Genomic DNA, 71,137 nt, shown 5'->3' with positions numbered 1-71,137 from the left:
CTTTCAAATATTTCATGGGAAATCTAAAATGAATTGGAAACGTACTCAAGTTTTGCTTCTGCGGGATACACATCCATCTCTGCTCCATACATTTCTTGCATTCATAATTCCCAAAATGATAGACCATTATATAAAGTTCCTATATTATGCAATGTAATCTTTATTTTTACTCTTTTCTTAAGTCTGACAAGTTCTCCAATCCAAACAGTGTAAAAAGTTGTACAACTAAATCTATGAGGTGAGAGACTATGACCCTGCCTTCGGTGCCGTGGTCTTGTTTCTCCAAGGCAGGTCCGGCACAGGCACAGACAGTATGTAAACACTAATGTTAGTCCAGCGGACACTCACCATCGGCCCAGTGAGCAGAGGTCACCCCCATGTCTGAAGAGCACATATACCAACTCTTGTTCAATATGGCTTCCAGCATCATCAACAGACCTGAATATCAATTAATTTTTGACTATAAAAAAATTGGAATGAGAATATTGTAAGGTAGGAGAGAGGATTGGCCGTGTAAAGTGAAGCGAAAGGTTACCAAACATACATTCTAAACAAACACACTGTTGTTTTAAAGCAGCTGTAATTAGATTGGCCGAACGGTCTCTGTTGTATTCTCACATAACACCACTACAGGCTGTCTATATTACTTCTGTCTGATCCGTGCCACCTTTGGCCTGATCGTTCTGAGGTCGGAACAGGTTTCACATCTGCCATCTACTGGTTGGAAAAAATAATAATAATAGAATACTTGTGATGTCCTCCATGGCCATTAAATTAAAAAAAGACTAAAATAAAGTTTATAGTTCTAATCAGTGTCTGGGCAACAGATGAATCATGTGTGGAACCTAAAAATAAATGCATAGCGATGTTCAAAATATGTATTGGTTTGGCCTATAGTTGTCATAGAGAAGTAGCCATTTTGTTGAAATATTGTCACATTGAACAAAATAATAAAATATATCGCCAGCCTCACAGCAAAGTCCGTTTTGGCTAAATAGATTTTCTTGTCTCATTATATCCCTAGGCATCATTGGCTCCATTCTCGGGCAATTAGAAAGATTTTTACAGCCAAAAATTAAAACAAAAACACACAAACAGTCCACTATCTTACTGCATTATCTTTTCTGGAAAACCTTGAAGAATGACGTGGCCAGTTATGCTGGGAGGCTAACGACACCTGAGTTTTTGTCTATACCTATTATCAATGTGCTCATCCCCTTATGTTACTTCTTATGTTTTAAAGCTATTATTCAGATCAGTGGTTCCCAACCTTTTTTAATCTTGCATACCCCCAAAGCGTCTCAAATTCTTGAGTACTCCCTATATGTGTAACTTTCTTACTATAATAGCCAATAACAACTATTTTCTTATTTTGTTTATATTTATGTCAAATTCATCATACAGAAACATTTTAAGCATGTAAAATATATCACTAAGATTTTGGATTCAAATACTATTCAGTTCAATTTTTCTTTTAAATCTGAAATCATTCCATGTCCCCCCTGGCAAGTGTTCCCGGGTCCCTGTACACACCCGGTTGGGAAACACTGATTTAGATGACCAAATGTCCTCTACAAAGAACAAAATATGTCAGTTATTCAGTTCATATTTCTTCTCTCAAATCTCAATGCTTCTTTAGTTGTTTACAATATTTACTCTGAAAAGAATCTTGCATAACAACATAAAACATGTAGGGCTGTCAATCCATCCATTTTCTTCCACTTATCCGGGGCTGTTTTAGCAGGGACTCCTAGACTTCCCTCCCCTCAGACAGATCCTTCAGCTCCTCCAGTGGGACCCCACGGCGTTCCCAGGCAAACTGTGAGACATAGTCCCTCCAGCATGTCCTGGGTCTTCCCCGGGGATTCTTTCCGGTGGGACATGGTCGGAACAACTCTCTAGGGAGGCATCCTGAAAAGATGCCCGAGCCACCTCAGCTGGCTCCTCTCGATGTTCAGGAGCAGCAGCTCTACTCCGAGCTCTTCCTGTGTGACCGAGCTCCTCACCCTATCTCTAAGGGAGCACTCCGCAACCCTGTGGAGGAAACTCATTTCGACCATTTGTATCTGCCATCTTGTCCTTTCGGTCTTGTCTTGTTGAGTCTAGGCTTGTCAAAAGAATTGAAAATCAGATACTGAAATGACGCTCTATTGTCTAAATAAAGTTGTTTTTTAAATTATTATTGTGGTATTGGAATCGGTATTGAGTGTCGAGTCTATTCCTTAGTATCAAAATATAGTTTGAAATGATATATGCAAAAATGACATAGGGAATTATGCTAGGGGCCAATAATATTTTTTGTTACTTGCTACTATGTTACTTGTTTTTGTCATTATTTTGTGTTTCTTAGCATAAGTCATAGGCCGCGTAGAAGACAGACCTCCAGTTACTTGAACGAGTGCGATGGAATATTAATTTACAGCATGTCCTCCACTTAGCAACCCTTCCCAGCGAGGTGCCGGTAGGAGTAATTATCATTCACTTCTAATTACATCTTATTTAGACGTTCCACATTGCTCCAAGTGTGCTGCTGTCACTCATACAAATGGGATTAGCATAAAAGAAAGGGCCAAGGCTTGTTTACTAGCGCCTAGAGGTGAGACGAGGCCGCCACTTGAAAGGCTCTTGGTTGATCACATAACCATGGTGGTACAGTTTTGGTCTACTGAGTCAAACCGCATGCAAAATATGTGGCTGCATGCTTTTTGACGCGCATAGGAACTAAGCAGTGGAATTTAAATATAGTAAAGCAGAGTGCATTTCAAGAATAAATCACACTTTATTCATTTAAATACAACAACGTGCTTGGATACTGGAGTTTTAGGTGAGTGAAGTGCCTTGCATGAGGACATGATGCTAGTATGCACAAAAAAAAACAAAAAAAATGCAATTTACAGGTTTGTGGAAGACACCTTGATTACTACAGAATGCTTGGTGGTTCTGCCTTTTATCAAGAAGGTTGCAAGTTCAATTCTGGGGCAGAGTGATTTTGATATTGGGCAGAAGTTATGTCTCCCGTATGTCTCCTGATACCACTTTTTCTAAAAACAAGTAAGAGTACTTCATTGTGAGTACTCGCCGATAACGAGACATTATTTTTATAGGGGTTTGATTATAGCGTTAAATCGAATTACTTTAATACGATTTTTATAGTATAGCCTACTTTTTAATCTTATCTATTTCCATGGTGACAAATAGGTGGCACCATCAGCTCTGTGGAGAAGTGACCCGCTTTATTTTCAAGGTATCGCAGTAAAAACACCTGTAATTGCTTGAACGCATAGTAGATAAGTTTAACGCCATACTGTGAAACATTCCAGGCAAAGCAATAACATCATGGAGATTAGCAGGTGGCAGACACTCCCCCATAAAAGTTACATAGTCTTTAACTTCCCTATAAATTGCTTAGTTTTATGCTTTGGCTGTAGCAAATGATATACTTCTTTGCTTTAATAAATTGAGCATGCATTTCCCTGGTCTTGAAATGCACACACTGCAGCATCCAACTATGCACTTTTAACAGAAATGTGGTATACCCAGTTCTATAGACACTTGTGACAGCATTACTTCCTTGCTCTTTCAGCCAGAACGACTTGTAGCTCTGCACTGACTCCTGTTCAAACTTGTGCACAGTCACCAGCTGTTTCCCTCCTCTCTGTTCTCCCCGAGACCAAAGTTTTCCACCGAATCTGTCCGAAACTTCTAAGACCCGTAACCCGCATTGACAGCCTGTCTGTTACTTATGCAACCGAGCATCCTCCTCTAATGCAGCGGGCCTATTCTAAAGCTTTTCGCACTAAAAAAGGAATCGCAGAGTAAACAAAGCCTGCAGAGTGTCAGGCTGTAATACCGGGTTAGATCTGAGGCCAGAGCTGGCAGCTATGGGAGCTGTGGACGGCTACTGATGGGGTTCTGTTAGAAGAATCCCTCTCGAACATGCAGCCAAATATATAGATTATAAGTTGTGATACCACATTTTGGTCTTCCATGTCATTTAAATTATTTTTTAAAAGGTCAAGAAATCTCATTATAATCCAATTTTGGTGTGTGAGTAAACAAAGCCAACGATAAATAAGGAAGTCCGTAACAAAAGACCATTCCAGGTATCCAGGATGCAAAAGAGATTAAAATTTGCTAAATAAATCTGTGTATGTATAGTAGTTCCAATCTTAATTTAAAAAAAAAAATAGTATGATGAAACCTGACTTTTCTGAAATGCAGTTAAAAGGTATTTTAAAAAGGAAACTCATTTTTTTTAAAGAAATGCTTTTGAAAAAGTTTAACATCGACACATGAAATTTGTTTAATTAGTTCAGTGTAAAATAAATACAAAACAGGCAGTACATTAACAGTATATTGTTTATGAGAAGTACATGAAATATTTAATTAGTCAAACTTAAATATGTTTTTGTGAATAGAATACTGACATAAGTAATGTGCGTTTCATTTTTTTTTTTTTATTAAACTACTTAATTAAGTCCAGCCATATCAGCTACATGTACAAAATAGTTAAATGTAAGTTATAAACATGACATTTATTCATTCATCATAAGTTACAATAACGATTAAATTACTAGTGCGAACGAGACAGAATTAAATTTTTTTTGTGTTTAAAAAAATAAAAACTCTCTTATTTTGTTTGTAATTAACGCATTGGTTTTCATTTACTTCTGTTTAATGTAAGTAAAAGTTTGTGCTGATGTACCAAAACAAAGTTACACAATATGGCGGTACAAGGTTTCATCAGACAACCGCTTTTGTAACTGTAAGTTGTATAAGACATGACCAAATCAGACAGATGTTCAACCTGCAGATTTTGCAAAGGTTTGTCCTGTGAATCGGATATAGACAAAGAAGAATCAGGTACAACTAAAATAACAATTACACCACTTTTAACAATTTGGCTTGATAAAAAAAAAATAGACAGTGTCTCTACTAAACAACCTTTACTCGAGCTTAAACTGCTATAACATTATAATTTTCTAAGTGCATTTTTAAACAATCATTATTTTAATACTATTCAATGGTGTTATTTATTTTTTGTCCGATCAGACAACAGGTCAAGCTTTACCTAACCTTATGAATGCCCTGAGGTACCATTCAAGTATATTTCACATTTTGAAGTTTGTTAACTTTGTATGATTTAAAACTGATTTTTTTTTTTTTACTTACACTCAATAAAATCCTCTTTTTTTGCAAAGTAAAAGCAACATTGTGCATAGTGACTAGACAGTTGCTTTTAGCTCTTGTAGTATTTCGTTACCACTGCTCCAAGCCATCACACGAGGCCTTATAGAGCCGGTCTGATTTTCCAGTTGAATCAGATGTTTCTCTAAAGAGTAGCCTTTCCTTGGCATTACTACATCTTGCTCTCTTAGACAGGCGGTAGGACAAAGGTCATTCCCTCCATCTCCTACATAGAAAACCTTCTCGTACTCCACACCGCGCTCTGAATGTTGCGACAGATAAAGTGCTAGCACCTCTTTCTTGCAAATATTAACAGGGCATTTGGTGCAGTTGTGAGTGTGGTAGCCGCGTACCTCCATGTAGCCTTGTTCGTTTATGTCAGCAGGGTTTGTAAACACATGGTCGACGGCAGATTGTAGTCCGGAGGCTTGTAGGATCCACTCGATGAACAGTGTGTTGGAATCGGAGATCACGATGCAGTCAATGGAGTTCTTATGCTGGGAGATGTAGGTCAGTAACTCTTTCATTCCATCTGTGAAAGGGATAGTCTCCAAAACGCTGCGGATCTGGTCAGGAGTCACATTCTGCTCTCCTGGACGAAAAAAAAATCTAGTGGAGTAGTGGACCAATTTGTGTTTTAATAGACTGCTCAATGATCTTAAATTGGTCCTCTGGGATAAATAAAGGTATTTTGATTGATGGATGGATTTTAGGCTTTGTAAAGGTGTACTATGGCACTTTTCTGGAACTGCTCCCTGCTTGTGGAGATTTATTGCCTTGCCTGGAGCTGTATTGCATTACACTTATCCTATTCAAAGAGAAAAGAGATGCCACCATGCCAAGTTACAGGTCAAATCTGTGGAGGGGTGACCCCACACACAAAATTTGTTATTCAAAAATATCCTTAAAAGCACACTTGTAATTGTATATATGCATCATGTAATTAGAAAGGTAATATTGAAATGGCCATCTGATCAGTGTGACAATATGCTATTTTGGTGATATTTTCATATCATATCATGCTCTGAGTGAGGGATAGGAAGATTATGCCAGTCACAGTGAAGTGTGTGAACTTTTAGAAACAGAAAATGACTTTAGTCGCCTCCTAAAGTCAACAAAGCAATAACACAATTGTTGAAAAGAATCTATTGGGGATTTAGGTCCTCCCTTCCTCTACTTAAAATAATTTAAGAAGAAACCCACATAGGAAAGTGCAAAAAATGCTAAGCTATATATGCTGTTAATAAGAGTACAATATTAACAATATATAATTTCTTATACTTCTGAAAAAGCAGCAAAGAAAAAGATGTTAAAAGACAGATGCAAGTTTAACACTGGGCCGAGAGAAAATCTAAGGTTAGATAGAATAACATCAGCACAAAATGCTAAAAGTTTGTCAATACAGAGATAACAAAATGACAAGACAAAATTGAATGTCCCCTTTGGCAGCGCAAAGGTCAGGAGCATCAAGGTATTAAGATATAAAACTGCCAGAAATTTCCCAAAGTTTTTGGTGCTTAATTTCAGTTCAGTTCAACAATTTCTACGACTAGATGTCTGAACACATAGATAATAATAATCTTAGTCTGCAGGCCTTGTATGTGTTGATATGGCAAAACCAACAATAATGACAAGCAATAGATATAAGGACGACGCAAACTCTTACCTATATGCTTCAACACTCTTCCCATGAATTCAGTCCAGTGTCCTTTTCTATAGGAGTTCCTCAACGAGTCAGGGAGGGTCCCACCAGGAAGACATCTAGTTAAAGTTAAAAAAAACAACAGATAATATTAATTTAATGTATTATAATGAAGCCGATATTGTTATGAAATATAAATTTACTTTTACCTTATCACCCAAGTGTCACTGTTGTCATCCACAACTGTGTGGTCAAAATCAAACACCATAAGAGTCTTCATCTGTCACATGCATAAAGCAAAAGAAGACAAAATACAATTAAAAGTGTATCATTTCTGCATGGCTTCGATGGATTTTGTAACATAAATCAATCACAAAGACATGTGTGTTATATGGACAAAGCTGTAAGTTTAACTAGGCAAATTTGTGTACCCAATGTCTAGAAAAATTATATTGGATCAACATATATGTGGACTTTCAGTTGGATATTTATTTATTTATTTATTTCAAACACAGTGAATCACCTACAGTGTAACAGACCCCTGCAAAAGATTATTATAGAATATTTGTCACGTCTGTTTTCTGTTAGCTAGTAGCCTATTACACTTATGCTAGGCTGCCTAATCAGACAGAAGCTCATAAAGTGTATTTAATTTGTAGGAATGTAGAGAATTTATTTAATGTAGCAAGTGAACTAGATGATTATTGTCATGTCAACAAAAATATACTTCATAGAGTTAATTAAAGGAAAGTGTAGTTCGATTTGAGCTTTTACTTTTATCATTTACCACGTGTAGTTTATTTTAATTCAGTTTCAGTTTTGGATACTACTTCACTTGCTTCCTACTTGCACTCTTCCAAAAGCAGCATTTTATTTAGCGTAAGATTCACAATTGCATCAAAATCACTCACTGATCACATCAAAATAGTTTCATTATATTGTTATAAAGACGAGCAGAGACAGTGATCGCTAAAGAAAGTTTTAAAATAGAAATTATTCATTCAGACCACTCACCCTGGTCCTGGTCCACTGTGTACACCGGCGTGTGCACGGTCTACTTCTACAGGCTTCTACTGTGCGATATTGATAGTTTGGGCTCACTACTCCCACCTGCTGGCGAGAACATGTTCTGCACAACCTAAAATATGAAAAACATATAATAATAATAATAATAATAATAATAATAATAATAATAATAATAATAATAATAATAATAATAATAATAATAATAATAATAATAATAATATATGGAAATGCAAAATTAAGAAATAATACACATTAATAACTATTTGAGAGTCATATAAAAACAAATTAAATATAATAAATACATAATCAAATGTTTCTTTTCTTTTCTTTTTTTGATATTTGTCTTGACCAATTTAGATCTATGCTTATTTGCATAATGTGCCTACAAGTTATATTTAGGAATTATATGTACATGTTTACATTTATGCAAACCTAATCTGATTCCATGTAAATAGAAAAGCACTAATAGTAAAATTAATTAAAATCCGTTCATAAATAACCATGGGCCAAACCACCCAGAAAACCACGAAAAAGTACACTGACTTACAGGCATTCTACCGCTAGATGGCGACGTGACAGCTCCCACACGTATCCGAAGAAGAAAAAAACCCCTTGTTCACTTCCTGGTTGTCTTTTGTCAACAATCTGCCACCGTCACATTTTGTTTTTCCTTTGTCAAACATCAGAGATCTAGTGACAAAAAGTAGTCAGACATGTTTAACAATTTGGGGTCCTGGCTGGGCTTTGAGAGTCCGAATCCAAAGGCTGCAGATGTGAAAGAAAACCAGAATGAAGAACAAAAAGAAAAGGTTGTTGAGGCACAGAACGAGGTAAACAAACAGCTACCTGTCGAGGATGGAGAGGAGCAGAGCCAAGAAGACAGCTTGGATCAGACGAAAGGACTAGGAGGTGAGGGAATCGTTTTAGCCCACGATCTGCCAATATCGATATGAGTAATGTTCTTTTAATTATGTAATAACGCTACGGAAATGAACGGATTAGTAGCTCTGACTGTGAATATAATTGTGCAGATCTGTTAAAAAACTACACAAAAGATGATGGTTAAGTAAGGTGTTCCGCCTCTGGTGTATATAGAGGCACTCCCTGTTTGCGCTTATTGATGCTTGTCCTAAAATATTTTATTAATATTGTTATAATGTGTATGAATTAGGGTGTCTCGCTTTTGGTTGTCCTGCACAGCCATTTAGGCCCCTGTCCCTCGTCCCACTTATTTAGACAATGTTCTACCTTTTCATTGGTGCAACATGATTTATAAAAAGTGAGATTTAGTCTTGGTATAGTAAATCTTAATGCAAAAAAAAAAAAAAAAAAAGTTAAGCTGTATTTTCTGTTAGGCATGATTTATGTTCTTTCTTATTTCAAATGTTCTATTGCAAATGTGATTAGATTTGTGATTTATGAGTGGAAAGTCTTTTTACAGTGCTGTCTTTGTCACTTCAAACCTGTCCTGGATCATTCAATTTGACTTAAGACTGAAATATGAACTGTTATAATGCAGGAATTCTGTGCATTTCACAGCCTGTCACAGAGGTCAAAAAGCTGAAGTTAGCAGTTTTGAAATGTTTTGGATGTTGTGTACAGTGGACATTCCATACCTAAATTATAGTTTTGCAATATGATAATTGCATTTACTGAAATTGGTTGCATTGCGATATATTGCACAGCCCTGTTGCACAATAACCTTAACTATACTTTATTCATTTGCAGATTTTATCTTCAGTTTTGCCTCCACTGCCACCAAAAAGATTTCAGAGTCTGTTGTGGAAACAGCTAACACCATCAAGAAAAGTGTGGAAGAGGGTAAAATCATAGACAAGGTATATGCTTCCCCAACCTGTTTTACAGCAGTTCAAAACCTTTATGTTATGCACTCTTTAATAGCTATTAATGTGCATTTCTAGACTTTCTTAGGAGACTTCCAAAAGGAGCAAGAAAAGTTTGTACAAGAAAAGAAGGCAAAACGATCAGGTAAAGCAAAACAGGTCGTTTGAAATTTTAATAATCTACGAAATTTCTTACACATGCATTCCATGCATTTTAAATCACAAAAAAACTTTTGTATAGGGAACTATGCACAATCTTGCGGGTGTTTTTAGGGGTCTGATTGTGAATATATGTGTCTTACGACTATTGGTTGATTAAACTAAAGGGGGCGGCCCCTTGATTTATATAAGGGGAGCGGAAGGGGCTGTCCTCATACCTGAAGAAGGTCAGAGCGAATGAAACGTTGTATGGAATAAATTGCATTAAGAGTGAGACAGTGTGCGGGAGTTTTCCTTTATTTTTTAGAAATTTCTCACGCACTCATATTCTGCCTGTATTCTAAACAGCAGCCAATACAAGACAGAATTCACAAACAGATGAATTACACAAATATTCACCATATTGTAGACTACAAAATGTGTCATTGACTATGGTTGGCTTCGTTTACATACACACTAAAAATACGATTCTTAACTGATTTCTCCTGTTGAACTGTAAAACGTTATTTCTGATGTGTGTAAGATGATTTCTTTATGATTTGCATAATTTCATTTTAAAAGAAAACTAATGTGTCAAATACAAAATTAAAGAGAAGTCAAGTTTTAAAAGGTTATTTTAAAAAAAGAAAAACACTTTCTTTTACAAATACAACAGTTAGACATTACACTGAATACTTTGGTGACGCAGTTGCAGTTTAATAATCTGATAACGATCTTTTATGCACACACCTGCAACTGTAATGTTTAATATGGACTTATATACTTGTTTGTTTTGTTTGTTTTTCTGTTTGTATTGTATTTTAAACAGGACACCCATGAAAAAGAGAGCTTAAGTGTTCTCAATGGGTTCTCCTGTATACATAAAGATAACAAAAGAAAGAAAAAGAAAGGAAATCATATGTCTCTTGTGCATGTAAATACACACGAAAAAACAGATCAAATTTTTTTCTCCTGGCCATCTAAATTTACCCGTAGTCACACCATTGAGCATTTGCATACTGTATCTTGTGTTCAGAAGCCGCAGTTCCTCCCTGGGTTGGCTATAACGAGGAAGAGACCATCCAGCAGCAGATTCTGGCTCTGTCAGCTGTAAGTGCATTGGACACAGGGATTATCTGTGACACTATAGTAATGACTTCTATTATGTGAAGTACCTCATGTATTCTCTGGTACTATAGGATAAAAGGAACTTCCTGCGTGACCCTCCTGCTGGGGTGCAGTTCCAATTTGATATGGATCAGATGTATCCTCTGGCTGCGGTCATGTTAGAGGAGGACCACCTTCTGACCCGCATGCGCTTTGACCTCGTGCCCAAACAGTGAGTCATCTCTGAAATGTGCACTTGATGTTCAAAACTTTTCAATGTGAAATTATGTTTGAACAGTGTGAAGGAGGATGTCTTCTGGAGGAATTACTTCTACAGAGTGTCTCTGATTAAGCAGTCAGCTCAGCTCACAGCTCTGGCAGCCCAACAACAACAGCAGGATGGAGAGGAACGAAGAGCCAGTGTCTCACCTGAGGATGTTATTCTAACAGGTCACAGCATTTTACAGACATTTTGTTCTATTCTCAACTTGTTGCTGTTGTTGCAACACATTTTCATGGTCTTCCTGGTACCTTGTGTGCAAGGTACTATATCACAACTTTATATAATGTATATGAAGGTACACTATGTAACTGTTCTTATGGAGGAACCATCACCTACTTGTTTCCATAGAGCTGTTATTGCCTGGAATGTTCCACACTGTAGCATTATATTCATCCATCATTTTGGAGATGAGCAGGTGGCAGGCCTAGTTGTAGGTCGGATCAGTGGAGAGGCTATCTCGCTTACAGCAAGTATAACGTGTTTTTAGGGTTTTTTTTGTTTTTTTTGTTTTTTTGCAATAAAAGGAAAATGCCTGTGATTGAATAAATACAAGATAGATGATCTTAACTAAATATTGTAGATCATTCAAGGAAAAGCAATAACAACTCCATGGAAGCAGGTGCAAGACCTCCTTATTAGAAAGTTACAGAGTGAACCTCTAAACCTGGATGACTATGTATATAAAAAAAAGCACCCTCTTTGTCTTGTTTTAATCTGGATTCAGATGATTTGGTAATTTGTCTTTACTGTTCCCCTCCCAATCTCCTGTCTCTCCTATACTGTATTGTTGAGGCCTAGTACCTGAAGTCAGTTACACATCTGATCATTTCCTCAACACAGTGCTGTTTTAATTCACAGATGTCAGACCGAAGACTCCACCTGTTTCAATTATTGATGCTAAAAAGGTATGTTTTGAAATCACATTACAAAAACTTGAATATTAGAAAATGTTATAACTGATATCTGATGATGAGTGCTTATTACTAGCCACAACATGAAGAAGAGGAGATCTCTACGAGCCCGGGTGTGTCAGAGTTTGTCAGTGACGCATTCGACTCCGCTGCCATTAACCACGAGGATTTGAGGAAAGGGATGGAGCAACTTGTGCTTGACAAGAAGGATGACACGCCCTCACCTGATGGTCAGTACTTATATCTAATAGATCCGTGGTTATGGAAAATGTATGTTAAATGTATGTACTGTATATATATACCATTTCATTTGATACATATTCTAGTCATCCAAGGTTTTGGCCCTTCTCCTTCTCCTGTGGTCAAAATGCCTGCCCCTCCCTGATATGCATTAGCAAATTGTAATCTGTGAATCTCCTCGATGTTTTTAAAGTTCCTACTCCATCACTAGATTTGTGTTCACTATTGCAAATGATGACTAATTGATAACCTCAAAATTGTATTTGAGTTTAACAAATTATCACTTGTAGTAAGGTATGTATGTAGGTATGCTACATTTTTACCATAGTCTCCATAGTGTTGCCAATCCCCCTTGATTATTCATATTTTCAGATATTCTGTGGTTAATCTCAGCTATTCCATTGTAAATTAAATTATGTTCCACTTCACTTTTTTGCCTCTTTTCAGACTTGAGAATGTATCTGTTTTAATAATCTTAATAATGCATAATATTGGACTTTAAAAATTACATATACTCGATATATTATTTTTACTGAATTCTGTACTCTCCTTTTGAATGTGTTTAGATGACTCTGCAGACTGGGAGAAGGAACTGCAACAGGAACTCCAGGAATATGAGGTCGTAACCGAGTCGGACAACAAGGATGACCAGTGGGACCAGGAGATAGAGAAGATGCTCCAAGCGGATGACTAAATATAATGTAATAGATGCCATAACTCTGTGACAAACCTAAAATGATGAATGAATGAAGTGACCACAGATGCACACAAGGTGGTGCTGTCTTGCACATTCTTTACTAGGGGTAGGAAAGAGTGTTGCTGGATTTAGTGTTTATTTCAGGGGTATAAATGAAGTGCTTATCCATGACTATACTTAAGTAACTCTTACCAGCGTTCCATTTAGCCTAGCCAAAAAGATGTCCTCTAGCAAGTTTTGGTTTTTTTAGTTTTTTTCAGGAAAACTCTTAGAATGTATTTCCAAGCAAATCAATCTCCCAGACTAATCCCATTTTAAATTCAAATGAATTGTGTCTGCTAGAGGTGAGCAGATTATTGAAAAAATAGAGGATATTGTTAATGTTTTGAAGACTTGCAAAATTTGAATATCGAGTATGTCGTTTTCGAATAGAAAAAAAATCTATATGTTTCAAAAACTTAAAAAAATTTACAGTCATTTTAGGTTGACATTATATCATCTGAATTAGGATGCACAAAAAATATTGAGATATGACTGCTCATCATTTCTTTGTTTTTCAATACAATATTATTTTATTGGTTGCATACATTTATTAACATTAAGAATTTGTTTCATCTTGTTTCAGCGGATATTCCAATTAAAATGCCAATGTTTATTTTGTGTGCTGAGGGACAGTAATTTGAATGACTGGCTAGGCTAATATCCCTGTTCATTTGTACATTTTCTGAACTGGTTTTCCGTAGCCACCAGATGGCGCATCAGCACAAGTTTCCTTTGACTATACTGTACTGAAAAATGCCATATTTTTTCTGATATGCTTTCTGTGCTTTCTGGTGGGGTGTACAGTGAGGTCTAGTTATAGTAGGGTAGAGTATATTGTAAAATTAAATGTATATAAATACATATTGATTCTAACAACACTATTGTTTATTACATTTCATATCTTTATTGCTCTATGATGATGTCTTTGCATTATGTTTTTCCTTTCTCTTCTGCATTATCTCATCTCTGCATCTTGGATACTGTAGACATTATATTGACCTTTAATACATATTTATATCACAATAAACTATGCCTATGATTCAAATAACCAACTGTATGCTTCTCTTACATCACTTTCTTTAATTATTATTCTTTATTTAACCAGGAAAGTCCCACTGGGGTTTGGTATCACATTTTCAGGGGAGTCTTGGCCCCTCACATTGGTGCAATAATAAGTAATGGGTTAAAACAAAATATCTATTCACAGCTAATGAAAACTATGTACATTGAAAAGATTTTGGATATTCTAATAAGGTAATAATAATAATAGTAATAATAATAATAATAATGCCTTAGTCTTATAACGCTCAAAGTCACTTTACAATTTCATGCATTATTCATTCACTCCATACTCGCTTCAACTGTAGCCACAGCTGCCCTGACACAAACTAACAGAAGCGAGACAAGGTCGGTGAATTGTTATGCCTAAAGACACAATGTCAGTTTTGCCACTGGTGTCCCACTGTGTCACCGGGTATTCCCAGTAGTTTTCCATCTAAGTACCAACCAGACCCAGCTCTGCTTATCTTGGTCTTAAGCTATTATTATATTCTGCACATAACTGAGAGGTTGTGTCAGGAAGGTTATCTCAATTTTGTGGTCTACACTGCATTATTTATTATTTTGTCCTTCCAATTACATGGTTTTCAAATTATAAATCAAGTGTTACGTCCAGACAGTCACTTATATATACTTGCAATTATTCTTACTTGAGTTTTTTTGTTTTGTTTTGTTTTTCTTTGACCAATAATATTTTGAAGTAACAGTCCTGTACAACCCTTCATCTATATTACTCAATTTTGCCCCAGACACCTTAGACTCTCAATCCGCTAGTAAAAACCAATACAAGCTTTGCACGCCTGGAAAACATTAAGCCATCTGTATTTTTGTTTTCCATATCAAATGAGTAGGTGTGTGGTAGAAACATCCTTATGTATTAGCCTGTGAAGTGGCTTCTTGTTTAGTTTAGACCTCCCTTTGTGTCCCCTGCTCTTTGATATCGACCTATACAGTTTACATGCACGCCCTGTCGTCTGTCACTTCTGAGAGCAGACAGCGGAGGTGGGCTGGCCTGAGGAAAGTCAATCATAAACGGTGAGTCAGTCAGCGTGGAATGGAGGAGAGAGGGGGAGACAGGAGAGTTTTTGTTTTTTTTGTTTTTTTTTTTGCAAGCCGAAAGTCTGTAATCACCTTTAAATGAGACATAGTGCCAGCCAGACACTCAAACAGGTCCCTACTTGCTTTTTGATGTTTTAGTATTTGGGAAACAGATGGTACACTCAGTATGTGCAGCAGTTTAAACCTATTAATTCCTCAGTAAGGGAACTGAAAGTAATTTGCATGCGCCCAATCAATAGCCCAGTAATTAATAGCCTTCATTCAGACCTTTACCCATGCTTATTTAGGCCTAGAGCTTTTCTTAGAGTGGGTGATTTTGGAAAGAAAATGTTCATTCAATTCATCAGAACATATGTTAAAATATGCCTGTTATCTTATTTGAGGTTAACCAACTAAATGTGAAAGGTAGGGCTGCAATTAACGATAGTGGACTGGTCAAATTATTATTTCTATTGCACAATAAGACTTTAACTAACCAGTTTTTAGAGATTGTAGACCTTCAGATGACAGTTCTCAAATATTGGCTCAGTTGGCAGAATGTTTATCCGCTGAAGGTTGGCAGTTCGAATCCCGCTCTTGACGTAAGAACATCATTGGTTGAGCAGTCAGATCCAGTGTCTGCGTACAATGGTGTATGAATGTGTGTGTGAATGGGTGAGTGGTTCCTTGAAGGTGGAAAAGTGCTATATATATTAAAAAGTGACCATTTACAATTCATTTAATCAACTGCCACTGCAAAATTAACCCAAAAGTGCAGAAATGTCACATGTACACCTAAAAGAATACACTTTAGCGTTGTATAAAAACAAAAATAAATTCCAATTCCAATAATCCCACCTTCAAATTTGTGCATGTTTTACAGTTAATCTGAAGACTGTATTGAATGCTTTGTTCACCCTAATCTCAGCATCACAGCCAGGGTCCGGCAGCTGTGTCCCTCCTGCCCTCTGTTACTGTTACCATGGCGACGCATGAAAGCCCATGCATCTGATTAGGAGGACCCATGTGTGCAGGGTTATTGCCTCTGTGTTCAATGGTGATTTAACAATGTATTAATAATTCATTAGGGGGATTTATAGACTTGGGTGGGGTGTGTGGCCAGGGCTGTGTAACATATAGGCCATTGTGTCTTTAACCTGAACTATACAATATAACACATGGGTTTTTTTTTAAGAATAGGTGTCCAAAGTGCTTCAGAAACAAGGACAAATTAACAAATAATTGATTAATTGATTGATTGACTGATTGATTGATTGACTAGATTAATTGTTTAGCAAGATAGTAGTTAAAATGTAAAAAAAAAAAAAAAAACTCCAGCATAACAATAATTCACTAAATAAAACCTTATAGCTATTTTATCGGTGCACGTTTGATTATTGGTTTTCAGATTTTATAATGTGACTAGGCTACCGTATCAATATCCAGACAACCTGCTTAAATGGTACAAAACAGAGCTGAAGAAGTAAGTGTAATTTAAGGACAGATGGGTTGATGGGTTTAACGGTGAAAGTGTGTACAACTGTTGACTTTGAGGTTAGTTGTCTCTATAAAAACAACAGAAACAACAACAAGTATGTAATATTCAGAAATAATAACCACTAGACTAACTGAATTTTAACAATAATCTGTCAGCGGTTCTTCAAAACAGGAACCTTTGGGCACAATTTCCCCCCAGAACAGGAAGCAACATTGAATGAAATCTGATGTTTAACAAACAAGTGAAACCAAAATAAATACTGTCTACAAAAAGCATCCTAATCAAGTGTCTGATAAGCAAAATTGATCTATGTTTTATGCAAATAATTCATCTGTGGACTCAGTTTAATCAAAAAATAAACCTATAAAGAGTATTACTGTGATGAGAAGGGCTTATGGAATGGGTCAACTTACAGATACACTATATGTAACTCGTCTGAGGTGCCACTTGCTTTTCTCCATGGAGATTTTATATCTTTCCCTAGAATGCTTCATAGTATAGCATTAAACTTTGATATATCCATGAAAACTTGAAACCACCAGCCAATCAGCAGTACCAGACCAAGTCACAGGCGACCCCCGTTCACAGAAAAAAATTCTTGATGTCCAATAGTTTTTGAGCTATAAGACATTTGTAATTGAATAAATGCATGATGGATAAATTTAATGCCATGCTCTGGAAAATTTCAAGCAAAGCATTAACATCCAAGGAGACCAGCAAGCGACATTGACCTAGTTCACCTTTAAATACAGGCATTTTATAAGTCTATCAGGATTTGCCTCAATTTCCACTTGAATGTAACATATCCCTCCCCTTATTTTGTAGTTGATAATTGTCTTGACTTTGACTGAATACAGAACAAAAGGGTGAATAGTTGAAGGGTTTGGCAGGTGCAGGGGCTGATTTAAAGCCCTGTAAAGCTGTTGTTTTGGTAGGAAAGCCCCCGTTTGGCTTTATGACTCAGTTGTGAAGCCATTTCAACTACAGAGACCCCAAAAGGCCTTCCTCAGACAAGAAAACAACCTGCCACTAAGTGTTCTGGACTCAACAAGCAACATAGAGCTTATATGTTTGCTTGTTTGGAGAAACTGTAATGCCTAAACTGTGGAAATAAATAATGACAATAGAATTTTAAAGGGATGCATGGATACACGTTTCTCATATCTCGATGGGTCACAATATTCATACCATTTCAATACATTTTAGGCCTCAAAAGCACAGAACAAATATTTCCTCTATTGCTAATTATCAGTATACATAACCTCTTATTCCATTTCACTTCTTTTCTCAATTCAAATATAGCATAGTCAGACCTTTAAGCTGCATTCTCACGTATCTTAAAGGTACAGTATGTAACTTTCTGGAGATGGCATGTCACCTGATTGATTCCATGCAAACTGAAAGTCAGAACCATACTTTGAAACATTCTCCATGGAGACATAATTATTTTCTGTCACATTGTGTAAGATTGTCACTAAAAGAACAAGATTCCCATGGATCCCCAAAGCCAAATAGTCAGGTTTGTGGAGATGCAAGCCCGCTCAAAGTAAGGGCAGATGTTTTTCAGTGCAATAAAGACAATCAAAATGGAAAAAAACATACTTATACCAAAAGAATTTAGTCAGTTTTTTGGCTATAAAGTTACATACTGCAACTTAGTATTGCATCCCTATTAAATATTAAATATTAAATATGGATTATGTATGAATATGTAATGTATTTTACGAAGACATTTCACTTACTTGTATAGTTTCAGTTCAGAGACAAACCACAAACACACAAGCTAAAGTTCAAGTGGCGCTTACACTAATAATAATCTTGAAAGTGCTGGGTGATTGGCTTGTTGTTATAAAAGTAGTCATTGTGTTCTTTAAGTGGTATTTTAGTGGCTGCATAGTACTTCTGCCTCACAGTAAGGTAGGTTGAATTATAGAGGCCCTTTCAAATGGATAGACTCAATGTACAAACTTACAGAATATGGGCTTTAAAGGGCCCATATTATGCTGTTTTTATGGTCTATTTAATTATGCTGTTTCTTCATTAAAAGCATACCTGGAGTTGTGTTTTGTTTGATTTGCATGTTTCAGACAGTGCTCTCAAACTGAAAGCAGCCTTTTCCACCTTGTCATGTCATGTGTTCATAGAATTATTTGGATGATTTCAACCCTGGAATTACCAATCGGAGCAAGAGGTAGAAGGTAGCTGTTACCTTGAAAACTACCACTTCGTGGCAACACAAGGTTGAACAGAGTATTTTGAGCTTTGGAGATGTAGACAGACTAATAATCAGAGCCGGCTCTAGCTTTCAGGGGGCCTTAAACTGAATTTGTCTCTGGGGCCCCCGACAGCAGATACCTCCTGGCTCAACAATTGGTGGTTCATGACTATTCTCTCATCACCTTGACCAGTTGTATTTTTATTTATATGACCAACATGAGACTGAAAACATCCAGAATGTCACAACTACCATCGTCACAAGAACAGTAGACAAACATCTAAGGGGGGTCAAGATTTTTTTTAAAGTCTAGATATTTTTTGTGTGTTCCTGGTGGATTTTAATGTGTTCAAGTTGGTGACAGTGGGCTTACATTTACATTATAAAGTGTCCTTGCACTGGTGTAAATACATAGCTGCCTGGCTCAAAAACAAATAGATATTTTGCTACAATAGGTATGAAACAAATGTAATTGTTTTAGAAGGATATTTAAGCTGCTGCAAACACACAAGCCCTGTGTCCAAAAAAACTTGGTATATTATATTATTTTCAATATAAATGTATGGGCTCTTGGGGGCCCTCTGGTGGCCTCGGGGCCCTAAACAGCTGCTCAGTCTGCTTATAGGCTGGTAATAGTGCAGAGTTCTCAGACATGTCTAAATGAAACAAAACACAACTCTGGGCATGTTTTTGACGAGGTAACAACATTACAACATGCCTTCATGTGAACAACATTCATGTGAACAACATTAACTTATGTAAACTTTAAGGCATGTTGTACTGCCTTAAAGTTCACATGAATTCATGTAATTCATGTTGTGCAATATATGATCTTAAAATGAAGATACAGATTCCACAAATACAGATTCTACAATAAACAAAGCAAAAATGGTCTATAAGCTAGCTATAGCTATAAGCTATATTTTTTTCAAAGTTCTAAAAAGGATGTGACTCTTTTTGGAATTTCTAGTTCCCAACGTCATTCTTAAAAGGTTTTGGTTCATTGTAACTTGATATGGACAGATCACTGTTTTGTGAACAATGCACTTCATTGTGTCTAATTCAGCCAACCTTGATGAAGGCAGTATGTATTTTCCCTGAAAGTAACAACTGTTTACATAGCTGACAGAACAGTCATAAACCCAACCCTTGGTGAATGGATCATATTGTTGAGAAAAATTAACAGGATTAGTTCAGCACACCTTTGTGTTTTGGCAAAGGACAGTTGTATGTTGTCATAAGAATGATAATTATACTGTAACTTCCTTATTAAAGCATGTGGGGTTTACTTGTCAGAAGTGCATGACCAGTTGACCACAAAACCAGCAGTTCCTAACAAATTGTTGTTGGTTTTTTTTTTGTTTTTTTTTTTTTAATGTATGTTTAAGATACAATATAACTGCCTAATAATAAAGTCTGGGTCATAATGTAGTCATGTTTACATTTTTTTTTCAGTATAGGCTAAAAAATCATCATGAGTTCTCAAGGTACTGGAGAAGAGAATCTGACTGATTGTCAGGTTCAGGACCAGCTCTATACTCTCCATCTGGTGCTCTAGGGTTCATGGGAGTTCACCAAACCAGTCCACATGTGCTTTTTGGATCTGGAGAAGGCATTAATCCATGTCCCTCGTGGTGTCCTTCGGAGGGTGCTCCGGTGGTATGGGGTCCAGGGCCCTTTGCTAAGGCTGTCCGGTCTCTGCATGACCCGGATTGCATTGTCCACTGTAAGTCAAACCTGCTCTCAGTGCATATTGGACTCCAACAGGGCTGCCCTTTGTCACCAGTTCTGTTCATTGTATTTATGGACAGAATTTCTGGGTGCAGCAGGATGCTCTCACTGTATCAGACTGATGTGTTAAAGAAAAAGTTGAGTCGAAAGGCAAAGCTCTCGATTTACCAGTTAATCTACATTCCTACACTCACCTATGGTCAGTGTGGGATTTTGATGTATGGCTTTATGATAGGGATGTAATAGCCTAATAATATAGTCTGGTTCAGGTCCATAGAGCACATTTTGCCCCAGTGACTGGATAAACACTGCCTGCTTTTCTTCACCGCGCCCTTCTTATAGTTGATGTATTAGTACTGGACGCTACTATTGTTTTGTAAAGATTAGAATCAGCTGAAGTTGAATAGTTTTTACCACATATGGGTTTCCCAGTTGCGTTTTGATACCGTTATAAACAAGTGATCACAGGCAATAATTATCACATGCACCTTTTCTAGGGTATTTTGAGCTGTAGATTTTGTTTTTGTGCGAGGCTTACCCACATCAGTTTAACGTGGGGTTAGGCCAGGTGCAAAACACTTCCGTCTGGGTCCCCACACACCCCCTCCTCCTCTTCCATTTTACTGGCAGTACAGCTATTCTTCAAGATGTTAACTTCTGCCCTCTGCATGGAAAATCTTCATGTAAATACAATGACAGAGTTAAATATTAACTGGTCAATAGTACACACCGCAGTGGTTTGGTGGCTACATACTACATCAAAGCCAGTTCAATGCAGGCAATCTATTAAAATTAATGTATTAGTGCAATATATTATTAACCCATTGTACAAGAGTTATAATAGGCCTCCTATTATAACTAACACTTATACTTAATAGCACTTTACCTAACAACTGGTGCGAAATTAAATACATTAAATTAATTCACTGGTTGGAGTGCGCAGTAAGTCAACATAATTTTAACTTCTTAAATTTCTTAATTGGTTTATCATTTTTAGTTTGATTCGTTTGCACGTTTGACAGCAGGTTCATTTAAAAAAAAAAAAATTAAAAAAAAAAAAAAAAAAAAAAAAAAATTCAAAGCATCAAGCATACAGAAAGTATAGTTTTCTTTCAAAATAAAATATGTAGGTAGCCTAAAACATTTTAAAATTGTCCAAATTCCACCCTGTGAGCAAATAGTAATACTTATATACTTAATACTTAAATTATCTTATTGTGCTAAGATATGGCAAGGTATCCTCTATAATAATAGTTTTCCCAGCAATAATATTTTTTCGATTTTTACGAAAGACTAAAACCGGAAGTCATGTTGTTTCCAATATGGCGGACTTGACGACAGCGGAGCGCGAGTCCAGCGACAGTTTTTGGAAAAGACTCAGACGGTCCGAGACTGCGCTGAACGCTGTCCAACTTCTGTCCTTTGTCTAAACATCTCCAACCTTTTAAACATTGTATCCTGCAAATGAGAGGGAAAAGTGTGCCTTTATTATACTTTTTACTTACATTTTTACCGTCCCGTGTCGGTTTTGGGTGATTCATTGGTCGCTTATTTCCCCCCCCATCACACGAGGTTACGAGCAAGGTGGTTGGCACTTTGCAATCATTTTTGTGTGCATCTTTTTGGAGCAGGTTTTGCACGAGAAGAATTATAATCGTCTGAAAAGTCAAGTGCATACAAAGACTTAAAGGTAAGAGTTCACTATCGCTAAAAGTTTTGATAAGCTAATGTAACCGCAGCAACTTCGAGCGCTCGTGCTTTTTCTACCGTATTTCTCATTACTTATAAAATTATGCTCGAATTATTATTATTATTATTATTATTATTATTATTATTATTGCTAAATTAATTTATCACCGAATTCATATCGTGCTGCTTGTGGTCTTCATTCAAAAACCTAAATCTTTTGCAGGAAATTACATTACTCTTTTAATTTGAATTTAATTATTCTCAAGATGAACTTTTAAATCACATTAGTATATAGCATGTTTTAATTATGTTTTATTATATTATGTTTATTTTATTCTAGTGTTTTGTTTTTTGTTTTGTTTTTGTCTATATCTGTCTCGTAACCTACATCCCTTTTTATTACCATATTATTATTACCATACCTTAATAGTGAAAAACATTGATTTGTTATTGTGACTCTCATATTCGCAGCATATAACAGGACGTCTTGATGCATGGTTTCGAGAGTAGCATCAGGCATCACTTGAAAGCTTTTCCTCGCGCCACAAGTATGGTAATGTGGTTTCCTGTAGTTTATTTGTCAATTTCATTTTCATTCTTTGATGCCCAACAACTTAGTAAAATCGCACGAAAACCCAGATGACATTTAAAAAGCACATTGCACCTTGAAATGCTAATGCACCATTGCTCTATGACTCACTAGGAAAGCCTCTGCTCTTTTGAACTGCTTCCATCTTTCATAATGAGCAATAGAAATCTCCCTCTAGGCCCCCAGACCCTCACCTATGGAACGCTGGGGTGATCTCGCACTAATAACATGCCGGATTTTGCCTTTGTGTGCGCTGTTTTATTGATTTATTCACAGCCCCGAAGGACATATCCACAGCATTCCACCTGCTCCTCCAATTTCCCCTGCAGAGGACAAGAAAACATAGATAAAGAATACATGGAAACATCACTATGGTACTGCTGCAAAGAATGCAAGGTCTCTAAGCGATGCATTTAGCCTAGGGAGCATTCCACTTTTGCTGTTTGGTCTGTACAAATTGTTTCTGCTTTCACTTGAGATATTCAACTTGTCATTCTTTTACATTTATATCTTGCTTAATGCTTAGTGGGTTTTTGCCATTAGTGGTTAAGCCCTTAAGGTACATAATGTGTGTATTGGTCTCCAATGCAGCTCCCAGCTTGTGAATTTGGCCTTTATAAATCTTCTTGTCAGCACCCATTGCATGCCAGTTTGTTCTTGTATTGTTACAAAGGAGCATTCAAGATTGGGGGAAACACAAGGCAAGGCGAGACTATTTGGCGCATGTGTTATTTTGTGTTGTCTTATTTAAATCTCCAGAATTGTTTTATCCTAGCAACGTCGGAGCATTTTGCATTGCTGTCTAACTTGAATCGATTATATAGAATAAAGTATTACCTCAACTGAATGCTGACACACTGCCAGACGGAGATTTCATTTTTAGTCTGTCATAAACCCTGTGGTTTGAAAATGGTAGAATTGGTTCATAGAAAAAGGAAATGTTTTTTGTAATCTGGCAACACCGGAACTGATCAACTTGATTAAATAGTTGCAGATGTTGGAGTAGTAAAAAAAATGTTTAAGTATTATGGAAAAAGACACAGCTGTTGTTATAGGAATTATCCATTTTGTTTTAATTCCAACACATTATCTTGAGACGCCAGGGCTTGGCTTGATATGAAAATGTTCAAAACCTACCTTGAACAGGCTTCCTCAAGTTTGGGTTATATGGATGTTGTAATATTATCATCCTATATTACAAGTAGGGCTGCAACTAATAGTTATTTTGGCGAATTAATCTGGTAAATTGGTTAGTTCTTTAGGTTGCAAACAGCCTGTAAATATGATATTGAGATGTATGAGATGAAGCTAAGGAGGAACCACTTGAGAAAAAAGGGTTATGCATTTCTTGTGTTTTTTTGTGGTAATTACTTATCTGTCTGAGCTATCAACCCTCTTCTCTCATGGCATGTTTTGTAGTCTGTGTAATTCAGAAAACTACGCAATTACTCACAATCATTTCAATAAATTATTACTTGCACTTAATGTATTGTTTGTTTCTGTCCTAGTTGCAGGATTGTAAAATGGTAATTGTGAGTTAAACTGAAATCTAATTAGTCATTTTGAAGAATGTTTTTGAACATTTAAAAATATGTCTGGAAACTGTAACTGGGTCACGGCTCATTTGTGAGGCAGGTGTTGGGTTAAAGCTTCATTATAATATTTTCCCTCACGGTAAACCTACATCATATTATGTTGTATGTGGTGTGTATCATCCTACACCTTTCTTTCATATTTTGCGGTTGGATACAGTATTTGCCCTGAATTTTCAGGGGTGGGTGTCTACTGCTTGTCTGTTTACCCAGGTCTCTTAAACATCTCGGATCAGCCACACAGCGACCTTTAACCTCCATTCACGGTGGCTGTCACTTCGGCTCAAAAGCCTGACAACAAAGAGAGCCTTTTGTTCCCTCGAGGTACTCTTCCCTGCACATTCTTTCCCTGCATAATCTGCAATACTTTTAGGTATAGCCCCCCAAGGACAAAACAGCCAAACATATTTGCTTCATTCAAATTTCATGCAGGTTTTATGGTGTGAGATCAACTCGTAATCATGCCGAACAAGTCACAACGCATTTTTAAGATATGATGGTAAAAAGACTTTGTAAACAGGTAGGTACCCACTAAATGGCAGGTAGGGCTGTCAAAAACAGTGATACCGAGATATTATTAATACAAATCCTACAATTCTTTAATCCTACATACTTATTTGAACATGTATCAATACTCAAAAAAGTAACTTGGACAATATTGGTCCTTTCCTGAATAGTTTTAGAATGATTTGGATCTATATCAAAACTAGTAAAACCCTGCATGGAATTACTTGAGTAACTACTATAATTTTGTATGTATTAAAAACATTTATTCATTCATATTATGGCAGCAATAAAGGTATCTAGTACTGACTTTTGTTCCCTTCATATTGAAACAGAGTTAGAAATTTTAATATTGTTCAACTCTGGGACTGATATGATTACTACACAAATTTACTTGTATTACTTTGTCTACTTTCACTTTGCTGCATTATTTCCACTTATTGTTTTGGAGTGTCACATGTCATCTCGTCAGACGTACTCGTGAACATGAATAATAAAAGTAAAGGCTGACTCATACCTGCAGATGATGCAGAGATGCATAAATTTACAGGAAAACTGTCTGGGAGGTCATGAGGGCTGTCTCTCTGTCGCAGCCAATTGTGTTTTTGGTCTAATGTGTACCGTGGGTGGGAAATGCAGTCAAGTGATAAGTGGTAAGTTAGGTTTACATGAATCAGCTTTTAATAAAGTTTTTCTTTCGATCTATCGCAGCCAGTGCTATCCTTTCTCACGCACACGCTCACTCGATCTAGGAAGTGAAAGAAAAGGGGAAATTCTTGAGCACTATTAATGCCAGCAGCCGTGCAGGAACAATACAGTAGTGTGGGTGTGGGAGCAGCATTAGTTTACAACGCACAAGTCAAGAGTAAGCAAAGTTTTTAACCGTGTAAAGCATCAGCTTGCTTAGACATACTAAAACTTAGTAGAACTTTTCTGAGCTTGTCACTTGCTAGTCTCCATAGAGATGCTCAGATTATGGCATTAAACTATTCTATCTTGCATTTAGTTAACTAGTGTCTTCAAAAATATGCATTCTTACTGTGAACGGGGTTGACTCTCCACAGATGGGACGTGTAACTTTGGCCTGGCGTCACTTGCTTGTCTCCATGCAGATGAATAAGTTTAATACCATACTGTGAAACCTTCCAGGCAATGCACTAACATCTCTATGGGTGTACCTATTAACAGGCACATCACGATAAAGGTTTTTGATTACAGTTTATTGCTGATAAAAATATAGATAGATCAGTGCTACTCCAATTACTTAGTGGATTTGGGTGCAGAATGACAACTGTTGGCAGTGGGCATTCAGACATATCAAGGCAAAGCTTATGGCATTTGTTCTGCTGTAAAAGTTATAATAAGAAGTTAAGGTCTTCACTTTGTTCTGTACTTTATTGTAATATTAGGAAAAGAAAGATGAACCGTGGCAAAAACCATGGCACAAGATTCAGTCATTTCTAATTGTCAATGAGCCAGTGGTCTTTTTAAATTGAGGGGTCAGTAGCTGACTAATTTGTGTGTTAAATGACACTGCTACTTTTCATCCCTTCCGCATATCTACGGGTTGAACACTTTAATGTATGCAGACAGATGCAAACACAGAGGACATTATAGGGCACTGAGCATCTCTTGTGCCTTGTGGTCTGCGGGTGGGTGGGGTGACAGTAGATTACTGTTTCCTCGCAAACACACTCCGCTCCTTCTCACTTTTTCTGTGGTGGTCAAGGCAGGGGCTGTGAACGCTGATGCACACTTAGATGCCATGTTTGATCTTCTCTATGTAAAGGATGTGTCACATTACTGTCATGTTTGCTATGGGGATGGGTTGTCAATGATGAGATGTTGTTGTGAGAAAGCAAAGGAGTTTTTTCGGTAAACTCGGCGCCCTTGATTGATTTATAGAGGTTCCAGTAGAATGATTTTAGAAGCAGTAATGCCTGATTTTAAATGTAGTTTAGTTTAAGAGAAAAGAAGAAAGAATGAATGCTTACAGAAACAGGCATGAAACGTGGTTTCATGTGTGCTACTTTGACAGTGTCGAAGGTGAATTGCAATGTTTGATTTTTTCACAATAATCTTCCGCATTGTCAGCACAACTCTCCATTACTTTTCTCTAGAGATTGGGATTGTGTTGGTTTATCTGGCTTAATGTTAAACCAGTGGAGATTTTAAGATGCTAAGTTATAAACCCTGCAAATTCAAAAGTATTGTGACGTTACTGTGTATTAAATGAGTAATGACACAACAGCTTAAAGCATCTCTGAACACACATTTTGCCAACAACATACAGGTTTTGATTGTAGATCACAAGCTCTATTAGGTGAACTAACTGTATCCATGAACAAACTTTTTTGCAATATTTAATTGGGTAGTTTTAGACTAAAGTTATGTGTCAAAGGATATTTTAAGCATGTTTATTAAAATAATGGTAATACAAATAACCTCATAACCCTCATCCACCACCACTACTTTGACAATTTTTTCTTAGCATGAAGATTTAAGCTCAATTTCAACTAGTCTGTGCTTGTCCTCCAGTACTAGACCAGTAAGGCGGCCAACACAATGCTCTTCCCATGCACCTCTGACAACTATGTGGGCGCTGTTGGATTAAACCGATTTACCCCTATCCTTCTGTACTTAAAGGTCTTGTGAGGTGATTTTTTTTTCCCTCGTGTATTTGAGCAAATTTTGTCTTGTCCCAGGACAGATGCATTGTATAAGCAGCTCGAGGTCAAAATAAGTCCTCTACCTGCTGTCTGCGTGTAATTATGGAGCGTTTTATTGTGCTAACATGCTAGTTGTCATTAGCTTTATTGTGACTGCAAAACTCCACTCTGGTCTCTGAGTTGTGAAAAGTGATTCTAAACTCATCACAATAATTAGGATGTTTGAAATGCTTGAGTAAGTGAGGCATAACTTTTTGGATGAGCGCAGACCATTTAAAATGAAGTAGCTCTGTTTTTCATGTTAGACAAGAAAGAAAAAAAACAGGTAAAGCGCCTTTTTAATTCTCTACATTTTAACCATGGACAAAGCATAGATCTTTCGTGCTTATGGAGGCTCTACATTTTATACATTTATAACTGCAATGCATAATGTAATGGGTTTCTTTGTCACCCAGTTAACACCCAGTTTCACACCTTTTTTTTTTTTTTACCAAAGTGTTTATCATTGTATATATCTTCTTTGAAAGGGAAGTGTCAAAACCACAAAAGTAGTCATGTGTTTGAAAAAAAGAAGTTTGCTGCGTATCCTGCCCCTCTATTTCATTTATATTTTATAGTGGCTGAATGTTGTAATAAATTAATAGGACAATCTTTTAATTAATCATTATCAGATTTGGAAAGACATTGTTTTATAGAGATCTAATGATACAGGATTCTTAGATATGGCTGGGCAATATTAGGAAAAACAAATCTCAATATATTTTTGGGAATATACTACAATATATACTGACAATATTTTGGTAATCCATCTAGAATGTGCTAAAATGTGTCTATTAAATGTCTTTGTTGAAGTTCAAGTATTGATAAAAATGTGAATAGGCTGCAAAAGGGCTGAAATATCACTATTATCACTATCTTTATTTCTAAGATTACACTGAAAAGCATGTTTGTTTGTTTGTTTTTACTTTTAATCATCTTTATTATTTTAGTTATGATATACTGAAACTTCAATTGTGATATTATCAATTTCTACATAGGTACGGCAAGTTAATTTGTATAGCACAATTCAAACACAAAGTAAGAAAATAACAAAATGTTGTTTTTGTATTCGTTGGACACATTGACAAAGGCTTGACACTTAAAGGGTTTATATTATGTTATTTTATGATCTACGTTATAATGTTGTTTCCTCATGAAAAACATTCCTGGAGTTGTGTTTTTGTTTCATTCACACATGTTTAATACACAAACTCCAAAAACACTTTGTTCCACCTTTGTGATGTCCTGTGGTAATACAAGAAGTGTTCCAGTGTGTCCACCTTTTCTAGGTAAAGGGCAGCTGTTAACTTGAAAACTACCCCTTGATGACATCACAGCGTGGAACAGAGCATTTTGAGCTTTGGAGATGTAAACGGACAATAGTGAAGAATTACTCAAACATGGATAAATGAAACAAAACGCATCTTCAGATATGTTTTTGATTATGTAACACCATTATAACATGGCTTAAAGCACCAATTCATTTTGTGTAATATAGGATATTTAATGGATAAATGTTATGGTGAGAAAGTTAAATTAGAGACAGATGAAAGATTATGCAGTTGTTTTGAGGTCTGTGTCAATGTTGTCTTCTGTCACGTGTTGTTGTTTCTTATCTCACCTTTGTGCACAGTCTGAGGTTTTGTCAATTCCTGTCTGTTGCACGGTGATACGGATAACCACAACTATCTCCCCTCCATCTCTTTTTGTCATATAGGCTGTACAGTAGCTTTAGTCAAGTGAAAAGCTTTGTTCTCACTGTATACGCTTGCTCTAAAGCACAATACTGCAGTCGGTTCATTTGTAGGTCTTGAAGTGAACTCTCATCTCAAGGTTATCTTTAAAAAAAAAAAACATTTATATTGGCAGTGTTTCCCATAGATTATGTTCAGACTATGGCTGCACAAATCATTTTAATATGAATAATTTTCTCTCATACAATTTGTGAAGTACACATGTCTATATATGTGAAGTACAATGCTTATATTTCAAATTTTAAGCTCTACTGTGTAACTTCTGGTGGAGGGCAGTGCACGTCAGTGATAATGATAATACTTTGCCTAGACACTGCCACACATTATGTCATTAAATGTATCTTGCATTTATCCAGTTACAGGTGTTTTGTTTTTTTATCTACAAAGAAAATGTCTTTCTTACTATGATGGTTGCCTGTCCTCAGATCTGACCTGTAACTTGACATCGCCTGCTTGTCTCCTTGTTATAAAGTTTAATGACAGTGGAACATTCCAGGAAAAAAATAACATCTCCATGGAGACAAGATTGCGAACCCTTCACTAGGAAAGTTACAGTTAAGCAGGCTTTTTGAATCATATAGAATCATATAGTATATCTTGTTGCTCATTGCATTGTTATAAAAGTAAAAAAAAAAGATTTTGTTGTGTAATTCAGGTTGTTTTTAGACCATGGGGAAGAATTTTACTCTACAGTGGCACTATAGCCTAATGAAAAGAAAACATTACGGTACTGTACCCTGGGCTATTTATTTAGTTTTTAGTAAGAATTTGGGTGTACAATAATATTGAATACTGAAATATGATCATTATCCAACTATATTTTGGTTTCCTTTTGTGTGTTAAACAAACCCAATCTGACACACCAGTGCACTGAGCTAGAGTGTAACTGTTAAAGAGGAAGAATGTTCCATTGATAAGAGGTTTGTGTGTGTGTGTGTGTGTGTGTGTGTGTGTGTGTAGGGGTGTGTATGTGTGTGTGCGCGCAGACGTTCAACTGACTTGACTATTTGTTGATAAGAGGTCCATAGATAACAATGGAGGCGTTGCAATAAGAATAGTATCATAATGAAAACGTTGTGTTAACCTTTGACTGTCTCATAGTCAGACTGCAGGTGGATGTAGGATGTCTGTAGTTGAAGGAATGTTTGTTATATACTGTTGGTATGGCTGTAATTACAGAAGAAAAAAATGAGAGGGATGAGAGTAAAATCATCGAGGGGAAAAATTGACCATGAATTAACCAACTTATTTTTGAATGTCTTATAATCATAGTTTGTCTTTTGATTACCAAAATGATTATCATTGATGATCATGATCATTTGAATCATACTGACTGAAAAGGTTTGAAAGGCAGTCATCTGGATCGCTGATTTTTAAGATATGAAAATAATTAACAGTTAATATATGGCAGTTGTAATATTTAAAAAACATTGTCCAGATTACAAAGTTTGAAACCTTTTCTACCATGGACACCTGAACAAAGGAGGGATTACACACACTATTTAAAAAAAAAATACTGCCAAAAGTTAACCTGCAGAGGAAGACTTCTAGATCTATGGTCATTTTTTAAAATAATATGTAATTTATGTTTTAAAAAGACATTGTCTAGGCATGGTTTTAGGATTTAGGGCAGAACAAGCACCCATTTCATTCACAACAAAGTTAAATTTTTTGTTTTTATTATAAGATAATGTACGTTTGGAAAGGATCATGATTAAATTTGGATTAATTGAATATAACTATAACTTATGTCATGTTTTTTCTTTTACAGTCACCAATGGAGCCCAGATTGACCTGGACTCTGTGCACAGTTCTCATTGTCGCTTTCGTCACTTCTTCAGGTATATATTCTATATCTTTGTCTGTGTAAGTAAAAATGTGTAGACAAGTATGTTGCATTATTGCAGACAAAGCTGGTTTATTGGCCACCAGTGCAGTTTCACTTGTTCATTGAACTTTTAGAGACTGTACCACAAACCCAGACAGGATGCCGAGTTTACATCAGAGCAATAATCAGGACTCTTTGAAAAAGCTGTTGATAATAATTGAAAATAAGCATTGAAATATATTTTAGATCTCAGAGTGGAGAAGTTCACTAGTTGGTTTCTTAAGTGCAGACTGCAATAAAATGTACAAAACGTTGCTGTAGTCGTTATTGATTGACTAAAAGGAGTGTGTATTGTGGCTCAAGCTCTCAAAATGGGATCTCAGAAACACAATTACATACTGAGAGAAGTACTAGTGAACAGCATCTTCATAAGTGAAAAGCCAGATTAAATTGTCCAGTTATTCTCAAAACTCCAGTTAACTCACTTCATGCATTCTCCTTTCTAGTGTTGTGCTTATAAATACCAATAAAATAATAATAATTCACTAATGAAAAGACACCAGCCACTGATTAATCAACTACTAAACCACTGAGGACTACACCCCTTAAAGTCCCTGAACAAATTTACTATAGCTTGGACCAATCTTAAATTAAACTCATTAATTGATTGTTTCAACTGTTTTGTCTTTCTTAGCATCAGGTGAAGATGACAGGAATTTGAAATTCTGCGGCACCTGGCACCATGGCAAGGGCCCTCTGTGGCTGAATGTGAACCTAACCACGGGTTGTGATCGCATTGTGGTCTCAGCCAATCAGACCGCACTGTCTGTAATGGGGAAGATCACAGCTCAGTGCACAAGCCTGGACACTGTTCCACTGACACACATAAAGCCCACTGAAGAGAGGACTGATTTCTGTGTGTACTGGGAGCCCCTTCTGGACCAGCTCAAGTTAAAGGTACAGTGCGAGGAAATATTAAAAACACTTACATGACAAATACGTAAGATAAGATCATTTGAGCAATAAGAACACCAGGATTTAGCAGAATGCAAGATGACCATACTGTGGAACATGCCAGGTAAAGCATTAAAATTTCCATGAAGACCTCTGATTGGTTACATCTGCCTGTCGCTCACTCAGAGCATGATAGCAGCTGACAGTTTGGAGAAGTGGGTCTGGAATATTAGCTTGTATTGACCAGAAAAGTACAGATCACTATATACCTCATGCATACATCACGATAAACACATTATAAAAATGTGTCTTCTCAAAAGTGCAATTACGCTCAATTGTGACTTTAGTTTAACTCTTTTTTTGTATGTTTTTTTATTAAATAGATTGGCAAAGAGGTGCTTCCCCTGTGCTCACCTGCTAGTCTGAAGGACCACTGCTGCACGTACCTGTCTCACGGCGCAAACAGCTACGAGACAACCTTTGGCATTGCAGAGGGACACGTGCGAAATGATTTGGTCAGTCACAAAACATGGGCCTCCTATGAATTTAACGGAAGCTTCATCAACTGCCGTGAGTAGACAATTTTTGAAGGGCCCATATTACGCTGTTATCTGATCTATGTTATAATGTTGTTCCCTCATCAAGAAAATTCCCGGAAATGTGTTTTGTTTCATTCACACATGTTAACGCACAAATCCTGCATATTTAGGCAGAGTTCTTCTCTCAGACGGAAAACACAGTTTCACATTATTATGTCATGTGGTAATACTGTGTTTTTAAACTCCATATCTCTTTACTGGAGTCATTTGGATCATTTCAGCCCTCGAACTGCTAATTGCTACTGAAATAAAGGTAAAAGATAGCTGTTTAGTTGAAAACTACCACTACATGATATCACAAGATGGTAAAGAGTACTTTTAGCTTTGGAGACTATGTAGATGTAGACTAATAATAAAAGATCATCAAACATTTGTGAACATCTCCTGTATGTTTTGATGAAGTAAGAACATTATACCTTAACCATTTTCTTACAAATAAAATTGCCCCCCTCCCTCTCCATCATGTTTTTGTTTGTTTTTTTTATTTATTTTTTGTTTTGTTTTTTACAGGAGAGACATTTTGCGATCAAGCAAGCCAGGGATCAACCCATCTCAACATGTAAATATCAATTTCTTATTTTGATAATGCAATTACCTTAGTTACTGGTATTGTTGTCAGTAAATACCATTCAGTCTATGTTTTGATTGCTGAGACCAGATTACTGTAAGCTTTGTATAATCAAACTTGATGTGAAAAAATGGGAGACTGCAGACAGGAAGTTATGTTTGGGTTTAGGGTGTGCAGAAATACCCCTGTGTGTTTAGCACGGGCTGTGTGAAAGTACAGTTGTTAACTTGATTATGATGTGTTTCAATCCAGGCCGGAAGAAAACACTCAGAATCCTTGTGCCCAAAGTACTGCATTGAAGCTGGAGGACAGCGTTACTGGATACAACGTGACCTTATCTGTAAGATTATGGATGTTACATATAGAGATGGTCCAATATGGATTTTTCTTTTTTTTTTTTTTTTAGATGATACTGATATACAATATGTGTGCAATACCGATATTAAGCTTTTAAAATCCAAGTAAGGACCACAAATTTATGTTATGCTATTGGAAACTTCATAAATGAACTTTGGTTAAAAATAAAAACAAATTATATATTTATGGTAAATGGTACTCAAAGCGCTTTACAACAAGGAACCACTCACCCCTTCTTACACCAGTGTGCGCAGACACTGAGGTGCGTTAAGTGTCTTGCCCAAGGACACAACAGCATTCATCTGTGTGACCTAGAATTACACCGCCTGTGGATCAGTGGATCTGACCGCTCAACCAGTGATGTTTATGTCGAGAGCAGGATTTGAACCACCAACCTTAGGATCACTAAACAAACACTCTACCAACCGAGCTACTGTCGCTCTTTATTGGGGATATAAAATAAATTGTTGAATGATTGTAAACATAATGCCATATTTTTAGCCTAATTGCACTTCTTTTTCCTCTAATCCACTCTGTGTGTACCCAAGTGTCATTTGCAGTTTGTTCTGGGATTGGGGGAGAGCAGAAAAAATATGTGACAAATATCGTCAACATTTTCAATATTGAACTGATACCTATATCTGGGAAAACTCTTTGATATCACCAATAATAACAACCAATAAGCCATCCCTGATTATGTTCTGTGTAAACTAATATATAGCCCAGGAGGCTTAGAGGTTTGAGGAATGCTCCAGTAAAATCTGAAGCTAATCTTGTAACTCCGCCTATAGATTAAGAACCGTTTCATTGTAACTAAAGGGTTTTTAAATGGGGATTGTCAGTGTTTAGATGGGAAAATAGGTGCAAGGTTAACCACATGAAAGCTTTCTGATCCCAGCCCTTTACTGACAAGGGTTACAAACCATCATTTTCTCCCTAAATAGATGCATTTGTATGTGTAAGTACCAATCTGTTTGCTCTTTTACTCATTGCCCCTGATGCTGGTGCACTTTTCACAGTTATAACACACTGACAGTTTCTTATGTTGCACATCTTGTACTTGTACTCATTGTTAATATTTTTTTTAATTGACAGCCTCCTCAAGGTGTTGTGCAAGGGGCTACTCCTTCAATCCATCTACCCCCAGCTTTAAAGAAAGCAACAAAATTTAATAATGAAGTTGTCTGCACTTACTTCAGAAACAACTCACTTTTCCAGGTATAGTAGATTTCTTTAAAACCAACTGTATTTGTAATCAGTATATTTTATGTAATCGTAAGAATATATTTTCTTTGTATTTTAGGAGGCCCCAACTAATGCCAAAATTCTCATTGACGTGGTTAGCATTACCATAGACAATGAAATCATCAAAGATTTATCAGAGCCAATCAAAATAAGTTTCCATCACAATGTGATCCATGTAAGTATAAGAAACCAGTACATTTCAAATGCATACTTATCGCACAAGGTATCTGGCGCACACAGCAGAGCAGACGGTGGTGGTTTTAGTGGTGGTGTCGTCTGAAAAAGTTTTATTCCACTGTGTGTACACACATACAAGCAAACACACTTGTCAAAGTAGAGTTGACTTCAAGTACAGATGAATCTGAAGCCCTCTCAAAAATACAGTTTTATTTGAATATCCTATTTGAAAAATGCCTTTAAAACTGAACTGATTAACTTTTATGGAATGTACAAAGTGAAACATCTTTGTTTCTTTTTTAGAAAACTCATTCAAGAAAATGTGTTTCCTGGGATACCAGAAAAGGTATGTTTTCAGTGATTCACTTAAGTCACTTAAACATCAAATTGCCATTTTGCCATAACCACAGACTCTTTTGTGTTTTTATGTGCATTGTTGCTGATAAATAAACAAATAAACTACACAAAAACTAAACATAATACTCTTATAGTAAACATTAGGTTCTTTCCTTAGACCCTCTAAAGGTGAACTGGCTGGACGAAGGCTGTCAAACACAAGTGAAAGGAGAAAAACAGACAGAGTGCCACTGCAACCATCTGACTTACTTCACCGTCCTAGTGGTAAGTCATTTACAAAATACAGTGCATTGCTAATAGCAAAAATAGCTTTTACATTTCATTTCAAACCCATCTTATCATCCTCAACAGCAACTAGAACCTAAACCAGTGCGCCATCTACTGGCCCTGACTGTTATTACATCTCTGGGCTGTGCTGTGTCCTTTATCAGCTGCATTATTCTGATTGTGTACCTTTGCAGGAAGAAGTAAGCTGTAACTTTTATGTATTTTCATATGCTATTACCTTGATTATACAGAAAAATTAATGTGTTTACCTCACTCTTTTAGTCGCCGTTCAAAAGAGCTTTCCATCCCAATTCACATGGGCCTAGCGGTGTCTCTGGCCCTCCTCAACCTTCTCTTCTTCTTCACTGGGGTTTTGGCCAACGTGTGTGAGAGCATGTGTGTCTGGGTGGGACCAGCCCTTCACTATGCTCTGCTTAGCTCTCTCATATGGATGGGAATCGAGATCTTTCATACTTTCTGGTTGGTTCAGATGGTTTTCAGCCCCACCCCAAAAGCGTGGATTTGGAACCTGGTTGGTTTTGGTAAGAACTTAAACTGTAAAAATACTGATGGAAAATAGTCAGTGCCTAATTTTTTTTATGCTTAATATTGTATAGGTGCACCTGCTGTTCCAGTCATTGTCTTGGCAATAATACCAGATATTTATGGCGTGAGGAAGATTTACCAAACTGACGTTTCTGATCCATACAAAATGTAAGCCAGATCAGGAATGGCATCTTGGCATCAGCTGAGTGAGTGTTTACATTTCTCATGTTTGTGCATTTGAAGGTGTTGGATGACAGATAACGACAATGCGCTCCTGGCCCACTACGTCATCAACTTGACACTGTTGGCCATCGTGGTGAGCTCCGGGTTGGTCATGCTATTCCTGGTCTACAGAGAGATTCGGAACAGAGCCGAATGGAGGCAGAACCGCGTGGCCTTCTTCAGTATCTGGGGCCTCAGCGTCCTCTTTGGGACCACCTGGATTCTCAACTTCCTGAACTTCGGCCCATTCACTGACTTCATTCACTTTGTCTCCACGATCCTCAACTCATTTCAAGGTTGGATTCTCTGACTTTTCAGTGCATGTTTTATTTGACACAGGTTACTCACTTTTACAACTTTGATAACCTGGCTCTCCCTGAAAGTAATCAGGAAAAAGTTTTCTTTTCAGAAATTCTTCCGTCTTATTGGACAAAGTGTCCCAACAGAGGACCAAGCAAAGAAACCAAACTTTTGCTAAATCAAAATAATAGAAAGGCAAAGGCATCTTTACGATCCACATGCAGAAAGCATTACAAAAACTTGTTTCTACTAAAATGTACCTATTTACGTGTGTTGGTAGTGCCGTGTTTGTTTTGGTTTATGTGGGTACTTCACCAAAATGCTGCCCTGTGATTGGACTGGTCATTCAGTGGTTCAAACCCAAACGCAGAGTGGGACAAGACTGATTCTCATGAGTTTGTGAAATGTGACCACACAAAGGTTACAGGGAATAAATTTAGCTGTCCAAAATAAATAAATAAAAATGATTCCCTGTCCTAAATTTAAACCATTAAGAATGTGATTTTTTCCACTAAATGGGGGATTGGTATTCTTTGAAGGACACTAGATGTATTTGAAACTTTGTGACAAATACAAATGTGTTCCAAAAGAATGTTGGTAAACGGTCAACTCTAATCATGCCCACTGTTGCATTACAGTTGCATGGTTATACAAATCCTTTTTTTTTTTCTGAACTTGATGTAATGAATTCAACATTTCCAATCCTTTGCCGTTCATAATACTGTGCAGACCTGTGTGCTATGGCCAGTCATTTAAGATTACATGATGGTACCTTTACTCAGTATACTGAACACTGTTATTGTTTGCAGGCTTCCTCCTAATGCTACGCTTCTTCATGCTGGACAGGATGAGGAAACAGGCTGGTGGCTCAGTCTTGGGCAGCAGCAGTACAGGCTCTACCAGACAACACATGCTACAGACCCAGGAGAGGAGTTAGATGGACAAAATATGTACACATCACAGAATAAGAGATATTTGTAAACAGAAACGTGACTCACAGCCACTGAAGATTATCAAATAGTACTGCTAGTTAGTATTCATGGTGACAATGCAATGGACAGTAATATTCTGTAAATGTGCTGGAATCACTGGAATCACACTGTTACTGCTGTAATATTTCATCTTCACTTTGATAGTGAAGGAAATACACTCAGGAACTATGTATAGGCCTGGAGCTTGTACATATTCAAGTTTGCTGTATATAATGGTAAAAGAGAAATTATATTTACTTTTTTTTTTTAACTAGATGAAACATTTTTGTCAGACAAGTCATGTAACAGAAGTTTCATACTTTTGATAAGCTTTTTGTACTAGCCAGTATAGTAGCACTTTAGAGTTGTGATACAAATATTGTGAGCATTCTAGATTGTGAGTGTTAGATACTGTGATTTTGGCACTTTTGTATTGTTTTGTAAATATATGTACATTCCATCTAAAGCTTTTACAACTATGGGTATATATAGAATTAATAAATTAAGCTAGTACAGTTGTGTTTCAATGCCCCTGGTACAGTATGATTGCGTTTTTCCTGTCATTTTCTTATCTTGCTCTGCTTCCTCTCACAGGGCTTTGCTGTTATTTCTCCTACAAAGAGTGAGCTTAAGAATTGTGCAGTATTTTTCTTTTAGTAGGATATTCATTATTTTGATCTTTATAGAGCTTGATCTTGCTGGACATGTCTTACCACAATGTGATTAGATTGTTTTATTTGAGATGTGAATAGATCCTGGAGTCTCTTTATGGTCTTGAGCACCCTTTATTGTGTGCTACTGTTTCTTTAGAAACATTTACTAATAAACATCACTAGTTAACTGACTTTATGTCCAAAATATTCACTTTTGTATCCATCTTTGGGTTATTTCTTGTTTACAACTACATAACGTTTTTTATCCATTTTGCCATTCAAATTAAGAAAAACATTTCTCTCTTCTTGCATGTGCTGACAAATTATTTAAACACCATATTGATTATGGGGTGCATGTTGTTTGACTTTTTGTCCCACTCTTGGTATTTCATTTGCCTAACGTCAGTGTTCACATGTGGTTGTTGAGCAGGGCAGCAGGAGGCTCTTGCCCTGTAGCCCGTGCTCTTAACGGGACTGCTCTAATTATGTGAGTGTTCTTCACAGCTCTTGTGACGTGAGAGTGCAGCACAAGCACTCACAGAAACTCTCTGTGTCATGACTGCCACTCATTAGGGAAGGGAGCCTGTAGTGTCCACTCAGTGCCACTGTCACTATTGCAAAATGTTCAGAGCATGAGGTTATTTGGAAGTCTGCCCAGTGACATCTTTATGGCCACGCCAACAAAAATAAATATTGAACTCACTATGGTCGAATTTGGAAAAATCTATTATGTACTTTCTCTTATCAACTTTGCTAATAGATCAATAGGTGTAATGGATGATAACTAATAACTAGCCTATATGTAAGCATTAGAAAGTAAATGTCAGCTGCTGTTTGCTTTACCTTTTATCTATGCTTTAATTTTGTGTATCCCTAACAAATGTTTGTATTATTACTTTAAACAGGTTTCTGTGTAGATATGTGGAAAAAAGGTTGGACACTCCTGATCTAGTCAACTCATGGGTTTCAGCTTTTTGTTTTATGTAACATTTTGAGGACTTGTCCATTCAAACGATATCATTTTCTGTTTTAAATCGTTGGCAACAGTCTTAATTACTCACCATTCTGTGAAACCTTTGTATAGATAATAGTTTACCTGTGGGGCCTAACTAAAACATTTAAAACCAAATGCATGAGAGTTATTATGCATCACAATTAAATACATAGCCCTACATGACAGCAAGAAATGGAAATGTTCTGATCTGAAAATAATACCCATGATGACATAAAGGCTGGACTTGGAGCTCCCCAGAATTCTTCAGTATGACGTCACGCCGCACCGCTGAAGACAGAGGCAGGCGCCAGTTGTTTGCGGGGCGCAGATGCACTTTAAAAGACAGCGTGCTGGCGACCTCCCAGAAACATCGGGCAGCGGGGAAACGCACTCAGGTGAGATTGGGAACACCATTTCACATCATCGGAGGTCAAAGCCTATGAAATTATCTAGCGGATTTACTTAGAGACACCTGAAATTAAGACAAAAGCGACGGGTGTTTTTTAAGGAAACCCACAGTGTAAAGTTCACGGCGCGTACCACGGTGAGCGGAAGTTCCATAATATATAATATCTTAAAAAAATGAGACAATCGATCAGTTTTACTCTGAAAATGGTTCAAAATGGGTTGGTAAATTATTTTTAAAGCCTGTTAGCTTTTTTTTTTTTTTTTTTTTTGTGGTCCCGTCTTCTAGTGTGTGGAAACAAAGGATTGTCGCAAAGGAGTAACAGTGTTTACATGAGTCATAGGCAACAAATGGACAAGTTTTCCATTTTTTCATTCTCGATATAACCTTTACACCATCTTTTCACTTTTCCACATGTAATTTGTTTTTTTCAATTAATGGGCTGTCGCTGAAGATCACAAAAAAAAGCGCTGGGTTTTATTTTGAAGAAAAGCGGAAGTCGTTTCTGATGATGCAGCGCTAGCTTGATGCTTTTACAGTGAATTATTTTTATTCCATCTTACTTTTCCCTTTTAACATTGAAATTGCATATATGCCTAATTTGCATTCTCTCTGATAATCTCAGAACTGCATCCTTGCTCTAAACAACACAAGGCACGTGAAACTAAACTGATAAGGTAAACGGATTGGGCAATGAAAAACAGCCGGTTAAAAACAGCCGGTTAAAAACAGCTGATCTGGGATAAAGGAAGGTGACTCACTGTGTATACAAGGGCTTTTCCTATGGAGGATTAGGCATTTTGACATTTAAGGCTCGTCTAGCTCGTTAAAGACAAGTACAATGCAAAACAATTCAATTTAATGTAAGTAATGTGTAGTGGGACAACAATAGGTCTGAGTTTCGAGGCCAGTGCGAGCTTTCCCACATTTTTACACCTATTAAAATATACAAGATATCTTATATTTTTATAATGCAATCTATATATTATTATTATTATTGTTGTTGTTGTTGTTGTTATTATTATAAATGTATTTATTTTATTTTATTTTTAAAATTTTTCTTAATTTAAGGAATGGACTCAATACAGATCCTGATACCAGAATGATAATAAAAAGACTCTTTCTTTAGACAATCTGATTTTCAACATCAAATAATAGTATTTTCTTTTGCCATTACCATGTGGAGTTATATCTGCGTAATCTGTCATCCCAGTCTGTTCCATAGTGGTCCATGGCCGTAAACTACACTATGTGGTCTTATACCGGGCTATAAAACTATTGAGGAAAGGTTCTGTCTAACCTTAATCAGTAGTTGCAAGAATAGTTTTCACTCAAGCTTACGTGCATACAATTTGTGTGACAACTTACTCGTGTCACTCAGTCTTTCCCCTACAGCTGTCCAGACAATGATTTGTTATCAGATAAAAGATGTCATGCTATTTGCCACTTGGTTTGACTTATGCACTAGTTACTAACTTGAAGACTTCACCCCAGTCAGTAACTATCTTAGCTTTGCAACTATGCCTGACTTTCACCCAGCGGGCCTCAGAATCCTATGACATAATCCTATGACTGTAATAAACATTTTGTAGCATTTGCTGTGCCTTTTTCCACCACCCAACACTGCAGACACGGCAGATATTTTTGACACCCTTGCTTGATTTCACACTACAAAAAATAAAATGTTGTTGTCTACATGATATTTTATTTAATTATATTGAGTTATATGTTTTTTAAAAAATGTCAAAAAATGTGTCTAACTTGCTCACTTACAAAATAAAATTCACGCCTACTTCTCATGTGCTTTTTAAAAAAATTTTATCTACAGCTATATGACTTTTGCCTTGCATGAAAACATTACTCGGAATCTTATCTTAAAGAAAATGTATGTATGTCAATTGAATAAACTTGACCTTTTTGTGTATCCAGATATGATGTAAAAAATATTAAATTAAATATAGGTCTAGCAGATAACAAGTTATTTATATTATAATTTGTTGTTTTGGTTCTCAAGATCATTGCCCAATCAGAAAACAGAACCAGCCTCAGATGAGTCTCATTTAGGTAAGCAGCTTCAATGCTAAAATCCATTTGGTTTGGATTTTGGTTTCACACTGCAGGGGTATGAGGCCCAATTCAGATTTTTTGATTGTATCTGATTTTTTTTCTACAGTCGTTCACATTACAAGAAAAACGTCGCACAACATCACACGCTATTTCAAGTTATTTGGGCAACCAGACCCAACATTTCCTTATGTTGAGTGATTTTGTGAAGCATATCAAGAAGGAAGATGGCAAGGATGTCGGTTATGGCAGTCTCTGCCATTTCCATTTAGAGCAGCCTGTGGATGAGGATGTGTAGCCGTGGAACACTGATGTGAGCCGATTTTCAGATTAATCAATTAGTGCCAGTGCAGCCACTGAGTGAATTCTGGAGGTTCTGAGCTTTCACATAAGGTGTGTGTGCTCAATACGCAGTAAGGCTGGCAACCCATGTTCACTTGTGAATGTGATTATAATTTTTTTTTTTTTTTACCGTAAGAGCTCAGGCTACATAGTTCATTTTAATGACCTAAATCTAAAATTTCAAATACAGTCCTTGAATATAAATTTTTTCTTCACTTGTAATATCTCCCTTTTAACTAATTTCCTGATCTCTTCACAGGTAGTCTCAGTGGTGGCCTGACACTGTAAAGGGGCCATATTGTCTGCTCGTGCTTTAGCCCCATGACCAGCACCATGGACAGCTGCAAGGAGGCCAACGGGCTTAATGGCGACATGGCTCATGACCACTGTGACAGGTCCCCCCAGAAGGAGAGTATGCAGCTGAAAAAGGAAATCTCTCTTCTCAACGGAATCAGCCTCATCGTGGGAAACATGATCGGATCGGGAATCTTCGTGTCGCCCAAGGGTGTCCTGATCTACAGCGCCTCATACGGACTGTCCCTGGTCATATGGGCCATTGGAGGAATCTTCTCAGTATTCGGAGCGCTGTGTTATGCAGAACTGGGGACAACCATCACTAAATCAGGGGCGTCTTATGCATACATACTAGAGTCGTTTGGTGGTTTTATAGCGTTTATTAGACTGTGGACTTCGCTGTTGATCATCGAGCCCACCAGCCAAGCAGTCATAGCCATAACGTTTGCAAATTACCTGGTCCAGCCACTTTTCCCCACTTGTGAGCCTCCCTATTTGGCATCCAGGCTAATAGCTGCAGCTTGTATATGTAAGTATTTATAATAATCAGGTTGAGTATGTGAATTTAAAACACTATATGGGTTTGTTTATCTGTTATGGACATCATTTTGAGGACTCTATTTAAAAAAACATGGAATATTGTGTCCATAGAAGGGCATTTACAGAGTTTACACTATGATTGGTTTGCATTGGAAAACTGACTCCTACCCTTAACTGAGAATAATTACTACTAACCAGGGCTGCAAAATAATTGTTATTACTGCCCAATATCTGTAGTACTAGAAACTAACGCAAAAACTGTCCCTCTTCCTTAGGCTGCATTAAATTTAAAAAATAATAATAATAAAATTTTATATATATATATATATATATATATATATATATATATATATATATATATATATATATATAGTTTAGTTTTTAGTTGAAACACCAAAGTGTGATTTTTAGCCTTTGTTTTTCCTTTCTGGTTAAGTTATGGTTTTTGAAATATTTGTCAAATCAATAATTACTAGCGATGCTGATAAGTTCTTGGTTACATAGTAGACAAAGTGCAGGTGGTCAAAATTAAATAATCACAGTTATAGTTGACTGAGGTTTTTGTTCACTTCCTAATCCAAAAACTTCCTCTACTCTTCCCTCAGGCTTACTCACATTTATCAACTCGGCCTACGTGAAGTGGGGAACCAGAGTCCAGGATATTTTCACTTATGCCAAGGTGGCCGCACTTATAGTCATCATCATAACTGGAATCGTTAAGCTGTGCCAAGGTAAGACGGCTGAATGTAGATGGCCAAAAACCGGTTCTTTTAAAAAATGCTTACGTTGGCTCATCTCTGCTGCAGGTTACACAACAAACCTGGAGTCATCCTTCGAGGGCTCATCCAGTGACCCAGGAGCCATTGCACTTGCACTTTACTCTGCACTTTTCTCCTACTCAGGCTGGGACACGCTCAACTTTGTCACAGAAGAGATTAAGAACCCACAAAGGTGATTTTACATGCATACTAGTAGGATACTATCTGTGGCAAATATTTATCATGGTTTTACATTAGTTAAGTGGAAGTTTGCACTCTAAAATGGAATACCTCTACCTATGCCATCAACGCAGAAAATTCCTTCCAAAATGCAGGGACAATTTATGCACAAGGAGGGCATTTTTCAGGCAGTTTTAACATTTTAACAGTTTTACCTGGGAATCCTTAGTTTTTCTTCTCGACTCAGAGTCTTAGCAGATATATTGGACATAAGTTATGCATAAATAACATCTCTGTGTAGACAACCAGGTGACTGACCCTCCGAAAAGTTGCTCAGTGTACTTTTTATTTGTATATAATTGCAGCACTAGACAACAACAGATGAGTTCAGTGGTTCTCAACTATGGCAATTTTTCATTTCTTTAGACTTGTTCTTTGTGGTACTTTATGGGAAAAGTTTCAGAATTGCTCCCAGTACCACTTTAACCATAGCAAGCAGGTTGGAACATATCTTTGTCCTGGGGCTATTGAAGTTCCCGTTAACTCAAAATATATTTCATATCTGTAAAGACTGTATTCAGTTGTATGTGGAAAATGACTACTAACTGAATGTTTTTGCCTTATCTGATGATCTTATCTCCCTGTATCTTCCTGCAGAAACCTACCTCTGGCCATAGCCATCTCTCTGCCTATAGTCACCATCATCTACATCCTCACTAATATCGCTTACTATGCAGTCCTAGACATCAGTGCAATACTCGCCAGTGATGCAGTGGCAGTGGTGAGTAGGCCGTCATATTAGGGTTGGGCAATGGGGTGAAAGAAATCTAATCCTGATCTTATTCCTGTGGTAATTCGCTTTGGTCAATAGTGATTCTCTATTTCTCAATTTAATACAGCTGTCTGCACAAACACAAATGCATTTCCCCACCCACTCCTCCAATTGGTGAGCCTCTGTAAGTCTGACTGAGTGACAGTTGGATTTTTTGAATGGTGTGATAGCGTTATCTGCAGCTACAGGCGGCACTTTTGGCTGTGATGACGTTTACAGCGATGTACAGTAAAGGGGCTGGCAGGAATCGGCTCTTAATACCTTATTGGGCAGCGCAATTTATTTCCAATCTGGAAATCAGCAAACGTGTTTCTTTTATTTAGTCATTTTAGAATATTGTTATTTGAAATGCAATTAAAATGCAACATCATGATCCACAGATGATATTATAACTAGCAGACAAAACCACAATAAGTCTTCTTGAACCAAGCACCGTCAATTCAGAAAAAGCTGATGACAAATGGTGACAATTTTATCACAATTAATTTTCACTTTCCAAGAAAATTGTGATATCATTTTTTGCCATATCACATATTTACAACATATAATCAAATAGAGTGTTGACTAACTTACTCCAGTGTGAATTGTAGACATTTGCAGACCATACGTTGGGGGTCATGAGCTGGATCATCCCCATAGCTGTAGCTCTGTCCTGTTACGGAGGCCTCAACGCTTCCATCATTGCTGCATCCAGGTACACAATCTGATAGACTGAAAGCTTTGAGCCTGATCACTTTCTAACCCCATGTTGTGTTCAGGTTATTCTTCGTGGGCTCTCGTGAAGGTCACCTCCCTGATGCATTGTCCATGATTCACATACAGAGGTTCACTCCTATCCCTGCTCTCATCTTTAATGTATGTACCAAATGTATTTGAACATGTTTAGTCTCCTATTTATGACTTCTGTTTTTTTATAGCAAAAGCTGACTTTAAATCTGACACAGACAACTTCTGGTTTTGTACAGACACACAGTCAGCTTTTCTTTTTTTTTTTACTTTGGACTACTGCAACCCATTTAAAATTAATTTGCTTTGTTTTTAAAGATTTTTCTGCAATGGTTATTTAAATGTCCATGTTTTGACTATTCCTCAGTGCATCATGTCTCTGATCTACCTCACTGTGGAGAACGTGTTCCAGCTCATAAACTACTACAGCTTCAGTTATTGGTTCTTTATGGGCCTGTCTATCGCTGGACAGATCTACCTCCGCTGGAAGGACCCTGACCGACTCAGGCCGCTTAAGGTTGTTTTAACCAACTCTCTGTCTGTCTGAATCTACTCTCATTTAGTAATGTGCAATTAATCCCAATTTTATCATGATTATATTATTGCTCTAATCAGTTGAATTGCATAGTTGGGAAAAAAAAAAAAAAGTGGCATCCTGTTCCTCAATGGTATGGGCTGTTGTTCTTCCACATAAACCTGCTCAAATGTACTGGCTTTAAAAACATGATTTCACAAAAGATTACTGAATACAGATAAATAATTACTGTAATCATTTTTTTCTCTATTGGGTAATATAGTTACCAAGATTATTTGATTTAAATTATGTAACTATGTAACACATTATATAAGTTTTCTGGTGGCGGGTCCGATACACGTACATTCCAAGCAGTTATTCAATTTGATGTTTTTTATCACTAAAATACCTTTTAAAAATTAATGATTGCATTCAGGCACACCTTTCCACTCATCTGACCTGTAACTCGGCCTGGTGCTGTCACCTGCTTAGGTGTTTCAGTGGTTTAATTCCATACTCTGGAATATTCCAGGCATAGCAGTGACATCTCCATGGAGATAAGCAGGTGGCAGACCTCCCAACAGAACTGTTACATAGTGCACATTGATGACTGTGGTTATTCAGGTTACCACATAATCATAATCAAAAATGTCTATTCTTCAAAAAGTCAAAATGTCAAGTACTTTTTGTGTCACATTACCTTAAATTTATCATTCAGAAAGTTTGATTTCCTAAAACTGGTCACACACTAGAAGAATGATAATTTCTTAGGCAAAGGGAAAAAAAAACATTGTCACTGTTTGCTCCTCCTGGTGTCATGTTTTTTGTAAAATTGTGCCGTTTCCTCTCACAATAATCGTACCTTAGACATTTATAGTCATGATTGTTTTGTACTGTTAATCTCATTATGTCCTATTGATGTGATGATGTTTTTTTCCCCCTTCACAGTTGACCCTGTTGTACCCGGTGGTGTACTGCATGTGCTCAGTGTTCCTGGTGGCGGTGCCTTTGTACAGTGACACTCTGAACTCTCTGATTGGCATTGCCATCGCTCTGTCAGGAGTGCCCGTCTACTTCATCGGAGTCTATCTGCCCGAGTCCAAGAGGCCCCCTGTCATAACCAAGCTGCTGGGTGAGTACTGCATACACATACACACAACCTACCTCAGCTGTGTTTTAAACTTAATGTAAAACCTTTGCTGGATTTCAGATGACATCACAATATTCTATAAACCAATAATATTTAATACAGATGAGGGCAGCTAAAATTAATATAGTTAAAATGCAGTTCTTGGGTCTAGTCACGAATGATCAAGTTCAGCATTTGCAAATTAACTTTTTGGATATTTCAAAGGAAAGTACGTTGTTATCAATGGCAAAATCTGGCATTTGCCCCCCCGTCTGGAAGCATCTTCACAGTCCAGAATCTGAACACCACCAATTGACCTTGTACGGAAGTTACTACGGGCGCCACCGTTATCATTCTGGTTGTATTCACAGGCAGGATGGAGTACGGTGGATAAGCATTCAAATATGAAACATATATATATATACATATATCTTGGATTTATGAATATTAAGTAGTCATTATATCAGCTCAATGACTGTATTTGCCTTCTGGTTCAGGGACAAGGCGTTTAGGCAGCACCATCTAATGTTTATAATGCGTAATTACAATCCATATGAGATTTTGAGTTATAATGGATATTTGTTATTGAATAAATAAAACTCAGATTATGGAATAAAAAATAATTTGGTATCAATGTGACATAATGCCTTTATTAACTATTTCATAATTGAACTAATACTTAATTATTATTAGGAAATATTTGCTAATTGAGATGAATAACATGTAGTTCCATAGTGTGTCAGTACTGATCTAAGGGTGTGGCTACGTATTTCAGTGTTGTGTCCTGCATTACATAGTGAAATATAATTCTTGTCTTATTGCATATTATATTGGCCGTTGTTAAGTAATACTAGCTTTGTAAAAAATGCTACATTATGAGTATACACAAAACTAATGAGACTCAGTTAAAGAACTGCAAATATCTTCTAAGCACGTGGGAGAAATCTAAAACCACAATCGCGGTCAAAAGGCTTTTACCAATGTAAATCTAGCCTCTGACCTATATTGTGAACCTACATTTCTTATGCTCTGGTCTAATGCTCTACTTCTTCTTCCTCATCCTCTCTCACGGCAGGTTCATTGACCAGCTTCACTCAGTACACCTGCTACTGTGTACTGACAGGGATGGACAAGAGCAACTAGCACTACCCACAGCCCGGCCACACGAATGAAGCTCTCTCTCAAAAAAATTTTTTTTATTACTTTAATATATTTTGACGATCTTTAAAGCTGAAGCATTTCGAGTTCACTTGTTTACAGCAGTGGCACAGGTGTTGATCACTTCTGCATTTACACTGGAATTCAAACCGCTCTTGGGGAATTTGACAACTGGATCTTTGTTTCTACACTTGGTTTAAACTAATTAGCATACAATCAATTTTTTACTTGCAGTTTGAGAAAAAGAATGGATTTGAGAATTGTAGTAGTTATTAGCTTTATTGATTTCATTTAAACATGTTGGCATGTTGTTTGGCATGTTGTTCATCACTGCCCTTGTTCACATGCACACCAAAATCTGATTATAATCCTTGGACCTTTATTACTTAATTGCCATGTTAACTGCAAAATCTGATGTAAGTAATCAAAGAAATTAAAATGATTTGGCTTTTTACATGACATTTAAATAATGTAACAACTCCAAAATATGTTGATATTAATCAGATTTTGAGCATGTAACCACAGGATATGACTGGTGTCTGGCTTTTGGGTTCTATTTGACAGAAGTGAAAATGTCACTTCTGTTGATGAGAAAGTCACCTTAATGATCTTTCCCATCCAGGACATAGTAAAAATATTTATTGGGAAATGTGAGAATCATTATTTTTTAATTTTTTATACTTGATTTCACTGACTAGTTTATTCATACATTTCATAAATAACTTTTCAGTACAATGAAACTAACCAGTTTACTGTAGAGGACACTGACCTCATAATTTATTGTATCAAACAATAAAAGGAGATGTCAATTGGAATCATTTGTTCTATTTCCAGATATATTCCTGGAAACCTAGCATTTAAAATATATAAATATAAAAAGTCTAGAAAAACTAGGCTAACCTATGTTTGATCATTTTTTTTCGGGTCTAATTTAGCATTGAATAATCAAAATGATCTATACAACAGTAGTCATGTGCAATAAAACCAAAGAAGTTTTATTTTGAAAGCTTTTTATACACATGTACATATATACAAAAACAGTTTAATTCAACAAGCATTCAAAAGAAACGGTCCATACCTTAAAGAGAACACATTTACACATTATGCATTACCTAGCACACACAATACGTTAACACTCTACCATGCACGAACAATGCAAACAGGCAAATTTGCAACCACGCAGCGGGCCAATACATCTCGCTAACTCAAGTTTGAACATCACAAAGCATACGAAGCATATCACACAACTGTGCAACATTTTTGTAACGCATACTTCAAACACCCATACCAAAATTCACTCAACAATATAAAAGGATTCAGGCACCTACCTCAGCATCTATACAATTCAGAGGAAGGACTTAAGCCAAATAAACATGCTTAAAGTGAAGTCAATACTAGCTGATATATGAAGCCAATGGAACTAATGGAATGCTGATTTTTAAAGTATTTTTATGGTATCGTCCTAGTTACTAGTCCTCCCTCTCATAGATGTTTTTAAGGTTGGTGTAAATTGAAAACAAAGTCAACTGATCATTTCTTTAATCTGAGTCGTATTTGTCTCCATCCTCTTCGTCATCTTCATCTTCACCGCATCGGCCGAGTTCGTGCAGCATCTCCCTTTGGTACTGCTCCCAGCTCCTCCGGCTGTACGAGTGCTCCTCCTCCCAGTAACCTGAAAGATGAATTAAGTTAATTATATAAGCTATTTTAAGTTTGTAACGTTTCTTGATTCAACTGCATCCCATTTTTCAAAAAGTAAATACAGTAATGTGTCACATAGAAACAGTTTTAAAACTTTTTTTTCTTAACATTAACCTTACCACAAAAATCTTTGTTTTCATTTAAAATGTAGTATCCTTCTCCCTGAATCCTGGGACCTCATTTCTAAAGCCATTTATAAAGTACAACAGTGGCCTGAAACATATATATGCAGCTTTCCAAGTCAAATCAGTCATTTATATGGAACTGAAAGTAAACACTGTGCACCTCCACAGTAAAGAGTACACACTCAGAAGTGAGAACAGTGAGGAGTGTTTGAAGGGAGACTGTTGAAGTCTAGATGTTGATGAACTCTTTTTATTCACTAGATGAGGGGCCTTATTTATAAAAGATCCAAAACTGAGAAATGCTCACCTCCATAGCGCTCCTCCCGGTCACTATCTTCATCACTGTCTTCATCGGGATAGTCATTCCTCCAGTTGCCTTCTTCATTCTCATCATCCTCATCCTCATACACCTCTTCTTCATGAACTACAAGATCAGGTACCTGGAAAATGGGATTTGTGAGATAATTTTTTTGTTGTTTACAGAAGATAATGAATTTCTTATGACTTGTTTAAGAATATAGTGGGAAAAGAAAACAACTGTAGTTGGTATTACTAGACTAATAATCGAATTCAGGCTCAGTTGATTAAAGTATCCTGAATATCGGTCTAATATGTCCATCATAAAAAGCTATTCTACAGCAACACCATTTGAATCAGTCACTCACTCCGACATGAGCCTCATTCATCTCATTCATCTGCGTGTCCATCCATCCACACACACCAGTTCTCCCTCGTCTGCATAGGCCCTGACAGACAGGATGTCCTGGATCCACCCAGGTGTGGCTGTTTCCTGGTAGTACAGATCATAGACGTAGTCATCTTCATGCTCCCGATGCTCTCCACCAAGACCTTCTCCAGAAACGGACAACCGCTCACGGAGCATCTTAGTGTTGTTACATAGGACCACCTCAGGATCTGTCAGTGTCTGGTAAAACACAAATACAGTAGATATCAATCACGGCAAACACTACATTAATTTAATTATTTTCCGCTGAATGAGGATCCAACAAAACAAACAGGATTTAACACATAGGGCTTGGGATTGTGTCACATCTTAGAGTTTTCAGTTAGCCTAATGTTAAACCAATGGATGTTAACTTAGAGCACCTTAAAATGAAAGCCAAGTTCACCTGACACTGATATGTACCAATAATGAGTAGTGACCCATCAGGTTCTATCATTCCAGTGCTCTTTGGTGTACCCTTTTATATTGTTTTTGCTAATCTATCTATATGGACTTCTGGCATGTCTAGCCACAACCTGAAAGTTACTGACTTTTGATCCGGAGCTCAATAAAGCTCTCACCTTTCCGGACTTATCCTGGTCCTGTGCATCTTCATGTAGCAAATCGACCACCTGAATCTCTCCAAGAGCCCAACTTTTGCCCTGTCCTTTAGTGTTGTCCATTCCACTCTGTGCAGCATCTGTGGGGGGGTTCTGCTGCTCAGTTGGGGTAGACACTGCCGTGCGGTGACTGGAGATCAGCCTGTAGCGCTCCTCGCGCCTGGTGCTCCACTTGGAGCTGCGGAGATCCCCAATGATGCGCTGTGAACTGGCAGCAGAGGGACGAAGAGCGTGCGCCATGCGGGGCCGGGCCAAGGCCTGTCGCACCTGAGTTTGGACTGGAGCATCCTGTCAACACACAATTCTGTTTCACTCTGAAAATGACATTTTTTACTAAAGAACAGAACGTCAACTTATATAATACGAAGACATCAACTACATTAAAACAGATTATATTTTAAAAGCGCAGTTTTAAATGGTTTTCGAACGCACCGGGCCCATTTAAAAACAAGTAAACAGGATGAGGCAGATAATGATGGCTCGAGCTATTATCGCCATCGCAAGCTACAAAGCTAACAACAGTTAGCAGCACTAGCTGTTAGCCGTCGCGTTTTAGTTATTCGTGTGTGGGCGAAATAGCATAAATGTAATGGTAAATGTATTGCGTATCCGCAGAAATATTATCAAATGCATACTTGGCGTTATCGGATGTCATTTGTTGACGTTTCACCAGCAGTAACATCGCTGCTAGCTGCGGGCCTCTTACCTGTGTTGCTACAGTCGCCACGAGTTTGAACACGGAGTTTTCCACCTCCTCCTCTCGAGGTTCTGGTACCGTTTCACTGGGGCTCTGAGAAGACTCCGGACGGATCCGCTTACAGGCCAGCAGCAGTGCATCTGCCGGGTCAGTTCCCCGCTTTCTTTTCACTCGTAGAATGGTTGTGTTTGGGTCCATGATGGCTCTGTCTGAGTGTCTGTGTCTGTGTCTGTGTCTGTCTGGATGTGAGCAGAGAAGAGGGACTGAAGCGAGAGCGCACACTCCGCCTCATTTGGACATTTCTCTGGAAATTACAAATCCGTTTTGGGAACGATAACTTAACATTACCGGTATATAGTTTTTTTTATGCACCAGCTTAAAAAAAAAAAGTGAATATGTGGGAGAAAATATTAAAATGGAAGTAAATTATGTAAATATAATTTACTAGCCTAGCCTTCATCGTCATCATCATCATCATCATCATCATCACAATGCACAAATAAAAGAATAAAAGGCAAAAGGCAGTCATGTTGCTCATAATCAGAACATCTCACAGATGTCAAACACATATTAAATCGAAACTTGAAGCCCTTGCTTGAAATGGGTCAGACTACATTTTCAGATAGTCTGTTATTGTGATCAGAAGTTGTTAAAGACAACTTTGTGTGATTGGAACAATAGTAGGGCAGAAGAAACAGAATATTAAACCTAATGTATGATAACATCAAACATTAGATCCCTGGGGTGGCTATATAAAGCAGGTTGACAACGTACCTGTTTGACAACCACCCCATGGCTCCCAGGTTGTGAAAAGGTGTCATTATAAAAAGAAGTTACAAAATATACAATGTATCACTTTTCAAACCCAGGCCCATTTTGTCAAGTTGTAAAATGAGCCACTGCTTTTAATAAATTGTATCCAATATTTTTTGTAAGTTTTATATAACATTAATAGGCTCATCAATAGGGGTCTTGCACCAAATTCTAGGCTCTACGTACAAATCATCTTGAGGGGCCTGTGTTACGGTCCCAGGCCTTGTGCTCTTTTCCTTTTAGTATCTGTCCTATATTGTGTGTGTGTGCGTGCGAGAGAGAGACTGAATCTGTCCCCATTCCCCATTGAATCCTGGCTGTGTGAGCCCCCGCTGTGGATTGGATGATTGTTTTTCCCACCTGGCCAATCCTGTGTCTCACCTACCGTCATCTCCCCTATTTAAGGAGATTCAACACACCCACTCGGGGCTGCTAGCCTTTGTGACCAGTATGTCATTTTGTCTCTGTGTCTCATTTAGTTGCTAGTCACTCGTTTGTCTCTGTGACTAACTTTGTGTGTTTGAGACACTAGTTTAGTTCTGTTTTTGTGTCTCATTTGTCACATAAAACTAAAACTACAAACAGCAGTGAGTGGCTTCTGTTTCTGTGATTCGTGTTTATTTTGGAACACTTGTAGTTTGGTGTTGTGTTATGTGTCCCTTATTTTTTCCCTCGTTTTTAATAGGCCTACACTTGTTATCTTGTTATCTGTTAAGCCTGTTATTTTTTGTTTCTTAGTTTAGGTTCTTTTGTTTATACCTTTGTGTACATATTTTAGACCATTTTTGTTACGTTAGCGTTTACAACCCTGCACATTAAATTACAACTTGATTTATACCGTTTGAACATCTTGGTTTTTGTTACTTCCCTAATCCTGGCAGAGCTGGGTCGTAACTACATATTGTTTAAAGAAAAATGCCCATCACAGACTTTGTGAGGGGCCCCTCCCTGCACTGGGCCCTGGCTAAACAGTACAATTTACCCCCCCAGTCTGACACCCCAGGGCTCAGGGAAAACATGTTTGTGACGTGCACTTCAAAAGTTTCATTTTATTTTCATGCGTTAAAACTTAATGGATCCTCTATTTGGTAAACATGAGCAGTGAGCACACAGTATTACATGTCAACCAAATAGAATTTAACTAGGTCCATGACTCTTAACACTTCTCCGCAGTAATGTTCAGTGCTAATAATGTCCAACAACTGAGACTGGACATGTACCTGGTCAGTTGCAAGTTCCCGTGAGCATGTGTACAGTTGACTTGCAGTGATAAGTTGAGTGACGCTACAGAAAAGCCTTCTACTCACTATAAAATAAGTGGAATTGAGTTAGACTGAGTCAGAGCTGAGTCAGGGCACCACATAGTTTGGAATACAACCACATTTGATGGTTATTTAATTAAGCATCGGATTTAGTCACTGCTCATTGTACCAACACACGTGGCCCATAAAGTGAGACTTGAACATACAAAACACAAAATTATTATACATTGACATTAATTAATTCTTGCTTGCTTGATTTTAACAATGACAAGTAACAGGCCTAATTACTTTGGTTTGCGCTCATCCCCAAGTTTTCTCAGAATGGACTACCATGTACTTTGTGTTAGCAGGACAATTCTGCTTCAGAGGAGCCGAATATGGGAGAGTGCTACAAAATGGACTTTGGATGGAGGATCGAGGAAGGATGTGTCACAGCAACTGGCTCCTCTGAAGATAAATGCAGACTAACATGAGAAGGTATGACCCCAGCAAAAACAAACACTGGCCTGACAGAAAAAATCTAAGTATTTCAGTTAGAAAAGGCCTAATTATTTTATTTTAAACTGGCCTATTATTTTAAGTATTCCCCTATCTTAATGAATAGCAGCAAACAAGGATTTAGGATTGGGAGTTACAAAGGTTGATAAATATATCCATGTCATATTTCTTCAACTAGCTGTCAGAGATTGGTGTCAATCATTTTTTGTGATGATGATTGATCTCTGACTGAAGAGCTGTTCTCAGATTCAGACTTAGATCTCAAAGCGAGAGACCACAGGAACATAAGAAAACCTAAGGAAGAGAAAATGTTGTCAAACACACAGAAAATGTTAAGACAGACAGACAGTTAACTTATAAATACTAACCTTGTAGTGAATTCAGTACAGTGAAGACATAAATTCCTGGTGTAGAGATGTAGGATATACTGGAGAGTCCCCAAGGTAACCCCAACACACAGCTGAGGCCTAGCACTGTCACTGCATCCTTCCACAACTGTGTTATTCTCTCCTTCTGGAGCATTTTCCAATTATGTTTGCGCTCCATGTAGTCCGCTCTCCGCAAACCCCACAGCTGACAAACTACCCTTCCCAGCATGCTTCCATTATAAATGATGACCAAACAGGGAAAGACTACAGTGGTGACATAGGTCGCTATGATGTTGTGTGGGGCACTGCTGCTTATCCAACATCTATTGGAGATGTAAAGGGGAGGACATTAAAAAAATAACTATTAAGTAACTACTACTCAGTATTAGGGTCCATTATTATACTTACATGTGTCCTATTGAGGTTTGGTTGTCGGCATCTATTATGCTTACAGTGTATTTTCCATAAACATCTGCAATTGCACAAACCACTGCAACCAGTGTAGGGAAACCTGTTCAACACAGTCATTTGCATTAGAGATTAATGAACAACTTTAACAAGCAGAATTGTTTCTACTGACCCCATCCGAACACACTGATCTTGAGCACATATTTCCGTACATAGATGTTAAAGACTCTGATCAGAAGTAGGTAAAGGTGAAATCCTTCCAAAACTGCCCAACTCAAAGTGGCCAGCAGTGACCAGTGCAAAATAAGGCCTAAGGCTTTGCAAAGTCTCCCATTACCCAATTCTGGGATATACCACAGAACCAAACTGGACACCAGGAAGCTCTGGTGAAGGCACAGCATGGCCCCTGCCAACTGAATATGAATACCAAGGGCCTTCTCGGGACGCCGCCGGCTAGAAGATAAAAAAAATTTGTTAATTATAAACCAAACTAAACAAAAAACAAAAGTGAGACATCTGACTGCCAAATTCTGACCAATTTCCACTTCCTCAATCATGTGCTATGTTGTTGCAAGACAAATAATCTAAAAAGGTGTCTAAAAGTATATTAAACCTGAAAAAATGTACTTAAACGTAAAAAAAAAAAAGTTAAGTTAACATCAAATACTTACCGCAGACAAATTAATAAGAAGAAGCTGATGAGAGTGAAGACAACAGAGAAAGCTGACCCAATGTAACTAATGTAGGTGAGGTTCAGAGCAGTTTTCACATCCACTGTTATTGCTGGGTTCTGTAGCAAGGAGAGAAATGTGGAGGATTAGAGCAAATATTTTATTTTATATGAATATATAATAATATTTCATATTCTGCTTTCCTCTGGCCAACTTTATTTGACTGAAGAGATGGAAGTGTGAAAGAGATGAAAACACATATTTCATAATGCTGCAGAAGTTGCACCAATGCCCCAAAAGACACTACTGATGTACTGCTTTACTGTTAAAATCCCACATTGGTAATTAATAGCTCTGTAATTGGCCTCATTTAAAAAAAAAAAAATAAGATTAAAAGCCACTAGAAGGTGTCAGTTTATTGCTTTGGCAATAACCAGGAATATTATACCACATTGAATATGTGAATAGAACACAGGGTTAATAATGGACTAAACAAAGTCTTAAATACTATGTTGTTGTTGTTGTTGTTGTTGTTGTTGTAGCCCTTTTGTTATGTAGTTGTGCAATTATAGAACAAGGAACTTTGCTGCCTGCATCAGGTCTTCCCATAGCACTTTTATGCTTAGGTCAGTGGCATGTTTGTGGCAGTTAAAAAGCTGATGTGTGATACGTGATGATGCACCACACTGGGGGCACTAGTCTCATACTGCTCAATGGGCCATATAGGAGTTTAGCTGCCCTGCCTAACTTGTGCAGAGCTGTGCTAGTGCTGTGCTAGTGCTGTGCTAGTGCTGTGCTAGTGCTTTGCTAGTGCTGTGCTAGTGCTGTGCTAGTGCTGTGCTAGTGCGTGCTCGGTCTCCATATGTTTTTGTTTTTTTCCCTTTTGTTAGATTTCAGTGTATGTTTTAGACTTAGTGTTGTTTCTATACGAATAAAGCGACATTTTCTGTGCTCATTCAGTCATGTTATGTGGCCATTTTTTACAACACAAAAAATACATTGATAGACGTACCACAATAACAGCAAAGAAGCTGAGATGGTTGCATCGACAGATAAAATTTGTTTCATTATAGTCAGTTCTACAGCCATCTGTGCTCCAGTGACCTGAAATACATGGGCTGCGTTATACATACTGGCATTGAGCTGTCATTACTGAACAAAACAAATAATAATATGAAATATAGCTCACCTGATTCTCCAACATCTGAATCTTTCCAAAATACACAGATACCATTTAACCCCTAGATGATAATCATTTATTTGGTATTATTTAGTTAAGGCAGCATAAACTTAACAACATTTATTTTTTTACCTGCTCCTGAGATTTGAACAGCAACCTGACAGGCTCTGATAGGTTTGTAACACGTTGGATCCCTGCCTTTACCACAAGGACAGACTTGTCTAAAACAAAGCTGGGCTTTACAGCAGCTTTTGTTGGTGTGGGTCCTAACTAAAAACATTGAGATGATGAACATGATCTATTAATATTAATATTATTATTGTTATTATTTGAAATTGATGCTACTAACCTCAAAGTAAGAGCTGTTTAGGACAGTTACCACCACCCGCACATATTCCTCATCCCCTTGGCTCATCTGCAAAGCTGCCGATGGAATTTGAACTCTATGATTCTTCATTTGCACATTAGCCTAAATAAAAAATATATGTATTACAGCCAAAAAAAAGTTTATAAAGAAAGCTTGCGTGCATTTAATGTTAATTGGGTCACCTCTTGTGATGGTTCTAACGTCTTTAAATAAAAATTTGGGTCCCCTCTTCCTTTTTGTGAACATTCACGAATTTTGTTCTCATAACATCTATCAATATAAAAGAGACATTCAACTATCATATTTCAAATAAAGTGATTTTGCATTTTGATATTTGAATTCCTTTTAGTCACACATCTTACTTAGTCCAGGAACCACGATCACGAAGACATTCAGATGATACATCTTCACAGTAATGTGCTAAAGAGGAAAACAGAAAACTTGTGAAACAGCCAACTGTTTTTGTGGTTATATTGTTTGAGGAGCCATTGACAAATGAACCACCAAAACTAGAAATGACTGCAGTTAAACTATGGATTTAAACACCAACTGTTATGGACATAAATAAATTAACATCATAAAAGTACTTACCGGTGGCAGGCTTGGTCAAAGAGCAAAATAAAGAGATAATAACACCGATTGAAATCCACATGGTTCACTGGATCAAAACCATATGCGATCTTGTTGGGACTGATTAAAATATGGTCTTTGAGCTTGATGAGCATAATACGTGGTTTCACATCCTCAACTGTCACATGTGAACGCACAGGTTGCATACAGGAAATGCATCACATCAGGATATTGTTCCACTTTACATACTACAGTTTTACGTGGAAGTTCCATTCAGACACTTTTTTTAAACATATACTATAATCTTTTTAGATGTCCACAAATATTTTAATTTATTGCTATTTAATTTGTGTCTAGGTTAATAGAGATAATGCCTTTAAGTTGGGAAGAGGAAGTTTCAAAAAGCTTGGGTTTCCATGATGTACAAAAGAAATTGAGACAAGGGAAATGAGACAGCATTTTAGTTATCAGAAACATGGTTTATATTGCTAAATTCACTTTCTTAACAGGTCAGAGAGTCAGGGTATCGCATACACTAAATAAATAAATAAGTTCAGACAGACTCTATCGTGTCTTATAGCTATGTCTGTAGCTTTTTAAAATACAAGTGATACATTTCTCTTTTTGTTTTATCAATAATACCTACAAACTTTTATTCATATTACGCAAAATTCAATCAAAACACTTAGAGGACTTTCTGTTAATTGGGCACACTGAAATATCTTCATGTTTGAATTACTTTGTCATTGAAATGTACCATTTAAGTTTACTCTAATTCCCAACCATTTTCTCCCAACGACATTTAACCTGGATACACTGCCGACCACAACATTATTCTCTTACCTGAGAAGCTAATGTAAAAAAAAAAGTATTTAATGAATATCCATCCATTCATCCATTTTCTTCCGCTTATCCGGGGCCGGGTCGCGGGGGCAGCAGTCTAAGCAGGGACTCCCAGACTTCCCTCACCCCGGACACGTCCTCCAGCTCCTCCGGTGGGACCCCAAGGCGTTCCCAGGCCAGCCGAGAGACATAGTCCCTCCAGCGTGTCCTGGGTCTTCCCCGGGGCCTCCTCCCGGTGGGACATGCCCAGAACACCTCCCTAGGGAGGCGTCCAGGAGGCATCCTGAGCAGATGCCCGAGCCACCTCAGCTGGTTCCTCTCAACGTGTAGGAGCAGCGGCTCTACTCCGAGCTCCTCCCGTGTGACCGAGCTCCTCACCCTATCCCTAAGGGTGCGCCCGGCCACTCTGCGGAGGAAGCCCATTTCAGCCGCTTGTATCCGCGATCTTGTCCTTTCGGTCATTACCCAAAGCTCATGACCATAGGTGAGGGTAGGAACGTAGATTGACCGGTAAATCGGATTTAATGAATAATTAAATGTTATTATAAAAACATATGATTATTAAATAATTAGCGATTAACATGCCATTATTTAATTTAAATTCACACAATCTTGTTTGGACCCCCCCAGGTTGTGAATGACTGCTCTAACTGACATCTGTTTTTTCACACTTCGAAACCATCAACACTGTTTATTGACAAAATAATAATAATTCTAAGCACAAGGTAGAGAAAAGGCTGCACATGATAACATAAATTTGACTATTCTGTTTTGGTTGTGGAGGTCTTTGCTGGAGTTGAAGCCATCTTCTCCTCCATTTTCCTCTTCCTCTGCTTGTTGGTTGACAGGCAAATCCAGATGAAGATAAAGAACCCTTAGACCAGACAAATGAAGAAAAGTCACAGCAAGTCACTAACACAATTTAATGACAGAACTATATGCAAACCTTGTGTGGAGTTGAAAATGCAGAAAAGGTAGAGGACAGGATAGTTGACGTATCCTGAGCCGAGAAACGCAAGGCCCCATGTTGTTCCCATGAGGCAAGTGAGACCCAGCACAGTGAAGCCGCTCTTACAGGACTCGTTGAATCTACTGGGATCTTTCCATTTTTTGTCTTTCACATTCCTGAACACCTGTTTCATCTTACAAATGCTTGAAGCCACGGCCGTCAGTATGCCCGAATTGAACACAAAGATGAGGGTGAAGTAGACCAAATTGAGAGAATAGAAATAAGAGTCATCTATGATCCAGCAGCTGTAAGAGAGACGGCCACAATCAAGACAAAAATAAGAGATAATCTGTAAAGAAGGGGTATTAATTTATAGGGTATTCATTAAGACACAATATATTTAGATCATCTTTTATTGTTCTGAAAATGCTATAGCCACCAAAAACAACGCATTAAAATGTGTTTTTGGTTTCAGTTTTGTTTTTGATGGTCTGAGTTGCCCCTCCTTCTGCTCACCACTCTAACTCACTTCTATCACAACACATTCAGTGTACATTGCGCTAATGAAAGTACTACACAGTTTTGTATTGTTTTGTATCCTGCTCTTGTATGATCGTGAAAAATTGCTGTTTGGGACATGGTTTACTTGTATGGTAAGCCCTGTACAAGAATCGCTGGTTCGTGCTAACTGTATAGAGGGTTTGAATAGTGCCCACAAGATTACTCAAACATGCATGGATGACATATAAAACCACTTCACACATGTTTTTGATGAGGGAACAATGTTATAACATGGTAAAAAAAAAAGAATAAATTTTGCATAATACCTCCTCTTTAAGTTTAAAGTACTCACATGGCACTTGTCTGATTGGAATCTGCCATTATGGTCTCTTTCATGCCGTAGAAATGATTGTTCTGCACGCCCGCTGAGATTGAGACAATTATAGCAGGAATGCCTGGAATTATTAAGTAGACATAGATTAAACACTGAAATAAAAGTAATCACTGAAGACAAAAACTATGGCTAAATGTACAGATATTTTTTCATCTATTAGAAATGAAACAAAAATGAACAGAATACACGAGTGGAAACAAGATATATGCTCCTAAATGTCACTGTTTGAATTTGACAGAACCCCATACTACATTAAATGTAGAAAAGACTAATTGTAATGTTGCAGGAAACATAAAGGTGTTCACTAAAAACTAGACAGCATAAAAGGAAAAAAGAACTGTAATATAAGCATGTAAGTAATATATATATACAAGTATTTGTGGAACCTACCCCATCCAATGACAGACATTTTGAGCATGTAGTGTTTGTAGTTGGTGTTGAACACTTTAATTAGCAGTATATAGAGATGTACTGCTTCTAAGGCCATCCATGTAAAAGAGCAGAGCAGTGAGTAATGCATGGCAGCTGCCACAAGCACACACACCCAGTCGGGCTTCACTGTGGCCCCCCATTCAGTCAGAAGAAATGTGGTGTTGAGAAGGAACAAGGATCCGCTCAGAGACACATGGATGGCAATGGAGTGGTCTGCCTTTTGACTATTAAGTAGATCAAATGTGCTGTGTCAGTCAGTATTGGACATCATGGTTGTATCAAAACAGATAGGACAAAAAATACTTACTGAGAAAATAAAAATATGACAATGGATAAAGCAGTGAAGAAAGCAGAGAGTCCACAGCCGATGTAGCTTATGTATGACAGTATTTGCCAATGAATTTCATCAATTTGTGATAAATCAATCTGCATAAAAAGTAAATAAAGGTTAAGGATGAATAAACACAGAATTAGAAATCAGCTAACCTTACCAGCAACACCGCAAAGGGTGTCATATGGTTGCAGCTGCAAGTAATATTACTCAATGCAATTTCAGTTTTACATCCTTCTTTTTTCCAATGAAAGTCTGTAACAGATGCATTAATAAAAGTAACAAGTATACATGCTACATGTTGACAAAATGTATCTCCTTTTAAAACTGATCTTTTAGGAAAGATAGATTTGTTCCTGTTCCTGTTTCCTGTTACTGTAACAGCAAGAATAATTTTGACAATATACCTAACTGAATCCTATTTTCACAACAGAATTATCTTTTACCTACCATTTTCATCAAAGTAATGGCAAACAAACATTGTGCCATTCTGTAAAAATATAAGAACTGACATTTAAAACCTTTTAAAACAAGAGTCATAATTCAGCATTTTTTTGTTTCATTTTATTGTACCTCTGAAACATTCGCCACAACATTACGAAAAACCATTTCAATAGGAGTGTTCAGATTCTTAAGCCGTTTTCCTTCTGACAGTTCTATTCTTATGACCACAGAGGAGATATTGACAGGGTACATCTAGATATGAAAATCAAACTATGCAAATAAATATAAATCTAACTAGCAAATTTTACTGTTAGCCATGCTTATACATAAACAATTCATACCTCAAACTGATCATGCCACATGTAGCTAACCGTGCCAACTACCCTCTTCTTCTCTGGGATTTCATGCAAGGCATTAGCTGGAAACCAGACTTCAGGAATAAAGGTCTCATTCTGAGGCAACAACTACAAAGAATAACAGCATATTTATTTACAATTTGCGTTGGAATGTTTGGAGTTTTTCTGTAGTGTCGCCTCTCCCCCAAATTACAAATTGAATTTTTGCTTTGAAATACCTGTGGTACACTGATACCAATCCTGGGATCCGTAGTGTTAAGGTCCTCTTCATCAATCTTCATCACATTAATACCCATATGGTTTAAATCGTAGCTTTTAAAGTTTGATTTTGGGGGTTTAATCACACTCTGAATCATTTTCATCTCTTTCCTGGAAAACAGTGTTGGATAATGTTAGTGTGTTAAGTACGTAAGTGAGTTATATATTGTCTAGACCGGAGAGGATTTGTAAAGCAGAGTCTATACAAACTACATTGAGAGGCACGGATATATAATCTATAACTATATTGTCATTTTTGTTGTTCCATTATGTTTTGTGAACTTGACTGCTATACTCACCGTATGTAAAATCTAGCCATTTCATTATTGAGACTTTGTGGATTAAATATAAATTTGCAAGACTTCCGTATGTAGAAAAGTTCCACCAGCCCTTCTGTATCTATATTCAAAGAGTTCATCAGGAACTTTAACTTGTCATTAGTGCATTCATACAAGGCACACAGGGTATCTGTTGAGGAAAAACAAAACAAAACTAAATAATAAAAAACCTTGCAAACCATATGAACTCCATCGTTTGGAGTAGTTGCATTATCAAACAACAAATTAAAATGAAATGGTAGTAATATTAGTGAAAAAGACTGCGTATGAATGACTTACCTGGATCTGTTATGTATATTTGATTGTAGTATTCAGAGGGCGACATAGTTGCGCTGAGGCAGGCAAATGAGCCATTGAACCACGAGACTGTTTGCCGGGCATACTCGCAGTGCAGTACGTACGAGCAGTCAGAACACAACACAACATTTTTAGGATTGTCGATTATTGATAGGTTGTCAATGGTTATATTAATTTCATAATTTGTCAGATTGAAACACACTGAAATAAAAGGAAGACAAAAACTCAATTACCTGTATCAATTTACAAATATATTTTAAAATCATACCATCTTCAGCCCAACACTGAGAGTAAAATAATATAAGCAGTAATCCAAGCATGTCTGATCAAATGAAAAAAACAAAACAAAGAGAAACACAAGTATAAACCAATTGTAGCATCACAGATTGACTTTATCTTCAAAAAAATCATGAACTTACCTTTCATAAATACAATATCGGTCTACATCAAAATGAAATGGTTGGAATATGGACACAAATACACCAACACACTTTTCAAAACGGCAAAATCCTGAGTAATGAAAAACTAAATAGTTACATTTTGACCAGACTGTAAGCCATAAAGGACAATATCCTCATGTGAAAAAGTAGTAATGTAAATGTGATAATTTTATATTATTAACAAAGGGATCCTACCTCTGAACAGTACAGTTGATGCTGCCTCAGTGTTATGTTTCATGTGTTTGGTGATGTTTCCTCTATGTAAATATGTAAAGGCAAGGCTCAGTATATGTTATCATATTATGGCGTGCAGTAAACCACATACAAGTAGAGATGTGTTAAAAAAAAATTGGACTAGCCATATAAAGGGCATATTATGTCAAATCCACTTTTATAGCTTTGAACCCTTCCCTCATCATTAGCTTAGGGAGTTGGCTTATTCTTTTTTTTTTTTAAATTCGATTAATTCATGCATGTTTGAGTATTATGTGTATTATTCAAAAAATTAAGACTCCAGATTGTACATGTAGGGATAAAAATTGTCACTTAACACATGAACATCTACTGCATTTATCAGTTCTGCAGATTTGAAAAGTAAGTTAATGGACCATTTTCTCTTATTAACTCATTTTTATAAATATTTCAGTTTACAATTAACAAAATGTAAAATGAAAATACTAAATACCTCCAAAAGAAGCATAATATGTCGTCTTTAATGTCATGAACAGTAGAATGTGACCCAAAATGTAGTAATTCGTAGTGCTTTACAGAATAAGAAAGGCATTAAAATCACAATGAAAGCAAATCAAAACCAAAATAATTACAAATAATCATCATAAAATTAACAAGAAAAGAGAAGAGTGTTGAATAAAAACCTTTCAGTCATATGTACAGCTAAAAAGAACAGTTTTAAACATGGTCAAAGTAGAGGCCTGTCTCACATTTTCAGGAAAACTGTAAAAACTGAAATGCTGATTCCACATGATACAACTTTTCTTGTCTTGCAAATATTCACATTTCCTGACCGAGCGGCATTGAAGGATGGGTCAAATGCAGAAGACAAATTTCCCTACAAGAACAATAAAGTGTACTATCACCTTAACCTGAAATAAACATCTGTATTAAAATTTACAACTATAAAAATGTGATGTAACCGTAAAGTCAAGTCACAACGTTTCTGTACAGCTAAGTGATAGTTGATATAGAAAAAGCGCAACCAAACAAAGTGAGAAACATTATGAAGATCTGTGGCCCACTGATGGCCCGATGCTGTGTGAGCTCCGTGTGACGGTGCTGGGGCTTGATGCTTTCTTGATCTTCAGCACGGACATCACAAACCACACAAGAATGAACAAACCTGTAAACAAACCACAAGGAAAACACGATGGTGAGAACGACCAGTCCCAGTAGCATGCAAATCATGCAAATATCAGAAAATGAACAGTTATAAAAAGGTAATACAGAGAAGATACACAAAGCAGCTCTATCCAGAAACAAACAGGCTACAATGATCTCATTTGAATGAAAGGGGGAACTTTGTAAATGAGCATCTATAACGCACCTTGTAGTGGATTCAGGATGGAGAAGGCGTAGAGCCCAATAGTGGTGAGTTTGCCATATGAGAAAAAGATTAGACCCCATGTGGTGCCAAGCAAAGCGATGACTCCCAACAGCGTGCAGATGTCCTTCTTAGCTTGGTTACAGTGATTTGGCCCAAACTAACAAAATTAATTGAAAATGAATATATACATTTGGCTTTATTTTTTCTCCAGTAAATAAAACATGTTTGATTTCTGACCCGTTTGCTCTTGCGCATTCTCACAATATTTCGGACAGTCACCATTAATAGGCTCAGGTTGAATAGAAACACTACACAAAACAGTCCCATTATGGTCACTGTTTTCATGACGTCATTACGAATGAAGCACCTGCAATACAATTAAAACAGCCATATTCATTTATTCTTACCATTTTAAAACAAACAATACAATTTCCAACATGATATATTTCTCACATCTGAGTGGAGTTAGACTTGTCCACAGTCACTGTGCCATAGAAATCTGTATTTATGCTGGCCAATATTGCCACAACAACCACCGGAACTCCTGTGGATAAAGATTTCTTAATGTGTGTATGAACAATATAGGTAATATCCCAGTATGAGAATTTTTACTTTGTGAATCTACTGTTAGATAGGGCGAAATGAAACTGTAAAGAGGCAAATCTTCTCAGTTCTGCAATTTTGAACTGGAAGTTAATGTACCTCTATGTATTATCAAGCCATTTTAGGTTAATATTATTAAACTCTGCAATGAACAAAATGCTAAATGTCATAGAGGAGTATAGTACAGTGGAGGAAATGTTATTAAGATACTTCTAAACTTACCCCATCCCACTACACTGACTTTGAGCAGGTATTTCTTGATATAGATGTTAAAAATTTTGACCATGAGAAGATAGAGATGGAATCCTTCTACTGCCATCCAGCAGAAAGAGGCTAGCAGGGAAAAGTGCAGCCCAATAGCCAGGTAGAAGCAGAGCCACGGGGAAGACCAAGAAAATTCCCAGATTCCAGCGGCTGTGTTTGGGAGGAAATGTATGTTGAGCAGTAAGAGTGCAATGGCGAGATTCACATGGACCTTCATTGAGACGTCTGATCTGACTCTTCTGTGAAAAGTTTAGTGAAAGAAGATCATACTTGTGATATTATATACAAATAAACTATACCCAATGTTGGGAAGTAACTTTAGTACTGAGTAACTGTATTCCGGTACAGTCAGTATTTAATTTGGTGGTATAATGCAAGAAAATTTACTTTCCTAAAATCTAAGGAATATATCATGGTAGCTGATCACGCGATTTAAGCTTTGAACTGCATGGTATTAGTAAAGTAAACTCAACATAAAAGTATTCAGAATACAGTACTTTGATTGGACCATGCAACAGAATACAGAAATATTTTAATGCAGATTTTCACTATTCTTTAACTAAATACATTTTCAAAATATTCTTCTCTGACTATACCTGTTTGTGATGAAGAGCAAAACAGCAACAAGGAGGGCACACAAAGAAATGCTGCAGCCAACAAACGTGATATAGGTCAGATTTTTTTGATCTGCTGCTGAAACTTGAGTGACTTCCTTATTAGATATCTGACAGGAAACACAGGTATTAGTATATAAGTTTGATTCCATTGTTAAAATAGTTCTTCCTTCTCACTTAACCATACTATATCATGTACAATACCATTAGCACTCCAAAAAAGGTGAGATGGTTACAGGAGCAGATAATATGACTCTGTTTAGGCTTCCGCTGGGTTAAACAACCGTCAGAATGAAAGGCTGATAAAATGACATAAAATTTAAGTTAGTCAGTCAGTAAACAAAAGAACAATTTACAAAAAGTTATGAAGTTTTTATATTTCTGTTTCTTAATTAATTTTTTAACTGACTTAGTGTTGAGCCATTCAGAAACACACACTGAGGGTGGTGGGCTGTCTGAAAAACAATGTGGATATTTTGGTAAAAAAACAACAACAAAAAACATTGAATTAATGGTGTGTACTTAATTTACTGATAGGCTTGTGGTGACATTTATACTCATGTTGACCATTTCTTGTAGCCCCGACACATGGTATCCCTCCACACTCAAGCCCACCATTCTATTATTATATAGGTAGTCTGAGGAGTTTATCAACACACTCTAAGAAGTAACATCCACAAATCAAAATGTATTGACATAATGCATGAAGTTAAAATATACATAAACACGACTTACTGCAGCTTTGTGAGGTAAAGACACCATAATGACAGCCAGTTTGTGAAATCTTTGAACAGGCAGTTCCCTTGGTAGTTGAATAGTTACAATAGTATTTGGGAGCTTTTCTGTTGATATCTACACACACACAAAGATTAAGTATGTATTTTATAACTGTGTTAATGTTAATGTGTAACCCCCCAAACACTTGTTTTGTGAAAAAGCTTACCTGTGTCTCATTGGCATAAATAGTTAAACCAGTAAAAGTGTAAGAGAACGGCGTTTGGTAAAGAAAAGTGACAAAGGAGTTTACTGCATATCCTGTTGTAGCAGTCACCTTTGTCTCTGCTACATGCTCCTCAAAGTCCACTAATGAACTAAATACAATAAAAAACAGTAGGTAATAATGTTTGTCTTGCTTGACAGAATAATATTGTATATTAAGAATGTGGAACTGTAATGCTACCAAAAGTATGCCGACATACCTCATATTGCCATTGTCCAAAGCTTTGATAGCAGTAGTCATGCACATCTGGATGTCTATCGGGATGCCTACTGACATTTAAAAGTTGACTTATTATTATTTTTAACCAAAAGATGAAGTTTAAATCTGCCAACTGGACAAATCCAGTTGGCAGAATCCAAATCCAAATTGTCCAGTTGACAGATTTATCTTATCTTCATCTTTTGCTATGGATCAGACCTGGACAACTGAGAGATTACACAGACATTATTTTTCACCATTATTGTATTCAAATAAGCCAATTTTGACAGAGTTTTACTAGGTAATAATTTATACTCAGGCCTAATATCACACCTTGAAAATAAAAAATCTTATAATTGAATAATTGAAGTGTGTATTAATTATGCCATAGAAAATATGGCCTTTAAAACAAACTTTTATATTTGGAATAATTCATGAACAAATTTGAACGTGTACTTCTTTGTCATCTCTATCAAATAGAGAAAACAACTTACTGTGATTTTTTGAACAACTGCAAAGAACTGAAATCGAGACATTCACACACAGGATGCAGAACAGGAACCATCTCATTGTGCTTTTGTCTAGACTAAAAATATATATATATATTTTAGAAAACAATGGTAAATCAATAGCACTGTATTTCACAAATAACTGCCTACCTTAAAAAGTCCCTGAAGGTTGATTGTCATATATTGTTTGAAATTACCAAAGAGTTTGTGAGTCAATCGAAACGCAAGGGTGAAAATTTTCTATCTGAACAACAAATATACAGAAGTACATGCAAACAATAAAGTTGACAATGGTGCACTCTGACAGATAATATCAATACATGTCTGTATTTCCTTCTTACTGATTTACATAATGACAGATGACCATTCACAACCCACAAAATAAAACTCTATATTTGGAAACAAAGAGTTTTGTTTCCAGTAGCATATACCTTGACCAAACAGCAGGGGGCAGTAACAGATCATAGACGCACTCATCAGGCCCATATGCCTAGCTGCTTGTGTGGTGTTTGGATAATTAAAACATGTGTAGCTTATTTATGTTCAACTGTCTTTTGTACTTTTACTATCCTCATTAATTCAGTCCAGGGCGTTTTCTATTGGATTCTTATAATCTCAAAGTTGCTGGTTTGTGGTGATGGATTATAGCCTGTGGGGTTTGATGCTATCAGGGAAAACACAGGAGCATACTCACCTGGATGAAGTGCTCAGTTATGCTGAATGACTCACTTCCAGCAGGTGTTGTTGATACTTGGAAAACTGGAAAATCCCAATGCCCACAAATGGCATTTCAGCTGTTGCAAATGGGCTTGACCAGAGCACTGTATGAAGCTTTGATGTTTTGTTCAAGATGCACTATTTTACTTTTCTGATGGGGATCCACTGCCTGCTTGTTTTCGAGGAAATGGCCTTAAACTTGCAAATGTCTCCCTTTTAGAGTGTTTCACTTTATAACAATGTTGCCGCTCAAAAAATAACTACACTTTAGTTTCATAGTTTCATAAAGGTCTAAGGGGAGTAGTAATGCGTTCTTACAGAATTATTTGAGCACATTTTTTAAGAATTTGTACCACAAGTTCACCACACCATACTTTTTTCTATTCCAAGTAACAGTATTCTTGTGTACGTAAACGTTTTGGTTACTGTGAACACTTCAAAGAAGAGCCAAACTCTTTCTGCTCAGAAAATGAACGATTGTGTTTCCTGTTCCTTACCTTAAATTATGGTATACTTTTTTCTGAATATTATAATCTGTTCTCTGGAAATCATTTTTAGATTAATTCATTGGTTTAGCTGCTGCATTACTCAAATCACGCATCACTTTTCAATCCCCAGAGTTACCAGCAGAGGGCAACAGGCACCTGATCATATGTGCAGTGTCCTGACCATTGCCTGGTTATAAAATGCTTCAGAAAATATAGTTTTTAAATTTGACTACTATTACATACAATGGCATTACAAGCCAATAGCATTACAAACCAAGCTGTCCTGTGTGAGCATTAGTGATTGTGTGTGTGTGGATGGGTATTTATCACATTGTGAGGACTAAAATCTGTATACACTCAATTCATGAAGACCTGCCTCTCTTATGGAGACCTCAGGTCCCTATGAGGTAAATGAGGTATTATTGGGTCAACAACATGATTTAAATGTCCTATATTACACAAAATTGACTCCTGCAAGCTTTAAGCCATCTTATTTTGTTACCTCATCCAAAACATACCCAGAATTGTGTTTTGTTTCATTCAAAGATGTTATGGTATGGTATGGTATGCTTTTTATTTGTACAGTGCACAACAATACATTAACCAAGACAAAAGGCAAAGGAAAGATTCTGGTGCCTGTAGTCACTGAGCAGGTTGGTGAAAATACTGAATATACAGATTCAATGTATATAGATAAATTGACCACAAAAAAATTAAATAGAAATGACCTACGATCGCATTGTTCAAATACAATTCTAAAAACGACATACAGCCAAACACATAAGCACGTGCGCTCATACCTGCTCCCCTTAGTCCCTTCCACCCTCCATCAAGGCTCTACATATGCACACACACACATTCTATACTCTACTGATCATGATCAATCCCTAATGTGTATAAACTTGTTTAGTTATCAAGCACTTCTTTGTCAGACCTGCAAACATTTTAAAACCTGTGCAGGTTAGAATTTGTGTTGGCAAATTATTCCAATGACTCAAATCAACAGAGGAAAAATCCGATTTGGGGATTACATTTGGGGACTCTGCACTCTTCTCTGGAGGATGAGCTTGTTACTCAAGTTACTCAGTGTTTGAGTAAACCTTTAGTCTCTCTACATCTCC

At 37.0% G+C, this 71,137-nt stretch overlaps 6 protein-coding genes and 1 long non-coding RNA gene across 7 annotated transcripts; 3 read left to right on the top strand and 4 right to left on the bottom strand.

Moving 5' to 3' along the window:
• Positions 1-4,281: 4,281 nt before the first annotated feature.
• Positions 4,282-7,891, bottom strand: phospho2 (phosphatase, orphan 2). The gene is made up of 4 exons (XM_033987932.2): positions 7,844-7,891; positions 7,039-7,109; positions 6,854-6,948; positions 4,282-5,779 (listed from the first exon to the last, which is right to left on the bottom strand). The coding sequence occupies exons 2-4, from the start codon at positions 7,107-7,109 to the stop codon at positions 5,226-5,228; spliced, it is 720 nt and encodes a 239-aa protein (XP_033843823.1). The 5' UTR covers positions 7,844-7,891; the 3' UTR covers positions 4,282-5,225.
• Positions 7,892-8,459: 568 nt separating this feature from the next.
• syap1 (synapse associated protein 1) lies at positions 8,460-13,995 on the top strand. Its single transcript, XM_033987918.2, has 9 exons — positions 8,460-8,764; positions 9,584-9,693; positions 9,778-9,844; positions 10,874-10,947; positions 11,037-11,176; positions 11,243-11,394; positions 12,086-12,132; positions 12,215-12,368; positions 12,945-13,995. The coding sequence occupies exons 1-9, from the start codon at positions 8,569-8,571 to the stop codon at positions 13,070-13,072; spliced, it is 1,068 nt and encodes a 355-aa protein (XP_033843809.1). The 5' UTR covers positions 8,460-8,568; the 3' UTR covers positions 13,073-13,995.
• Positions 13,996-21,980: 7,985 nt separating this feature from the next.
• adgrg1 (adhesion G protein-coupled receptor G1) lies at positions 21,981-38,848 on the top strand. Its single transcript, XM_033984163.2, has 15 exons — positions 21,981-22,348; positions 31,266-31,335; positions 32,017-32,279; positions 32,660-32,846; positions 33,386-33,434; positions 33,696-33,783; positions 34,896-35,018; positions 35,104-35,220; positions 35,526-35,568; positions 35,737-35,843; positions 35,931-36,046; positions 36,129-36,388; positions 36,464-36,560; positions 36,636-36,910; positions 37,724-38,848. The coding sequence occupies exons 2-15, from the start codon at positions 31,272-31,274 to the stop codon at positions 37,849-37,851; spliced, it is 1,917 nt and encodes a 638-aa protein (XP_033840054.1). The 5' UTR covers positions 21,981-22,348; positions 31,266-31,271; the 3' UTR covers positions 37,852-38,848.
• Positions 38,849-39,823: 975 nt separating this feature from the next.
• slc7a6 (solute carrier family 7 member 6) lies at positions 39,824-49,288 on the top strand. Its single transcript, XM_033984186.2, has 10 exons — positions 39,824-39,927; positions 42,604-43,167; positions 43,784-43,909; positions 43,985-44,129; positions 44,774-44,897; positions 45,539-45,642; positions 45,707-45,803; positions 46,042-46,191; positions 47,137-47,320; positions 48,393-49,288. Exons 2-10 carry the CDS (start codon positions 42,666-42,668, stop codon positions 48,458-48,460), a joined length of 1,500 nt encoding a protein of 499 aa, XP_033840077.2. The 5' UTR covers positions 39,824-39,927; positions 42,604-42,665; the 3' UTR covers positions 48,461-49,288.
• A 161-nt stretch (positions 49,289-49,449) lies between these two features.
• Positions 49,450-52,590, bottom strand: slc7a6os (solute carrier family 7 member 6 opposite strand). Its single transcript, XM_033984175.2, has 5 exons — positions 52,352-52,590; positions 51,607-51,933; positions 51,023-51,226; positions 50,609-50,741; positions 49,450-50,147 (listed from the first exon to the last, which is right to left on the bottom strand). Exons 1-5 carry the CDS (start codon positions 52,538-52,540, stop codon positions 50,014-50,016), a joined length of 987 nt encoding a protein of 328 aa, XP_033840066.1. The 5' UTR covers positions 52,541-52,590; the 3' UTR covers positions 49,450-50,013.
• A 2,688-nt stretch (positions 52,591-55,278) lies between these two features.
• Positions 55,279-63,432, bottom strand: LOC117393860 (uncharacterized). The gene is made up of 24 exons (XM_055229884.1): positions 63,287-63,432; positions 62,948-63,098; positions 62,715-62,837; positions 62,503-62,625; positions 62,380-62,419; positions 62,090-62,184; positions 61,906-62,024; positions 61,557-61,822; positions 61,125-61,227; positions 60,269-60,576; positions 60,085-60,196; positions 59,323-59,330; positions 58,569-58,657; positions 58,501-58,510; positions 58,272-58,329; positions 58,092-58,179; positions 57,892-58,011; positions 57,675-57,812; positions 57,552-57,603; positions 57,375-57,466; positions 56,363-56,481; positions 55,864-56,144; positions 55,692-55,794; positions 55,279-55,606 (listed from the first exon to the last, which is right to left on the bottom strand). Exons 1-24 carry the CDS (start codon positions 63,403-63,405, stop codon positions 55,279-55,281), a joined length of 3,045 nt encoding a protein of 1,014 aa, XP_055085859.1. The 5' UTR covers positions 63,406-63,432.
• A 195-nt stretch (positions 63,433-63,627) lies between these two features.
• On the bottom strand, positions 63,628-64,273 carry LOC129457430 (uncharacterized). Its single transcript, XR_008649253.1, has 3 exons — positions 64,042-64,273; positions 63,891-63,944; positions 63,628-63,823 (listed from the first exon to the last, which is right to left on the bottom strand). It is a non-coding gene; the product is annotated as an uncharacterized LOC129457430 (long non-coding RNA).
• Between the last annotated feature and the right edge of the window lie 6,864 nt (positions 64,274-71,137).

The sequence above is a fragment of the Periophthalmus magnuspinnatus genome, chromosome 3 (genome assembly GCF_009829125.3).
Source record: "Periophthalmus magnuspinnatus isolate fPerMag1 chromosome 3, fPerMag1.2.pri, whole genome shotgun sequence".
Taxonomy (NCBI): domain Eukaryota; kingdom Metazoa; phylum Chordata; class Actinopteri; order Gobiiformes; family Gobiidae; genus Periophthalmus; species Periophthalmus magnuspinnatus.
Note: the sequence above shows the minus strand (reverse complement) of the source record. Positions and strands in the feature narration are given on the sequence as shown.

Coding starts and splice junctions, on each gene's coding strand:
- syap1 (XM_033987918.2), top strand. CDS start 8,569: ATGTTTAACAATTTGGGGTCCTGGCTGGGCTTTGAGAGTCCGAATCCA. Junction 8,765..9,583: donor TCAGACGAAAGGACTAGGAG/GTGAGGGAATCG, acceptor ATTCATTTGCAG/ATTTTATCTTCAGTTTTGCC. Junction 12,133..12,214: donor CAATTATTGATGCTAAAAAG/GTATGTTTTGAA, acceptor GCTTATTACTAG/CCACAACATGAAGAAGAGGA.
- slc7a6 (XM_033984186.2), top strand. CDS start 42,666: ATGACCAGCACCATGGACAGCTGCAAGGAGGCCAACGGGCTTAATGGC. Junction 44,130..44,773: donor GAGATTAAGAACCCACAAAG/GTGATTTTACAT, acceptor ATCTTCCTGCAG/AAACCTACCTCTGGCCATAG. Junction 45,804..46,041: donor TCCCTGCTCTCATCTTTAAT/GTATGTACCAAA, acceptor ACTATTCCTCAG/TGCATCATGTCTCTGATCTA.
- LOC117393860 (XM_055229884.1), bottom strand. CDS start 63,405: ATGAACTCTTTGAATATAGATACAGAAGGGCTGGTGGAACTTTTCTAC. Junction 60,577..61,124: donor TCCAATCAGACAAGTGCCAT/GTGAGTACTTTA, acceptor TCTCTCTTACAG/CTGCTGGATCATAGATGACT. Junction 56,482..57,374: donor GCTTCTTTGCTGTTATTGTG/GTACGTCTATCA, acceptor TCCTTGCTACAG/AACCCAGCAATAACAGTGGA.
- slc7a6os (XM_033984175.2), bottom strand. CDS start 52,540: ATGGACCCAAACACAACCATTCTACGAGTGAAAAGAAAGCGGGGAACT. Junction 51,934..52,351: donor TGGCGACTGTAGCAACACAG/GTAAGAGGCCCG, acceptor GTGTGTTGACAG/GATGCTCCAGTCCAAACTCA. Junction 51,227..51,606: donor ACCAGGATAAGTCCGGAAAG/GTGAGAGCTTTA, acceptor GTGTTTTACCAG/ACACTGACAGATCCTGAGGT.
- adgrg1 (XM_033984163.2), top strand. CDS start 31,272: ATGGAGCCCAGATTGACCTGGACTCTGTGCACAGTTCTCATTGTCGCT. Junction 33,435..33,695: donor GGATCAACCCATCTCAACAT/GTAAATATCAAT, acceptor GTTTCAATCCAG/GCCGGAAGAAAACACTCAGA. Junction 33,784..34,895: donor GATACAACGTGACCTTATCT/GTAAGATTATGG, acceptor TTTAATTGACAG/CCTCCTCAAGGTGTTGTGCA.
- phospho2 (XM_033987932.2), bottom strand. CDS start 7,109: ATGAAGACTCTTATGGTGTTTGATTTTGACCACACAGTTGTGGATGAC. Junction 6,949..7,038: donor AGTGACACTTGGGTGATAAG/GTAAAAGTAAAT, acceptor AACTTTAACTAG/ATGTCTTCCTGGTGGGACCC. Junction 5,780..6,853: donor AAGAGTGTTGAAGCATATAG/GTAAGAGTTTGC, acceptor TTTTTCGTCCAG/GAGAGCAGAATGTGACTCCT.